Below are 72,089 nucleotides of genomic sequence, written 5' to 3'. Positions count from 1 at the left end.
ACAAGCAGCACTTGTTTGCAGGTTTGCAGGACCTATATGGGTTTGCAGGACCACTTCCTTTTTTAAAATTTCAATCATTGTTCAAGTACTGTTTTCTCCCTTTTACTCCCATTCCAGCCCAACCACCCATCCCTCCCCTCTCCCTCCCATTACCACGCCCCCCCTTAGTTTTTGACCATGTGTCCTTCATATATGTTCCTATAAACCCTTTCCTTCTACTGCAGCTTTTTCTTCCTTCCCAAATCTTGAGACATGCAGTTACTGAGTTTACCAATGGAGAAAGACTATATGCAACCCTTGGGACCCACAATAGGAATGAAAATAATTTTTAAGATTATAGATATTCAATTCAATGAGCAATAAAACAAAAAAATTATATCTGATCTAAAAAAATCAGTGAGTGTAACCTATGGAAAGCTTCCTTCAGAGGAAGAGGGAAAGCCTGATCTCGCATCATGAAGGACCATGGCAGAACAGAGCACTTAGCTTCTCTGGATTCAGGTGGTAGTTGAGCACTTAGACTGGGGATTCAAATGTCACTGCAATTAGAAATGACTCTCCTCCCACAGTGCTCTCCACAGGGCACCCTTGACATCTGCTTTCCTCAGGCTATAGATCAGAAGGTTCAACCTGGGGTTGGAAAGGCTGCAACCAAAGAAAGGATCTGCAGCTGCTCCTCAGGACCATGCAATTTGGGGGCCATGTACATGACAATGGGATGGCAAAAGCAGAGGCAGACCATGCAGAGGTGAGAGGAGCAGTTGGAGAAGGTCTTCCTGTGGCCCTCCCCAGTCTGGATCCTCAGGATGGCAAAAACAATTCATGTGGAGGACACCAGCAACAAGCACAGGGGCCCCACTAAGTATAACATCAGGGGAAGCTGACAGATTGTCCCACGGATGCTAATCACCTGGATGTCTTCAGTCTAGATGGATGGCCACAGTGACCAGGAATCCAGAGCCCTGGTCAGGAGGACCTCTGATTAGCCCCTCTGGCTCTGACTCCAGGGTCACCGCTCACCCATTAGGTGATAAAGTATCTTCCAGGGTGGATACGTCTACAGCAAAGGTCAGCACACTTCCTTGCTCATGATGCAGCTGCATTTCCAATTATAAATAAGTGAACATTTATGGATTCTGGCTTATGCATCATTCCATGGTGCTTTGGAGAACAGATACAATCATTGAACAGAATCTCCAAAATGGATCTAAACAGCGAAAACCAGACTCAGAGCTGAGTTAACCTCATTAAAGCAAGACTCAAGAATAGAAATGGATACCTTCAAAAAACCAATATATGAGGTGCCTTTTAAAAACAAATACGTATTGTTCATAAGCTGTCAAATCACCTGGACAAAAAATAAATCTAAAGCATGTATCAGAAATTCCTCATACAGGACAAGAAGCACCCAAGCAGGTTGAAGGTGATGAGCTCCAAGAAGAATTAACTACGAAAAAGTGCTTCGGGAGAAAGAGCAGGATGAATAAAAAGGTGCACGTTAAACACAAAATCTTATAAAGAGAAAATTTAAACTATTATTGACTGTTTAAGCCTTCTTCCACCTCGCTCCACCAGCACGCAACATTTTGGTTTCTTGTCTGTACCCTCCATCCCCATCACAGAAACTTCACCTCTGAGCCACAAAACCTCAAACTTATTTGGTGAGCACATGCTAGCTGCCTGACCCTGTCCTTAATGCTATGCTCAGTGAGACACACAGGTTGACATAGAGTTAGTACTCATTTGGCTTCATATTCTTTTGCAATAAACATGTTCCCACACATTCACTAGGAACTGTGTGTACAGTGATAATAAGTAAATGCATATTTTATGCAATAACGAATATGGTCATTGTCCTCAAATGGAACCTCTCTCCATAATATACTCCACTACAATTTCCTGGCTAGGGAAATTACTCCATCTAATTCATAACAAAGAAATTTCTTCTTTTCTAAATGTTGTCTGTTCCAAGTAAATCTCTTATCACATGGATAATTCTTTACCAATAAAAATTCACCAAATCTTGAATACCTTTAGATCATTGGTCTATAAAACACACATCTAGTTAGAATCCCCAGTAAAAAGATGAAAACAAGGCCATGGTGTTCAACTCTACTCATCCTTTACTTACAGGGGTAGATGTTAGCATTTCATCGTTAGGTACCATGTTTGCTGTGTGGGTTTTCTTTTCTTTTTGTCCATAGATCCTCTTTAGAAATGCTTAATCTTTGTTATTACTAGCATGTAAAGAATTTCATCAAGAATTAATGTTAATTTTTGTCAAACACTTTATTAGATCTATGAATATGTATCTTTAATTTGTTAATGTAACAAATTATGTTCATTATTTAACATTAAACAATTCTAGCATTCAGGGAATAAAAACTTTAAAAATGTAAAATTATCTTATTTTATAGATGTGCTCCACTAATATATTCTTTAAGACATTTGCATCTCTTTCATGAATAGGTTTAGACCGATTTTCAGTTTCACACATTATCTCACATTTGGTATCAATGACATAAACAGTAATTTTCTCATTTTACAGCCAGTCCAAAGACAGAGTCCTGGGTTGGTTAAAATAAAGGACTCAAAAGGACATTCAAGATCCCTGCTTGATGAGGACCACCTCACAAACTCAAAATACTCCCAATCTTCCCTCCCAGGGACCTCCTCTTCCCTAGGAACCTCCACAGGGCACCCTTGACCTCTGGGTTCCTCAGGCTGTAGATCAGCGGGTTCAGCATGGGGTTGAAAAGGCTATAAAAAATGACAGAATCTTTTTTTGTTCTTGAAAGTGGGGGGATTTGGGAGCCAAGTACATGACAATGGCGCAGCCAAAGAAAATCCCGACCACACAGAGGTGGGAGGAGCAGGGGGAGAAGGCCTTCCTGCGGCCCTCCCCAGACTGGATCCTCAGGATGGCACAGACAATGAGGGTGTAGGAGACCAGCACCAAGCACATGGTGCTTGAACATGGTGACCAGGAACATGCACACTCTCCAGCTCATGATGACAGTGTACTTGAGGGGGTGGCAGATGGCCACATGCCGATCATAGGACATCACCAGCAAACATGTGCACTCTGTGCCATTTACAAATTCAAAAATTTATATGGAACAAAAAAACAGCCCCAAATAGTCACAGCAATCTTGAGAAAAAACAACAAAGTAGGAAGGATCACAATACCTAACATCAAACTATATTACAAGGCCACAGTAATCAAAACAGTCTGGCATTGGCATAACAACAGATACAGACATTAATGAAACAGAGGAGAGAGCCCACAAATAAACCCATGTCTCTATGGTCAACGATATTTGACAAAGTGGGTAGGAGTACAAAACGGAGTAAAAATAGCCTCTTCAACAAATAGTGTTGAGAGAACTGGAATGTTACATGCAAAGAAATGAAACTAGACCACCAATGTAAAACACACACCAGAATTAACTCATCATGAACCAAGGACTTAAACATAACCTGTGACATCATAAAAGTCCTAGAGGAAAACTGAGGCAGTAAAATTCCACATATCCATGCAGCAATATTTTTGCTGATATATCCTTCTAGCCAAGGGAAATAAAGGAAGCAATAAACAAATGGGACTACATCAAATAAAAAGCTTCTGCATGGCTAAAGAAAACGTCATCAAAATGAAAAGGGAACCAACCACAAGGGAAAAAATATTTGTCACTGACACCTGAGACAAGGGTCTGATCTCCAAAATATATAAAGAACACACAGGACTCACCACCAGGAAGGAAAACAATCCAATTAAAACAGGGGCAACGGACCTGAACAGACACTTCTCCAAAGGGAACAAACAGAGGGCCTATAGGCATATGAAAGTATATTCAACATCACTAGCAGAGAGATGCAAATTATAATCACTAGGAGATACCACCTCACACCATTCAGAATGACCATCATTAACAAATCAACAAATAGAAAGTGCTGGGGAAGATGTGGTGAAAAGGGAACCCTAGTGCACTGTTGGTGGGAATGCAAAGTTGTGCAGCTCCTGTGGAAAACAGTATGGAATTTCTTCAAAAAATTAAAACTGGAATTGTCATTTGATCCAGTGATTCCACTGCTGGGACTACACCCTAAGAAGCATGAAACACCAATTCAAAAGTACCTATGCACCCCGATGTTCATAGCACCATTATCTTCAATAGCCAAGTGCTGGAAACAGTCTACTGCTTATTAGTAATCAGTGGATCAAAAAAGTGTGTGGCATTTACACAACAAAATACTATGCACCAGAAAGAAAGAACAAATTCCTACTTTTCATGACAACATGGATGGAACTCAAAAGTATCATGCTAAGTGAAATAAACCAGGCAGTGAAAGGCAGATGCCATAAGACCTCACCTACAAGGGAACCTAATGAACAAAACAAACAAACAAGCAAACAGAACCAGAGGCATGGAAACAGGGAACTGACTGACAGTGACAAGAGGGGAAGTGGGGGGGTGATAAGGAGGAGAGGAGGTAGAAGGTCAAGGTACATGCATAAATGACCCATGCAGAAGCACACCAGGGTGGGCATTGACTGTGGGAGCAATGGGAGGAAACTGAGACAAGTGAAATAGAAAACCAGTAACAAAAAGACTTCAGATAACTGTAATTTATGTCAAAGACGGGAACAAAGTTATAAAGAATGAAAAATAAAATATTTCAATGAAGCATAGAATCTACAACATAACAATGATTCATTCTGAAACAGCAATATATAATGACTTCAATTAAGAAAACATCAAATACAACACATGGCTAACCCCAAGAGACTGCAGGACCAATGAACTCAAATGAAAATTAAGAGAAAAGTATCAAATATAGGCATAAAATGAAAAGCTGGAGTTGAGTCAGAAAGACATCTTTGAAAGTGCTAAAAAGTGTTCTAACATATAGTCAAGAGAAAGAAAACATCAATGGGGAAGCAGATAATACTGAAGATGTTATTCTTGAGAATGTCCCAACTGTGATGAGGGATATGCTCCCATGAGCACAGGAACCACCACAAATCACAAGTAGGATACATTTACATGCAATACCACGGTCCTGCAGTATTACAGTGATATTTCTGAAAACCAGTGATAAAGTAAATATTCCTAAAACTTAGAAACATATTTATTTATTACCCATCACCAACAACAATTGTTGCTTTAGCTGTAAAAAGATACACCCTTTAGTGTCTTCTGCATGCAGCCCTGCTGGCAATGAAGACTTGGGCTTGGTTGCTTCGGTTTGTCTGCTTGTTTCATTTTTGACTTTCTGTTTGAAAGTCAAACAAAGTTTCTGTTTGAAAACATGTTCATTTTACCTTAATTTTGGAAGCACATTTTCCTGTATATAAAATTTTGGATTGACAGTTGTTTTTACAACCCTTCCCACACACTGTTCATTGACCTCTGACCTCCATAGTTCACACTCAGCAGACAGAAATTATTATTATTGCTGTACCCCTCACGGTACTACAGGGGGGACCCAGTTCCATGAGGGCACCTGTACTCTAGTTCCCCGCCCTGCACAGGGGAAGGCCTGGTCTCATAGGCCATTGCCATCATTTCAACCTGGGACCTTAGGGGCTGAAAGGGACTTGAAGCCAGGTGCTGGCTGCAGATCTGCTCATTCAGTTCCTGATTCTGCCTCCTTCTTGTCCTTGGAGAGTTTTTCTTACTCTCTTTCAAGCCCAGGTATACATTTAAGAGTTATGGTTTTTAAAATATTTTGTCCAATAGTTTTAGGTGCTTTGTCCTAACATGGTTTTCAGGACGGCCACTCTGCTGTATTGCCATGGCTTCTACTCTAGAAATCCCACAGGTAACCTACCCGGGGAGGGAGTCAGATGCCTGCTGATTCCCCTCACAGAGGAGCACTTGATGCAAACACAGCTGCACTGCAAGGGTGCCGGCTCCCGTCTCAGTCCCCGCCCACAGACACGAGTTATTCCTGTGACGCACGTCCCTCACCCTTGCCCCTCCCTCCCGCTCCACTTTCCAGCTTGTGTTCTGTCATGGGACGCTTACCACCCCCGTCCTTTTCCAAATGTCTTGTCTTCTTCTTTAATGCACGCCTCCATTCCTATTTTCTTGGATTCTCCCTTATTCCAGTCCATAGTGTTTTCTTGTCTGTACATGCTCAGATTTATAAGCCTCTACTTGTTTCACAGATTTTCCACTTTTAAAACTATAATGTTCAAACTTTTATATATATTATATATACAATACATTACATATGTATATTCGTTATAGAGGCAATTCATCATATTTGGATTTGAAAATTCAGATAAGCACATAGAAGAAAAACCTTTTCCGTATCATCACTGTGAATTTCTTCTTAACAATTGCATATTATACACATAGCATTAGTAATCTTACTTTTTTCATTTAATATGAATTGTAAATATGCTGCAAGCCAATAAATATACAAAAACAGACTTTTAACAAGGTATTATTTAATATGCACATACCATGTAAATAGGTATTTTACCTGTCTCCTAATATTGGAAATCTTGGATGTTTTCAATCTTTGGCTACCACAAACCAACTCTACAGGGAGGAGTCTTTGCTCACGTAATTATTTTCCTGGATAAATTCTTTAAATGGGAATTACTGGATCAAAACTAACTTGCGGTGTTCATCTCTGCTCTTATGTACCAAATTGTCCTGGGCGAGATAAGCACTGTGTGGTATTACCTATTTTCTCAAAGCTTTACCATAAAATAAATACAAGACTCACAGTTAGAGAACAGACTGAGAGGTGTCAGAGGAGAGAGGGTTAGGGGACTGGCAGAAAAAGTTGAAGGGATCAAGCAAAACTAAATAAATAGATGAAAGCCATAGCCACCTACACCAGTATGGTGATGACCTGAGGGAGAGAGGAGCGGGGAGACGGAAAAGAGGGTAAAGGGGGAATAAAGGGTAATGCAATGAGACTTGACTCTGTGTAGTGAACACACACTGCAATGTACAAGTGACATATAGAACTGTACACCTGAATCATATATGATTTTATTTATTTTCTTAGCAATTTTATTTATTTACTTTTAGACAGAGGGGAAGGATGGGAGAGAAACATCAATGTGTAGTTGCCCTCGCATGTCCCCTACTGGGGACCTGGCCCCCAACTCAAGGCATGTGCCCTGACTGGGAACCAAACTGTTGACCCTATGGTTCTCAGGTAGGTGCTCAGTCTACTTAGCCACATCAGCCATGGTTGAAACCTACATAATTTTATTAACCAATGTCATTCCACTAAATTAAGGGAAAAATGTTTTAATTATAAAATTAAAAAAGTTATCAACTTTATTACAAATGATTGTATCTTGTTTGTATTCTAATGTTTACTATTATATTTTTCCTGATAATTTAGGGAAATATTTTAGGTGTTCTGAGAATGCTCAAAAAGAGACTTAAATGTTGTGTTCTGGTCAAGCTTGGTCTTTCTTCTTCTTTAAACAATTGAAACACTTTGGGAAAGAAACTAAGTTGTTAAAATACTTCATTCAGGGGAGACATCCAGTTAGAAACTGGAGGATTAATAAGGATTCCTGAAAGGTGACTGGGCCAGCAGCCTTCTGTCTCAGAAAGGTCTCCTCCTGTTCCCCACTGTGAGCACATCCCCAGGGGGTCTTACAGAGCTGCTCTGCTGCTGGCGCTGGGCTGACTTCTCTGTGTTTTTAAGGCACAGCTGCTGACACTAACGTGGACCAGCATGCACAGTGCAGCGATAACTGAATGACCTAACCTGCATGACTGCATCTACTGTGGCCCCCAATCACCATACTCACAGCTTTGACTGATCCCCTCCTCATGACTAGACAACTGTTTTCCAACTTATTTGGAAAGTGAACATAAATTTTTCTAAAAAGTACTAAAGTTGATAAACTAACCAACAAAGTTTATACGGAGTCATTTCAATTTCATATTTAAATACAAAAGCACGTTCTATCAAAAACACTGACCAGCTGGCAGCAGACTCCCTCAGTCACTCTGGGTCTGCTTCTCACGGCCAACGTGGAGGTTTCCTGTCCAACCCTCCATACGAGTCATAAGACTCAGGCTTTGTCTCAGGAAAGATCTCCACGACACCATGTTTCCTGAATGCATCAAGACCTAGTTCTCCGGGACTTAGCCCTTAGGGCAGACGCCTCTCCCTCACCTCCTCAGGCCTCTCAGGCTCTGGGGCCTCTCTGGGGCCCTCAGCTGATAACTCCGCCGTAGCCTCCTCGCTCACGTCACTTCACACGTCTCTTGCTTCCTGACCCAAGTTTCCTTTTGCCCCTGGGGAAAGTATCCCTGGATTCCTTGGTGGCCACAGTGTACACACAATTGTCCTGTGGGATAACTGACACCCTGTGGAGTGAGACACACCATTTACCAATGAAGGTAAAAGTAAGCTATTAAGTTCTTCACATTTATTTCAAGAGAGGAAGTTAGGGAGAAAGAGCAGGTAAGAAACATCAATGTGAGAGAAACATCGATTACCATAGTTACCTCTTGTACACACACCAACCAGGGACAGAACCTACACGCCAGGCACCTGACCTGACTGGGAATTGAGCCACTGACCTTTCCCTCTGGGGATGACTCAGAACTCAGGCACACCAGCGAGGGCTTCAGTTCTTCCCTTTACTCTCCCTGGTAGAAGCTGCCTTAGATGCATGCGGCTTAACCTGTCAGAAGGGATTCCCATGGGGTAGAACAGTTCGCTGTTCCTAACACCACACAGTGAGCAGCCTCAGTGAGTCACCCTTGAACTCGCTTTCCCTACTCTTTTGTCACTCCCCTTTGACGTCATTTATAATAATGTTGGTACATGAGCTTTTACATAGGGTTTCATTTTAGGAGAACCCAGCCTGAGATGTAAGGGCACTCTCTACCAATATGGAAGGGTAAAATATCTGTTTCTCTGGTCCCAGTGAAGTATGAGGGAAAAGGAAGACAGGTAAGAAAGGTAGGTGGTCAGGTGCATGCACACGCTGGCTTTCCCGCTGTGGTCTGAGGAAAGAGATAGGTTTGTTAGGTCTGACAAGAATGACCCTGAAAAGCATATGAGTGTTTCTCCACATCTCCCATTAGTGCCTCTGGGTGGAGGCCAACGTGCAGGTGAAGCACATAAAACTTTAGGACCCGGGGAGCGAGGAGAGACAAGTGCTGCAGAACTAAGTTGTCTACACAGACATGCCTGAGGCAGCTCTCCTGGATCCTTGCTGCCTCCATGGTTTCTGGAAGGAATTCAGATGATCCTGCAAGTCCCCAGTGGTAGTGGTGGGTGCAAATATGGGAGAAGTAGGACAACCACTTGCACAGGGAATCGCCACGATGCCAGGGAAATAGCCTGGTACCTGAGGGTGTCAGGGTGGTCCAATGAGGCCTGAGATCAAAAGGAAAGGCCTGGCCATATTTCCCAGAGGTTCACAGAACCAGGGAAGGTGTGATTAAGGTGGGGATGACACACCAAGGTCGTCTAACTGACACTGACACAATGCACAAGAGAACCGACTTCCCACAGCCCCGTGCTCCAGGGTCAGACACAACACAGGTCCTGGGACACTTCCCGAGAGGCCAGAGCTCAGCAGGTCACAGCTGCCCTCACCAAGGAACTCAAGTCCACAGAGAGACTGACACATGGACCCGGAGCATGCTGTGGGAAAGAGGCTCTTTAAAGCAGGCAAGCAAGACTGAGAGAGCTGCAGCAGAAATGTCTGCAAATTCACGTGGTCCTGACACACATACAGAGCTTCCTTTTCCCAGTCTCAAACCTCCACTGCTGCTAATGAAGAACATAAGGCAATGATTTTAGAATAAATAAGTTTCTTATTGTTGATTCAACTATTTAGAAGTAAAGAAAAATACACTGTGACCCAATAACGAATTTTTGTATACAATATATTTGAGCAATGCCAATCTCTCTACATATAGATGAACTCTAAACCCCCCTGTCTGTGGTTAGAAATTTCATATACAATTGACCATGAAAAATGAAGGTGTTAGAAGAACCCACCTACATGCAGAGGCTAGGGGAATTGATCCTTCATGAATTCAAAAATATGGGACTTCTGAAAACCTCAATTACTAACAGCGTGATGTTGACCTTAGGCTTACCCATGTCATAGTCAAATAATACCCACAAAGACCCAAGACAAACATACCTGGAAGTATCTTCTGGAGGGCGGGGCCCTTATGGTACAGTGTTCACACACTAGGTGAGTGTTCTAGGACTCATGTGTATCGGGGTACCATTTGGCATGGTTGTGAGAGGCAGCATTTAGCTGCTATGAATTTTTATTTTGGAGACTATTTCAACACATTTGCCCATTGCATGATGGGTGATTTCTGAGTGCACGTGCCCACACCACACTGCGTGTGCAGCTGTTTTTGGCCCACCCTCCACATTCACCCAGTCTTGCCCCAAGTGAGCTTTTATTTCTTTCCCTGCATGAAAAGTCCTGAAAGGGAAATGTTTTGCCGATGTAGAAGAGGTGAAACAAAAGAAGCAGAAGCATTAAAAGGAATCAAAATTGATGAGTTCGAACTTTTGAGCATGGAAAAAATGTCCTGACAAGTGTACTGCATCAAATAGAGAGTAGTTTGAAGGTGATGATGTTTAAACACATAAGAATAAATGCATAATATTTTATAAATAAATTTTGAGGGTTTTGGGGTCCCTTTCATATTTCTTACATGTACTACACACTGCACTCTTACAATAACATAAGCAATAGGCAAATGTTAAGAAAATCATGGGGAAGACAAAAGACATCTACAGTATTTGTTGAAAATACTGCATAAAAGTGAATCAACACTGTTCCACCCCGTGTTGTTCAAGGGTCAGCTGTATTTGCTCATCACTGCCTCACCAATGTCCAGCTCAGTGTGAGGAACGGGGGAAATGCTGAGTAAAAGGTAATAGTCATGACACCCACAGTCTATTGGATGTTCAAGCCAAAGCAGATCCAAGTCCAGGACATTCATGACCCAGAATTTCCCTGAGCACGACTTCAACAGCAATGATTGCATATGGTCCCCAAGCATGTGCATAATAACATCCATGGACTATTTCTGTGTTACAGCCAGAATTGGAGACAACCAAATATGTACGACCAGAAGTATCATACATAAATTGTGATAGATTTTTAGAATGTAATGCTATGAAACAATTACGTTAATGAAATAGAGCTACCTCTAGCAACCTAATGAATCTCACAAACAGTATTGTGTCAAAAAAAGAAAAGTAACAAAGAATGTACATTTGGGGTGTAGACACATACAGATAAAAATTTTTGAAATTCTAAATTGTATTGATCTGTGCACTTTTAAAATATTATTTCTTCAGAGAACAGAGATTGCTGGGAAAGACTCATTTACTTCACACATTAGTTGAAATCTTGGCATTTTGCATCACGTGAGGGGCCACATTGTGTAATATCCCTACATTTTCTAGTATAAGAGCAAATTTCATTTTACATTGTTTCATTTTGAAGTCATAGTCCTTGATATTTAAAAATGATAAATGTATCTAGGCTATAATATTAATAATTACAATTTATTGATCTCTTATGAAAACTCATGGATTGTTAAACATTTTGTGCATAGTATTTCTTCTCTACAAACTTGTGAGCTTCCTTCATGAACTTATTTTACACATACTAAATGTAAATCCCAAATAATTTTAGTATAATGTATCAGTTTGCTCATCTAGCAACTAGCAAACTTGGTAGAAATCCCAGCTTTATCTAAGTTCAAAATCATGGATTTCAACCTTCTTTACTTTTAGGTACTAGAGTAATGTCTATGTACATAGCAGACTCCCTTATAAATGGTATGCTTTGTAAGAAAGAAATTTGTATTTTTTCCTGTTTAAAAAGCCTTATACACAAAAAAAGAAACATTATTTTTAAAGTAAATATTTTCCTTTGATACACTTTAAGTATTCAGGTTTAATTTAGTATATAATTTGAGGAAAGTTTTGAAAAAGTCTCTATACAACCTTTCCCACTACTTCTTAACTGGGTTCTATCACTTCATAATTGTGTTGGATTTCATGTTTAACTGAAATGGTTATTTAACTCACCTCATATCTCTTACTTTAAAGAGTAAATTATTACTCAAAATTTATAATATTTTATCATTGATAAAACAGTCCTCACAGCAATTACACAGTCTGTTCTTATTTTCAAGAATGTTCTAAGTTTTGATCATTTCCCACAGGAGACAAGTGACTGAACCAATGAGAGAAAATGTTAATTCTGCCAGGGACTCTCAGCTACGTCCATCTGCCTTCTTCCTCTCATCTCCAGCATCCCCGACCTCCAGCAGTGCTGCACAGGCAGAGAAACACAGCGGCAGGGACAGGTCCAGTGTGTCTGTGGGTTTCAGCCTGACATCCTCCAGGGCTCTCTTCTTGTTCTTAGTTCTATCGGAGTTACACCCTTCATCCTCTTTCCCTTGAAGTCCTGGCTCATGCTCTTCCTACTTTATGTTGCTGATGCCTCAGAAAACATCACTGTCATAGCCAAATGCAGGAAAATGACCAAGTATTTTAAGTGCAGACCCATTCTTTGAAGATGACAGTTGTTAAATTTAAAGCATTTCAAATAATTGCTATGTAATCAGTCTCAATTCCTTTATTTTAAATAATCTGCCAATTCCTTGTTTTCTAAAATAAAATTTTGTCTATAAGTTCTGATTATGGAATATATAAATTGGCTTCCTCTATTCACATTATCCTCATGACCATATTACAAGTGTGGGCACTACACAGAGAGCTATAAGAAGGGTTCATTTTCTTGTGCAGCAAGAGGCTCCCTCAGAGGGGGCCACCAGAATGGACTCTCCCCCCAGGTAGTAACAGGAGCAGTTCAAGAACATGCAAAGGATGCCCTAGGCCTAGGGCACGTCTCTGTAGCCTGTGTACATATTGGGTGAGGTGACTTCTCAGGTCCCCATAAGATCAGTTACTTTCTATCTGTGAGGCTCTCACAAAGGTCTCTCCTTTTCCAGCCTCCTTCTCAGAGCAGCCTTGACTTCTCTGTTCCTCAGACTGTAGATCAGGGGATTCAGCATGGGATTGAAGAGGCTGTGAAACAGGGGGAGGTATTTCTTCTGATCCTCGGGGTCCCCATGTTGGGGTCTAACATATATGATAATGGCTGTGCCATAAAAGAGCCCCACCACACAGAGGTGGGAGGAGCAGGTGGAGAAAGCTTTCCGGCGCCCCTCTGCTGACTGGATCTTCAGGGCCGCCCACACAATGTGACCATAGGAGACCACAATTGCAGACACTGGTCCCACCAACCCCAATGTTGCCACAGCCACAACCACAACCTCATTAAAGTGTGTATCTGCACAGGCAAGTTTCAGAACAGCTAGAATTTCACAGAAAAAGTGACTTACTTTCTGTGGCCCACAGAAGGGCAATGGTAAGAGTAACACCATATCTATTAGGGCCATGAGGACTCCTAAAGTCCAGGAAGCCATTGCCAGGGTGATGCAGACTCTCCAGCTCATGATGGTAGAATACCGAAGGGGCAGGCAGATGGCCACATACCGATCGTAGGACATCACCATCAGGAGAAGACATTCAGTGAGAGCAAAAATCAAGAAGAGAAAAGTCTGTGTCATGCAGCCAGCAAAGGAGATGGGCTGGGCTGGGCTCAGGAGGTTGACCAGCATCTGGGGTACCGTGCTGCAGGCATAGGCTATGTCGACAGTGGCTAGGTGGGAGAGGAAGAAGTACATGGGGGTGTGCAATTTGGAGTCCAGTGAGATGAGCCCCAGGATGATCCCATTGCCTATCAGGGTGAAGGCGAACAACAGGGAGAAGAGCCCAAACAGGATGACCTTCATCCTTGGGCTGAGTGGGAATCCCAGTAGAAAGAACTCTGTGACAGAAGTCTGGTTGCCCCCCATTTTCCCTGGAAAGAAGAAGGGAGGGAGCTCAGCAAGTCTGAGTGCCTGAGGGATGTGTATAACATGGAGACGTGTGTGTGTCATCATTTCTGTTCACACAAAAAAATTCAGTGACACTTCTGTACTGTTAGTCAGTTCCTAAGTGAATACTATGCATGGCAAATGACACAGAAAGAATTTTTTTTTATCCTCATAAATTAAATGCTAGTGTTCTATTACAATGTTCAGTAAATCTTACTTTTGTTTCCAAACTTGCACCACAGTTCATACCTACTGCCTCCCTAACAGTGGACACTTTCCTCAGTGAGCACAACTGCTTCTGAGACCTGCCTAGGAGAGTCCTGACCTGCAGTGCACACACAGCCACCGTGGGGAGGGGGCTGTGGGCATGTATCTGCACCCACACGTGAGGGTGGGAAGGAGGACCAGGAGCCTGTGGGAGATCCTCCTATCAGGGGATCTCAAAGATTTGTGCCTTCCTTAGATGACTTATGTGTTAGCCTTGTAATTTTTACTGGCAGAATCACCTTGAATTAAGTTGAGAGCATGGCAGGCAGACTGACACAACTTTAGCTGGATTTAAGGGAGAGAACTTTGTCTTTTGACCTTTGTACCCACAGACATTCTACTCTGATCATGCTGTTTCATGATCAGATATTAGCCGCCACACACTTATCCCTGTATGAGCATTTATATTCCATTCCTGTATGTGTGTAGATAATATGTGTTTTATATATAGCTCTATACACATATATATATATATATATGAGCACACATGTGCTTGAATCCTTATTATGCGGAAGACTAGTTGCTATTTTCTATATTATTCCCTACTCTACTTCATAGTAAAAGGCTGCTTGAATGACTTCTTGATGGGTCATCACCTGGGATGTAAAACTACTGATCAATATCCAAAGGTATAGGTAAAGCTCTAACTATATCATATCCTTAGAACCTTTAACATATTTTACAGATTAATTCTAACGTGAAAACATTATTCATCATGAATCTTTACTTTCTGTGGTTTATCAATCTTTACAAAAAGACTTGTCCCAGGATGGGAATTCTAGTGTTTCTCTTCTAACAATCAAACCCCTGCTTCTGTTTCCTTGTCTCTCTGACTCCATGTCCTTCTTCAGTCCAGCATCCATCTGAATTTCACTAAAATAAGAATCTCACAAAAACTAATAATTGCCATCCCATATCAATTCTACATTTACATGTCCTCATAAGTTAATACTTGCAAGGTTTGGTAAGCAAAAGTGTGAAGGTTTCACCCTGCTTCAAAGGAAGAATCAGAGTTCACAGCAGAAACACTGGGAGATGATTTTATCCTAGAGCAAGATACAATATCATATCAGTGGAATCACCTTTGGGAAGAAAACTGGTTGTTGTACGAAGTTTTATGTCAGTGGATGCTTTAACTCACAGATTTGGATTCCCATGTTATGGGAGAAGCTGAGCAAGAAAAATGCTCAAGTCTCTTCTAACTATAGGATTCATTGGTGCTAAATGTATAGACAAGTGTCAGCCATTTTCATTTCCTCTTTGTTGCCACACTTGGACTGAATGAAGACAGCAGTGCTATCTCTAAAATGTCCTATGATGAAGGACACAATAAAGCACAAGGACCAGGGACTGTCATCTCATCTTCCTCCTATCTGCTGCATGTAGCTAAAATGCAAAACAAAAATCCAGAGATATTTACTAAGCATACTCAATGTTCATCCACATGTCTTGGTGAGGACAGAAAGACGACTCCTCTTTGCAGGTGTATAGAATCTGCTTGGAGTGACAGGTCTGTTAAAAGGACTCAAAAGATGATGATTCTCATATTCAAATAACTCACCAAGTAGATTTTCATTTTCACAAATAAAACTTACAGGACACTCTTCTGTAACAAACTCCTTTTGTAGTCAATTTGGTCCATGATTTCTTGACAATGTGACTGAGCTTCATGGGACAATGGAAACACTTTCAAACAACTCTGGCAAAGAGCTAACCTTATCATTTAAACAAGCAATTTTACACTAAATCTATCAAAGTAAATGATCCACACTAGATGTCTCTAAATGACCTGGTGACTTAAAGGATCTGATTAGCTAAGTCTGAATTGCCCAACACCTGGCACTGACAGACAATAACAATTCCGTTGTCCACGGTGATTTTTCATCATTGCCTACCTGAAATTCAATAATGAACAAAGACTGGACAACATAAGAAACTTACCACAGATTTATAGCCAAATACAAGACCCAGCTGAATGTGACTTGGGTTGAGTAAAAACACACTAATAAAGAGAAAAGTATCTGTGACTTAGTGTAGAAATTGCCATCTCATAAGCATCTCTTAGGAGAAAAGGTGCCCACGCACCAAGAGATGATTTATTCTCTGCTCAGCTCCACCACCTCTCAATATACTGCTGAGCATTTGGCGTAGGGAGGGAGAAGGACCCGCCAGGCACACTGCCATCAGCTCCCGTCCAGGGGAAAGGGGCCCCACAGGGACTCATCTCTGCTGTTCTCCACAGGGACACTTGTGGCAACACAGTGGTGCTGATGATTTCTTCACTCACTGTGGGATGTGTGTTCATCTATTTACAAGCTCTAGAATGATTTCTGGGACTCCTTCACACATTACAGTGACCACACCTTGCATTCACTGTGGCTCAAGAACTCAATTTCCCCACCTACTAACCCTGCAAATAGAGTAGGTGGCACACAGGGCAGATGGGACCCCTAGGTTTTTCCCATCCTCAGTCTTGGCTGAGTTTTCTCTCACACCTGACCACAACATACAATCCTCTGGATTTTTTCAAGTCACCACAAGGAATACAACTCATAAAGTAAGACCAGAAACCAGAAACCAGGTAGCAGGACCTGGAGAAGGGGTCAGGAGAAGGAGAAGGCATCCCAAGGGGACTTGTTAAAGCCTGTTTGGTAGGGTTTAACTGCAGTGCCAAAAGGGAAGGGAAACTCTCACCAGGAAACAATCTCTACCCTATCACCTCCAGAGATTCTGAGTCAAGGGGGAAGACATAGGTTTCCCCCGGGACTCCATCTACTACTGTTTCCTCCCCTTCCTGCAATGGAACTGACCTCCTTTTTGACTTCTGGGCAATGCAACTGAGACAATCTGGTGGTGCCTTGGTGATTTAAATTTCTCTTTTATTCTCTTATTTACCATTTGTATTCCAGTGAATTCCTTTGTATTCCTTACACTGGAATACAAAGGTGGTAGAAGATCATTTCCTAAAGTTATTTCAGTGTACAGACCACCCTACAAGGAAACAATAGAGGGACTGTTTCAACTGCCAGAGCACCCCGTGCAGGAGGTCTGACATGGGCTTTCCCCCATTAACCCTGTCCCATGAGGGGCGCATCGGTGACGGGAGTCCAGACACCACCCTCGCATGTTGCAGAGACACGGTGCCCTCACACTGCTAGTGTCATTTTAAAATCTCCGCTTTTTGGTCATGTCAATTTTTATTCCTAACATTATTTCATATATACCTTTCCCCTATTTGTTGTCATCAGTCGTATCTATTTTACTGGCGTTTATAAAAAGACCTAGGTTTATATTTTAATGATCTTCATAATTTTTTAATGTTTGGCAATAAAATTTGCTTAGATAAATTATATCATATCTGTATTTTCATTCTTGATCATGGTATCTTCTCGAGTTAAATATTTAACTTTTTAATTTGTCTTGTTAATAAATGTAATTTAGGTTCTAAATTGGCTTTTAATTTACCACTTTGGCTGCACATCTCAAGTATGATACTCAGAATTTTCACGACTAACACCGTCAGTAAAACACAAGTTATGTAGAAGTGCATTTTCAGGTTTACAAATATTTTTATTATCTTTATGCTTATTGCTAATTTATAATCACTGTGGTGTAAAATAATGAATCCTTGGGATAGTGATTCTTTGAAAAGTCTAAGCACTTTTATTGGTTTGTATATAGTCACTTTGCAATTTTTATATAATTTTCATGTAAAATATTCTCTATTTCTCAGGCATAGGATTGTTTAAATATTTACTAGGGCAAGCTTGTTAATTTTGATATTCACAGCTTGGATATCCAATTTTTTCAGTATTATCAATTTATTTCTGAATTCCCCACTATAAAGTGCGGTTTACAAACTTTTTCAATAGACTTCCCTGTTTTTTTTCCTAATTATATACTGTGAACATGTTGTTACAACTGTACATATTAATGACTGTTATATCTTCTTTGTAGGCTATTCCCTTTATTATCTAGTATCTTTCATTATACCAATTCTTTTTGCCTTGTGTAAACATAAATACAAACATCTGCTTCTCATTCTATTGTTGCACCAACTAATTACATATTTGCAGAGGGTGTGCTCTTCATTGCCATTACCCCAGCCTGTCTCTGCAATTGTTTTCATTGCTCTTAACAACTATATATAGCTGTGTTTTATGGGTTTAAAAAAATCAGCGAGGTGGACTTCCGGCAAGATGGAGGAGTAGGTAGACACACCGTACCTCCTCGCACAACCAAGATTAGAACAACAATGATTTACAGACAGAATAACACCCAGAACTGATAGAGGAGTTATCTGAATGGAAGTCGGACAGCCAAGAAGTTGAAGTGGACCCGTAAATCCAGGCTGGTAGGAGAAGACGAGCCGGGCGCGTGCGGGGCCGGCACGGGTTGGCGGCGCTTGGAGGTCGGGGAAAATTTGGCGTGAAATCGGCGCGACAGCCATCTGGGGGTGCAAGAACGCAGCGGTGATCCCTGAGTACGCAAGCTGTGGCTGGCAGACCCAGTGAGGCAGCAATTGTGGACCAGGGCAGAGCTCGAAGCCCAGGATCCCAGAGAAGGGTCTGAGCCCAGGGGAATGGAACTACCGCCATTGTTCACCCCCACCCCCACATATAACGTCACAATCTAGCGACTGGGGTGCCCAGCCCCAGTGAACACCTAAGGCTCCACCCCCCACCATAACTAGAGTGACCAGACGGGGGGAAAAAAGAAGAAAAAGAAAAGGAGAGACAGGGAGAGATATCTTTCCAACAGAACAGATCAGTCCCCCAGGACTCATCCTTTTGAGCGACCAAGAAACAGCCAATCTATCAGATGCGCAGTTCAAAACACTGGTGATCAGAAAGCTCACAGAATTGGTTGATTTTGGGCACAAATTAAGTGAAAAGATGCAGGTTACCATAAAAGAGATACAGGAAGATATACGGAGGAGAGCCAATAGTGGAAGGAAGGAAACTGAGTCCCAAAACAATACAGTGGACCAGAAGGAAGATAGAATCAACCAAGCAGGAAAGCATGATGAAATAAGAATTTAAAAAAATGAGGAGAAGCTTAAGAGCATCCAGGACACCTTTAAACGTTCCAACATCCAAATTATAGGGGTACCAGAAGGGGAAAAGCAACAAATTGAGCACATATTTGAACAAATAATAAAGGAGAACTTCCCCAATCTGGCAAACGGAATAGTCTTCCAAGAAATCCAAGAAGCTCAGAGAGCCCCAAAGAAGTTGGACCCAAGAAGAAACACACCAAGGCACATCATAATTACATTAGCAAAGGTAAAAACGAAGGAGAGAATCCTAGAAGCAGCAAGAATAAGGGGACAGTAACCTACAAAGGAGTTCCCATCAGACTGTCAGCTGATTTCTCCAAAGAGACCTTGCAGGCAAGAAGGGGCTGGAAAGAAATATTTCAAGTCATGAAAGACAAGGACCTACAGCCCAGATTGCTCTATCCAGCAAAGCTTTCATTTAGAATGGAAGGGAAAATAAAGTGCTTTTCAGATAAGGTCAAGTTAAAGGAGTTCATCATCACCAAGCCCCTATTTTATGAAATGCTAAAGGGACTTTTCTAAGAAAAGAAGATAAAGAAAAAATATGTATAGTAAAAGGACAGCAAACTCACAATTCTTAACAACCACACCTAAAGAAAAACCAAAAGAAACTAAGTAAACAACTAGAACAGGAACAGAACCACAGAATGGAGGTCACATGGAGGGTTAGCAACAGGGAGGTGGGAGGAGGAGAGAGGGGGAAAAGGTATAGAGAATAAGTAGCATAGAATGTAGGTTGAAAATAGATGGGGGGGGCAAGAATAGTACGGGAAATGTAGAAGCTAAAGAACTCATAAGTATGACACATGGACATGAACTAAAGGGGGGAATGTGGGTGGGAGAGGGGGTACAGGGTGGAGGGGAGAGAAGGGGGGAAATGGGACAACTGTAATAGCATAATCAATAAAATATATTTTAAAAAATCAGCGAGAAAATAAGAGGATCTAATCTATTTGTACTTAATGTAAATATTGAGACATTTAGATGTCTTAGCACTTGGGTTTTCTGGGTAGCATCCTTTCCTGGGCTTTTATCCTTCTCTCCTCTGACAGCTTTACAAACAGAGGCCACAGCATTGTCAGGCCTGGCTGCCCCTTAATTTTATCTCTTTCATGTCTTGCCCTCCATTGCAGAACAAACTTCTAAGTTTCTTCAGTATTTCCCCTCAGGGTACAGGTAATACAGATGCATGCATCGACAATAACAGAATCACTCTGAAAAGCATCAGGTAACTTTAGAACTATTTTATACTAGTTTTCTGTTCTTCCACTCTTGAACCTGCTCAGACGTTATTGTTTGCAATCATTTGTATAAGTGTCTTAATTTCACAGTGTTTTCTCACTTCTCTTTGAATCAGATGGGAACCCACAGTGAACCAAAACGGTGCTGGTATGGTACGACAGTAGAGAGACTTTCACACCACAGAATGGTTACAAGGACACTGGGGAACTACAACAGGAAACACAGAGCTCAGGAAACACAGGTGAACAAGCAGAACTGTGTGAAGCTGCCATCCCTAGGTTTCAAAGGCACAGAGCAAAGCTGGGAGACAAGAATCCAGGTCAGAGAAGTCGGGGTTCAGACTTGACCCTATGAGGAGAAGGAGTGTCCCAGCAGCACTGTGGCCCCAGCAGGGAATGACAAGACTGGTTCTGGGATTCTGAGTACCTGAGGCTGGGCAGGGGCCTCTGCTGCCACTGCCAAGAGCTGTTGGGGCAAGGCTGACAAGAGCAGCAGGCAGACAGGAAGGAGCAAGGTCCTTTTCCTGCTCCAGGCTCCCAGTCTGCTTTAGAGCTCCCTGCCTACACAACACAAGCAATTCGAAGCCATTAAAATCAATAATCTGCCCTGGCTGGTGTGACTCAGTAGGATTGTCCCATAAACTGAAAGTTCATGGGTTCGGTTCCTGGTCAGGGCCCATACATACCTAGGTTGTGGGTTTGGTCCCAGCTGGCACACATACAGGAGGCAACCCGGATATTTTTCACATTTATGTTTCTCTTCCTCTCTCCTTCCCATTCCCTGTCTCTAAAAATTAAATAACCATGGACTTTCGTGAAGATTAGAAATAAAAATAAATAGTCCAAATGTCCCAATATGATTAAAAAATTGTAAGCTGAATACTAGATGCTGGTGTCTCAAGTTTATCAATAAAGAACAGCCTCCACATCACTCAGACTGAGAGTTCATTCAGGGACAGACACAAGAATTACTTTAACAACACTAACTGGAAGATGAGGTTCAGATGTAATGCACAAAGAAGTTTCCTGATTCCTCACCTTGAAGCGAACGTGCTAGCTAGTCACAGGCAGCACTGTGAGCCACAGGCCCTCCCTCTAAGGTCCCGTCTGCGTCACACTGACAGTGCACAGGGGCAGAGGAGACCTGTGCTGCTCCATAAGGGTTGAGGATCAGAGGGAAGGAGGGCTGGGCAGTGACAGGGACTCTGTAAAAGTCAGACAGTTGCTACTCTCTGGTACGTGCACGCATAACACAGACTGATAATGGGACGTTCTGCATGGACTGGTTACGATGGTTGGAGGAGAGGTTGTGTGTGAGGTGCTATCGATGTGTAGTGCACAGCACTGGGTGAGGGACTGACAAACACGTTAGCTGTTATGACAAGAGCCCATCTGCTCTTCATATTCAGTGAGCTCTGCTGCCCACAGGAAGTAAGTAAGAGTTGGGTGGCTTTTCAAAATGATCTTTTATGCTATAGTATTTATTTAGTTTTTAAGTAGTTTTTATTGGTTATGCCATTCCAGTCTTTCCAATTTTTCCCTCTTTATCCCCCCTCCACCTGTGCCCCCAACCCTCTACCATATCCCCTCCCCCCACTTAGTTCAGGTCCATGGGTTGTACATATAACTTCTTTGAGTCCTCTGTTTCCTATACCATTGTTTAGCTCTCCCTGTCTCTTTTATTCCTACTAATTATGCTTCTTCTTCCCTGTACCCTATCCTCCTTATTTTTCCCTTCTCCCTTCCCACTGAAATACCTCTGTGTGATGTCCATTTCTCTGGTTCTGTTCCTGTTCTAGTTGTTTACTTCATTTTTGTTTTCATTGTTTTTCTTTTCTTTTGGGTTCATTTGTTGATAGTTGTGAGTTTGTTGTCATTTTACTGCTCATATTTTTATCTCCTTTTTCTTAGATAAGTCCCTCTAATATATCATATGAGAATGGCTTGGTGATGATCAACTCCTTTAATTTGACCTTATCTGGGCAGCATTTTATCTGCTCCTCCATTTTCAAATTCCTCATACAGGACAAGAAGCACCCAAGCAGGTTGGAGCTGATGAACTCCAAGAAGAATTTACTAGGAAAATGTGCTTCGGGAGAAAGGGCAGAATGAATAAAAAGGTGCGTGTTAAACATAAAATCTTATAAAGGGAAAATTTAAACTATTATTGACCATTTCAGCTTTCTTCCACCTTGCTCCACGAGCACCTAACATTTTGGTTTCTTCTCTGTACTCTCCATCCCCACCACAAAAACTTCACCTCTGAGCCACACAAAATCAAACTTAGTTGGTGAGCACATGCTAGCTGCCTGGCTCTGTCCTTAATGCAATGCTCAGTGAGACACACAGGTTGACACAGAGTTAGTACTCATTTGGCTTCATATTCTTTTGCAATAAACATGTTCTCGCACATTCACTAGGAACTGTGAGTACACTGATAATAAGCAAATGCATATTTTACACAATAACCAATACGTTAAGTGTCCTCAAATGGAACCTCATTCCATAATACAGCCCACTACAGTTTCCTTTGAGAGGGAAATTATTCCTTATGTTCCATCTAATTCATATCAAAGAAATTCCTTCTTTTCTTAGAGTCATCATTTCCAAGTAAATCTCCATCACATGAATAATTCTTCACCAACAAAAATTAACCAAATTTTGAATAGCTTCAAATAATTGGTCTATAAAAGATACAACTAGTTAGAATCCCGAGTAAAAAGATGAAAACAAGGCCATGGTGTACAATTGTACCTCATCCTTTACTTACAGGGGTAGATGTTAGCATTTCATCGTTAGGTACTATGTTTGGTGGGTTTTCTTTTCTTTTTCTCCATAGATCCTCTTTAGAAATGCTTATTCTTTGTTATTACTAGCAGGTAAAGATTTCATCATGAATTAATGTTAAATTTTGTCAAACACTTTATTAGATCTTCTGACATGTATCTTTAATTTGTTAATGTGGCAAATCATGTTCATTATTTAACATTAAAAAATTGTAGCATTCAGGGAATGAAAACTTTAAAAATGTAAAATTATCTTATTTTATAGATGTGCTCCACTAATATATTCTTTAAGACATTTGCATCTCTTTCATGAACAGGTTTAGACTGATTTTCAGCTTCACACTTCATCTTACATTTGGTATCAATGACATACACAGCAAGAGTAGTTATTTTTTCATTTTACAACAGGTTCAAAGACAGAGTCCTGGGTTGGTTAAAATAAAAGATTCAAAAAAGCATTCAAGGTCCCGGTGTGATGAGGGCCAGCTCACACACTCGACATATTCCCAACCATCCCTCCCAGTAACCTCCTTCTCCCCAGAAACCTCCACAGGACATCCTTGACCTATGAGTTCCTCAGGCTGTAGATCAGCAGGTTCAGCATGGGGATGAGAAGGCTGTAAAACAGGGAAAGGACCTTCATTTATTCTCGAAAGTGGTGGGATTTGGGGGCCAAGTACATGACGATGGCACAGCCAAAGAAAATCCCGACCACACAGAGGTGGGAGGAGCAGGTGGAGAAGGCCTTCCTGCGGCCCTCCCCAGACTGGATCCTCAGCACAGCAAAGAGGATGCATGTGTAGGAGACCAGCACCAAGCACAGGGGCCCCACTAGAACAAACATGGAGCCCACAAAGAGGACAAGTTCACTGAGCCTAGTGTCGGCACAGGCCAATCTGAACACTGACAGGATTTGACAGAAGAAGTGGTTGATTTTCTGAGGCCCGCAAAAGGGCAGCCTCAGGAGGAGAGTAATGTGGACCAGAGCCAGGAGGTAGCTAAAGACCCAGGATGTGGAGGCCAGGATCTTGCACACTCTCCAGCTCATGATGACAGTGTACTGGAGGGGGTGGCAGACGGCCACGTACCGATCATAGGACATCACCACCAAACATGTGCACTCTGTGACAGCAAATGCGAAATACACGAAAGTCTGAAGGATGCATGGACCAAAGGTGACGGTTTTCTTCTGCATCATGAGATTTATCAGCATCGTAGGAACAATGCTCACGGCAAACAACAAGTCAGTGATGGCCAGGTATGAGAGGAGGAAGTACATGGGGGTGTGCAGGCGGGAGTCCAGGCAGATGAGCCCCAAGATGACCCCGTTGCCCAGCAGGGTGACACTGTAGAATAGCAGAAAGAACCCAAAGAGGAAAACTCCAAGTTCTGGGTCAACCCGGAAGCCCAGCAGGATAACTTCTGTGATCCATGTCTGTTGTTTCCCATTTCCTTTTGACTGGTGGATACAAAGCTGCCCTTAGGACAGAAACTTCACAGCTGAGAAGTAGAAAAGGAAAAAAAACACATGGTATACTCACATAGCAATTTACGATAAAAGCCACAAATCAGTAAGTCATGGATTCCGTCCCACCCACAGTCCTGTGATGCTGATCTGCAAATTTGGCTTTAGAGATATTTAGAAACTTTAGATGTTAGCCAATATTAAAAATTGAGAGATTTCACAGAAAAATTAGGGTCTGTGGCTTCCATGAAATAAATAGAAGAATATTTGATACTCTTGGAATGTATTGTAAGCAATACTCAGCTGAAGCTAATGAAGAGAGACAAGACAGATGCCTTTTCACTTACCACAACTTCTAGGAATTTCTGCTTTCTCCCAGAAATTGAAGGGGAGTGACACTTAATTTTATCACGGCACTTACACGATTGGTTGTGTTTCACAGCTTTAAGAAAAGATTGATGCTCAAGGGGAGTTCTGTAGTTCTGCTCTTCTTGAAACCAATGAACATGACAGTTCAAAATATAAAATGCAAACCCCCACCTACATAGTCAGAGTTTCAAATGGGGCAATTCTTTCATATACCAGGAATGAATCAGACACATGGCATCCTCCATCATGAAAGCAGAGTGTCATACCTGGACCTCAGCTTGCGTGGAGTCCAGGAAGGTTGTTTTGGGAGAATAGGCACCAACATGGTTCCTCAAACCCAAGCACCTGGGCTGGGGCCACAGAAGCAGGTATAAAGCAGCCACTGGGCTGCTGGACATGATGACTGTGATGAGGTCGATGTCCTTGCCAGTTCTCCTGCTACTTCCCCAGACCCTGAGGCATGCTTATAGGGCCCAATTCTAGGCCAGGGGATGCAGAGCCTGGTGCATGACTACAAAAGCTCAAAAGCCCACAACAGACAGAAAGAGACAGTGGAAAAACCAATGTAAAATGAAATAATAATAAAAAAATAGTCTTTGTGTGCCCAAAAACATCTTTGAAGACCCACAAGTCTCATGTTAAAGAGGAACAACTAAGTAAAAAATTATTTTCTTTTTCTCTTTCATTACATCTTCATTAATTACACCCAAAATGTAATTAACTCATTCAAGATGCAATTAAATACAGAGAAAATCTTCCAAACACTCTAACAGAGGATGGTAAGAATGTCCATAAGAATGGATTAAAAAAAGGCATAATACTTACTAATATTAACTTCACTAAATTAAGAAAAAAGAATGCAGGAGCCAAGGAAAACAAATCAATTACATACTTTGAAATGTGAATATAGCCACATGAGTTTTAAAAAGCCGATAAAGAGAATAATTTCTAGATCTAATGTTAAAAAGGGAAGGAGTATACTGGAAAGTCCTATTTAAGAATCCATCCAGGTTTCAATACACAGAGACAAAAGGATACACATTTGAAAGTGCAATTTGGAGACACAAATACTAGATTGAGGGACTAAACTTACATATTATGAAGTTTCTAGAGCAAAAGATAAAGAGAATGGTAAAGAAACATTATTTGAAGAGACTTAACCAAAAACATTACAAAATTGAAGGAGACTTAAGTCCTTAAAATGCAAAAAGTCTTTCTGTTTAATGAGTGCAATAAAGGAAGATAAGTGTACACTCAAAACTTTTTATACCTAAAGGTGACATAAATCTTTAAATAAAAAACATACTCTGAGGATGAAATAGCACAAATAAAAAATAAATTTTCAATGAATGGAATTTCTTAACAATGATCCCTTTGACTATTGTCTTTCTTCCATTCCCTACATGTCACTGTGTCTACACCTGCTGGGATGTCTATTCAAACAGTGATGTAGTCAATGGACCTCTCTCATGTCTCTTCATTAATTACCCTTTCAGATTGTTTTCTCTTTTACTGTCTTCGCACTGTTCTAGACATGTCACAACTGTATTCTAATTGCACACTTATTCTATGACTGACACCTAGTACCATTTGTCTCATCTGCCTAGCTTACAAATCATTTTTAAGTAACTTTATTTTTGCTTTCTAAGATTTTTAAGCAGATTCCTTCTACATTAATTGTTTTGTTTGATCCCTTAAAATCCCTTTACTGTTTCACCAATGTTATGGTATTTCATGGAAGCTGCAATTTAATTTGCCTCTTCAGCAGTCTTTGTTTGATTGTTTTACACAATCTATATTCTGCAGCATTAAGAGAAAAATTAAAAGTTACCAAAGGTAAAATACAATTACATTCACAGGACCAACCACCCAGCTAACGGTGACTTCTTGTCAATACAAGAAGGGTCTGAAGGCAATGAGCTACTATCTTCCATGTTCCAAGAAGGGGTAAGCTGCTGTTCTACATTTTGATATCATCAACAATAGTCCTGAATGCATGAGAGCAAAATGAGGCATTAGTAAATATGCAAATATGAAAGTATGAGGACCCACAGATCCTCCAGGTACAAATAAAGTGTATTCCTCAACATGAATCCCACAGGTAAAGCAATATATAAAAACAATATAGAAACATAATTTGAAAACTATCTTGGCAAGCTTTATACCTATTGACCTAAAATAATTACTGTGGTATTTAAAAAAAATAAAATTAAACATTTTGGAATTAGTAAGAAAACAGAGGAAGAGACGTCTGATCAGTAAAGCCTGCTAAGACTCTTGATGAGACCTGGAACCCCGAGTGACTTTACATTTGTTAGTGTAATTCCTCAACTGGGATGTTAACACTTCATATACCTCATCAAAAATAGGCATAGAAACTATGGTTTTCAAAATTACATGACAAGTGAAAGAAACTAAAAGCATGATTAAGCCAAAACCAGGCAGAAAGCAACAAAGGAGAAATAAAGAGCCAACTAAATCTTTCAATAGACAACACAAAAGAGCTGGTATTAATAAATCTATGTGTACCAATTACCACACTAATGTAAGACACTGAAACACAGAGATAATAGGAATATGAGGAAAATAATCAAGGTACAAAATCTTTACAAAAAGGACACCTGAAATACCTAAATTACCCAATTCATCCTCTCTCCCTCTCTCTTCCTCTCTCACACACACGGGAACACACATAAAAGTTAAAGATGAAATTACAAAAAATATGTCTAGCCATAAAGAAACTTATGGTACCATTACTGATAACACTTCAAAGCATTTATAAGTATATGGGAGCTACTTGGGAATAAAAATAAATACACTAACCCACCAAAACCAAAATTCAGGATCTAGTCCCTTATAAAGTTTAATTACAAAGTGATTCTTTTAATCAGAGAAAGGATGTCCCCCAAACCTCAAGAAACATTATTTTTAATGGTCAAATATTAAAAGGTTTTCCTCTGAGTTAGAAAATGTACACCACTAACATAATTTCTCCTGAATGTTGACTCAAACTAGTCAGCAATAAGAGAAAAAGAAGAAATAATGGCCATCAGAATTGAAATGGAGAATATAAAATATCACTATTCACAAAACACAAGTGTGTACATAGAGAACTTCTACAAGTTAACTACTAAAATTCATAAGCAAAATTTATAAAAACTCTGAAATCAAGGTGAAAGTACAAAATGAAAACATTATATGTCAAAGAACTGGAACATTTTTAAAGATTCAAAATCTCTCCAAATTGGCCTTTAATTTCAATGCAATACAAGTCAGATCCTAGCAGTGGTTTTTCTCATATGAAAATGAATATTTTCCTAAATGTCACATATGAAAATGCAAAAAGTCAAGGACAGCAAATAGACCTTCAGAGAAACGATGAAGGAAGAGGACTTACCTACTGACTAGTAACATTTACCGTAAACACAACATAATTAAATCACTGAGGGACTGGAGCAAAGATAAACCAATAAAGCAACGCAGCACATTCGGTGACCGGAAGTTCAGACACTCAAAGTCGGTGCCAGTGTTTTCAGTGAAGTCCACGAGACCTGTTGGCTTTCCATGGAGAAAACTCTAACCTGACCACCACACATGAGGCCCGAGATAAATTTCAGGTGGGCTTTCATTCTAAATATGAAAGATAAACACACCTTCCAGGGTAAAAACCAGGGGGTCAGAGAGTAGCAGCTTTTCTCAAATAGTACCAAAGAACAGACTGTCTCGTGACAACCTTGCACGCACAGGCTGGCTCCCCTCTCATTTGTTTCTCTAATTTTAATGTGTAAGAACAACACATTTTCACTTTAGCATCAGTAGTTTTGAACACCACTTCTCAAAGTGACTTGAAAAGTAAAGACCATAAGAATGCATTTACGTTTACAATTTTGTGTAGAGCACATGTTTTCATGGATGACTATGCGAGGTACAGAAGTGAAGCAGAGAAGTTGTATTCCTAGTAGAACCATTTTACCATACTCCCACCAGCTAATACTTTCCCCTAAACTCTGATGAGTAGCAATATCAGCCACATAATCCCATTCTAGATCTGACAATGGGTCTCCCTGGGATCAGGGTAGCCATCCATGGACAGTAAGCCTGAAACACTGAATCAGGAAAAGCAAATCAGGCACCTCTACCAGCCTCACTTACACAAGAAAAACACAATGAGAGTTTGACTGAATTCCGACAGGATGTTCTGGTGGCCACGTGTCAGCACTTCTTACAGGGCAGCAAACAAAAGGAGGCTACTTCTAAGAGATGGTAGCAGCAGATGATTGTCAGCTAGGAAGACGTGAAGGAGAAAGTGTGTAACAGCTCCGGCTTCACTTCCCACTGCAAAAGGAGGCAAGGGTATGAGATGGCTTTCATGCCCCTCTCAGGTTGCTACCATGAGGCAGGGACATATAGTGGAACCAGGCCCTCCCCAGAAATGTCACCAGGGAGGGGTTCTGACTAAGAGGAGTGAGAAACCCAGGCTTTGACAGCATGGGTGTCAGATGTTACTCTGAGCACCCCCACGCTGGCACAGTGTAAAGAACGGATCTTGAGAAAGATGTCTTTCTCTTCATCCTACCCTGAGGTCTTTGGCCAACCTTTCTTCCTGCTCCTCTGTTAGTCATTAACCAGTTTATACATAATGATTCATATGTAGGAGGGTACCATTTACAGTATTCTCCTCCTAGTGGGTTTGAATACACAGGAAGAGGAGAGTTTGGGCTGAAACACCTACTGCCTGAGGTGGGTTCCATGGGCGATAAGTCACAGAGGCCCTTTCTATCTAGATCATGAGGACAGGACACAGGGGAGGTCAGGAGGCTTCTAGATGAGAAGCCTTTACTCTCTGACCACCTGAAGGCCACCCATTCCCCACACATACCTGTGAAGGTCAGGGAACAAATTACAGAGCATTGTCCCACCATTCCGTGTCTTCCCTACTGAGCAGAAAAAACCTGCCTTCTGTTCTCGACTCCAGCTTTGTTGTCTGAGGGTGTCAGTGTGTGAGAGACTGTATGTGTTTTATGCTAGTAAAGAAGTGAGAACTCAGGAAAAATGGCAGGGTGATCCTACTCAGCAGGACCCTGGCATGAAAACGTAGCAGGTAGTCAAGTCAGATGTTACAGGATGTGTCACAGCACAATCTCCACATCCCCAGATATCTAGATTCTGAGCAGTTGATCTGAGCTGGAGCTCACCTTCGTACTGCCAAGGAGAATGCTTTAAGCTTCATGATGTGGTGTGTGTGGCACCTGTGGAGCTTGTTAAGACAAGCAACTCAAAGGACTGGTTCCCCTCAAGGGAGTGAACCATCTTGGTCTACTGAAAAGTTCTATTTTTACTTTGAAACTCATAGAGACTGAAGCCTATTTCGTTAAATTAGGACTTCAAGTGACTTCCTTTAAGTGACTTCAAGGACACCGAGTTTGCCATGCTGAGGTTGGATTCAGAGGGCACTGCTGTTCACATTGACATACAAGAGTAAACACTGATGTTGAACACTGTATTTTAGGAAGAGGCCTGGCATGAGAGATTAGTTATGTGCTAGGAGCATGTAAAATATATTAAGTCACTGGGAGTGATGAGGTCCCATATAAAACACTTGTTCAGGGAAGATGCAGAAAACCTCTATAATCTTTACAGGAGTATAACATAATAGGCAATAGCATGAGTGCTGATACAACACAGGGAATAAAAAAAAACAAAGACTTCAACATAAACAAAACGAAAGATAAAAATCACATGATCATATCAACAGATGCTGAAAAAGCATTTGATAGACTACAGTACTCATGAATGATAAAAACACCCAGCAAAGTGGGAACAGAGGAAGCATACCTCAACATAATAAAGGCCATATATGAGAAACCTAAAGCTTACACCATACTCAATGGGCAAAATCTAAAAGCTTTCTTCCTAAGATCAACAACAAGACAATGGTGTCCACTTTCACCACTTTTATTCAGCATAGTATCAGAAGTTCAAGATGCAGCAATCAGACAAGAAAAAGAAATAAAAGGCATCCAAACTGGAAAGGAGGAAGTGAAATTGTCATTGACTGCAGATGACATGATGGGGTACATAGAAAATCCTATAGGCTCCACCAAAAACTAGTTGACCTAATAAGTGAATTTGCAAAATAGCGGGATGCAAAGTCAATATTCAGATTGAAATACTTTTTGTCCACCCACAATGAAATATCAGAAACAGAAACTTGGGGGAGAAAATCCCCTTTACTATAGCAACAAGAAAAACAAAGTACCTAGGAATAAACTGAAACAAGAAGGTAAAGGACCTGTATTCAGAAAACTGACAACACTGAAGAAAGAAATTAAAGAAGATACAAATAAATGGAAGTATATATGGTGTTCATGGATTGGAAGAATTAGCATCATTAAAATGCCCATAATGGTCTTGGCTGGCGTAGCTCAGTGGATTGTGCACAGGTTGCGAACCAAAGCATCGCGAGTTCGATTCCCAATCAGGGTACATGCCTGGGTTGCAGGCCATGGCCTGCAGCAACTGCACATTGATGTTTCTCTCTCTCTTTCTTTCTCCCTCCCTTCCCTCTCTAAATAAATGAAATCCTTAAAAAAATCAGTAAGCGATATGAAAAAACCTAAGCATCTTAAATAAGAAGATAAACATAAAAAAAAAAGTCCACACTACCTAAAGCAAGCCATACATCCAATGGAATCTGTATATACATACCAATGACATGTTTCACAGATTTAGAACTAATATTTGAAAAATTTATGTGGAACCAAGAACAACCCAAAGTAGTCTCAACAATCTTGAGAAAAAAGAACAAAGTAGGAAGGATCACAATACCTCACATCAAACTATATTACAAGGCTACTGTAATCAAAAGAGTCTGGCATTGGCATAAGAACAGATACATAGATCAATGAATCAGAAGAAGGAGCCCACAAATAAACCCATGTCCCTATGGTCAACAATATTTGACAAAGTGGGCAGGAGCATAAAATGAAGTAAAAAACCTCCTCAACAAATAGTGTCGAGAGACCTGGAATGTTATGTGCAAAGAAACGAAACTAGACCACCAATGTAAAACATACACCAGAATTAACTCATCATGGACAAATGACTTAAACATAACCTGTGACATCATAAAAGTCCTAGAGGAAAACTGAGGCAGTAAAATTTCACATATCCATGCAGCAACATTTTTGCTGATATATCCTTCTAGCCAAGGGAAATAAAGGAAAGAATAAACAAATGGGACTATATCAAGTAAAAAGTTTCTGCATGGCTAAAGAAAATATCATCAAAATGAAAAGGGAACCAACCACAAGGGAAAATATATTTGTCACTGACATCTGAGACATGGGTTTGATCTCCAAAATATACAAAGAACTCACAGGACTCACCACCAGGAAGGCAAACAATCCAATTAAAACATGGGCAAAGACCTGAAGAGACACCTCTCCAAAGAGAACACAGAGCCTATAGGCATATGAAAGTATATTCAACATCACTGGCAGAGAGATGCAAATTATAACCACTAGGAGATACCACCTCACACCATTCAGAATGGCCATTATTAACAAATCAACAAATAGCAACTGCTTGTGAAGATGTTGTGAAAAGGGAACCCTAGTGCACTGTTGGTGGGAATGCAAACTTGTGCAGCTCCTGTGAAAAACAGTATAAAATTTCTTAAAAAATAGCCAAGTGCTGGAAACAGCCTATTGCCCATCAGTAAATGAGTGGATCAAACAGCTGCGCATCATTTACACAATGGAATACTATGCGATACAAAGAAATAACAAACTCCTACATTTCATTTCAACATGGATGGAACTGAAGAGTACCATGCTAAGGGAAATAAGCCAGGCAGTGAAAGGCAGATCCCATATGATGTCACCTACAAGGGAACCTAATGAACAAAACAAACAAACAAGCAAACAGAACCAGAGGCATGGAAACAGGGAACAGACTGACAGTGACAAGAGGGGAAGTGGGAGGGTGACAAGGAGGAGCGGAGGAAGAAGGTCAAGGTACAAGTATAAATGACCCATGGACAAGGACACCAGGGTGGGGACTGACTGTGGGAGCAACGGTAGGAAAATGGGACACCTGAAGTAGAACACCAGTAAAACAAGATTTCAAACAACTGTAATTTATGTCAAAACGGGAAACAAAATTATTAAGAAAGAAAAATATAGTATTTCAATGAAGTATAGAATCTACAACAGAACAACTATTCATTCTGAAACAGGAATATATAATGACTTCAATTAAGAAAACATCAAATACAACACAGGGCTAAGCCCAAGAGACTGCAGGACCAATGAACTCAAATGAAAATTAAGAGAAAAGTATCAAATACAGATATAAAATGAAAAACTGGAGTTGAATCAGAAAGACATCTTTGAAAGTGCTGAAAAGTGTTCTAACATATACTCAAGAAGAAAGAAAACTTAATTGGTGAAAAAGCAACTTTTGAAGATGTTATTTCTGAGAATTTCCCAAATGTGATGAGGGATATGCTCCCATGAGCACAGGAACCACCACAAATCACGAGTAGATACATTTACATAAACACCACAATTCTGCAATAATATAGTGACAATTCTGAAAACCAGTGATAAAGTAAATATTGTCAAAACTCAGAAAAAAATATTTATTTATTACCTATCACCAACAGGAATTGTTGCTTTAGCTGGAAAAAGATATTCTTCAGTGTTTTTTGCATGGGGTGCTACTAGCAAAGAAGACTTAGGTTGGTTGCTTGGTTTTGTTTGCTTGTTTTATTTTTAACTTGTGTTTCCATTTGAAAACATGTTCATTTCATCTTAATTTTGGAAGCATATTTTCCTATATATAAACCTTTGGATTGACAGTTATTTTTCCACCACTTCCCAGATACTACTCACTGACCTCTGACCTCCAAGGTTCCCACTCAGCAGACAGAAATTACTATTACCGCTGTACCCCTCACGGTGCTACAGGGAGGGCCAGTTCCATGAGGGCACCTGTACTCTAGTTCCCCGCCCTGCACAGGGGAAGGCCTGGTCTCATAGGCCATTGCCATCATTTCAACCTGGGACCGTAGGGACTGAAAGGGACTTGAAGCCAGGTGCTGGCTGCAGATCTGCCCATTCGGTTGCTGATTCTGCCTCATTCTTGTCCTTGGAGAGTTTTTCTTACTCTCTTTCAAGCCCAGGTATACATTTAAGAGTTATGGCTTTTAAAATGTTCTGTCCAGTAGTTTTAGGTGCTTTGTCCTAAGATGGTTTTCAGGACGGCCACTCTGCTGTATTGCCATGGTTTCTACTCTAGAAATCCCAGAAGTAACCTACCCGGGGAGGGAGTCAGATGCCTGCTGTTTCCCCTCACAGAGGAGCACTTGATGCAAACACAGCTGCACTGCAAGGGTGCCGGCTCCCGCCTCAGTCCCCGCCCACAGACACGAGTTATTCCTGTGACGCACGTTCCTTACCCTTGCCCCTCCCTCCCGCTCCACTGTCCGGCTTGTGTTCTGTCATGGGATGCTTATCACCTCCCTTTTCCAAATGTCTTGTCTTCTTTAATGCATGACTCCATTCCTATTTTCTTGGATTTTTCCTTATATCCCGTCCATGGCCTTTCCTTGTCTGTACATACCCAGATTTATAAACCTCTACTTGTTTCACACATTTTCCACTTGTAAAACTATAATGTTCAAAATTTTTACATTTATTATATAAACAATACATTATATATGTATATTTCTTATAGAGATAATTCATTATAGTTGGATTTGAAAATTCAGATAAGAACTAAGAATAAAAACCTTTTCCTTATCATCACTGGGATTTTTCTCTCAACAATTGCATATTATACACATAGCATTAGTAATCTTCCTTTTTCCATTTAATATGAATTGTAAATATATTGCCAGCCAATAAATATACAAAAACTGACTTTTAAGAAGATATTATATAATATTCACATTTCATGTAAATATGTATTTTGCCTGTCTCCTAATATTGGAAATCTTGGATGTTTTCAATCTTTAGCTACTACAAACTAACACTACAAAGAGGAATCTTTGCTCACATAATTATTTTCTTGGATAAATCTTTAAATGGGAATTACTGGATTGAAAAAACTTGAGGTGTTCATATCTGCTCTTGTGTACCAAATTGTCCTGGGCAAGACAAGCACTGTGTGGTATTACCTACTTTCTCAAAGCTTTACCATAAAATAAGCTTTACCAGAAACAAGACTCATAGAGAGAGAACACACTGACAGGTATCAGAGGAGAGGGGGTTAGGAGGCTGGGTGAAAAAGTTGAAGGGATTAAGCAAAAATAAACAAATAGATGAAAGCTATAGACACAGACAACAGTATGGTGATTACTAGAGGGAGAGAGGAGTGGGAGGTAGGAAAGGGTAAAGGGACAATAAATGGTGAAGGAAAAAGACTGGACTCAGTGTGGTGATCACACATTACAATATACAGATGATGTATTACAGAGTTGTACAGCTGAAACATATAATTTTATTTTTTAAAAAATTTATTTATATCTTTTTAGACAGAGAAGAAGGGAGCAAGAAAGAGGGAGAGAAACATTAATATGTGGGACCCTCTGGCACAACCCCTACGGGGGATGTGGCCTGCATCCCAGGCATGTGACCTGACTAGGGATTGAACCAGTGACGCTTTGGTTCTCAGGCCAGCACTCAATCCACTTAGCCACATCAGACAGGGCTGAAACCTATATAATTTTACCAACAAATTGTATCTTCTTTTTATTGTAATATTTACTATTATATTTGCCCTGATTATTTGAGAAATTATTTTTAACGAGTCTGAGAATGTTTACAAAGATACTTAAATGTGTTCTGATCCTGCTTGGTTTTTTTTTTCTTTGAACTCTTAAAACACTTTGAGAAAGAATCTAAGATGTTAAAATACTTCATTCAGAAGAGACATCCAGTTAGAAACTGGAGGATTAATAAGGATTCCTGAAAGGGGACTGGGCCAGCAGCCTTCTGTCTCAGAAAGGTCTCTTCCTGTTCCCCACTGTGAGCACATCCCCAGGGGGTCTTACAGAGCTGCTCTGCTGCTGGCGCTGGGCTGACTTCTCTGTGTTTTTAAGGCACAGCTGCTGACACTAACACGGACCAGCGTGCACAGTGCAGCAATGAGTGAATGGCCTAACCTGCATAACCACATCTACTGTGGCCCCCGAATCACCATATTCACAGCTTTGAGTGATCCCCAAGTCATAACTAGACAACTGTTTTTGCAACTGATTTGGAAAATGAACATGAATTCCTCTAAATACTTCTTTCTTTTTTAAACACTTTTTTTATTATTGTTCAAGTACAGTTTTCTGCCTTTTCCCTCAATCCCTCCCACCACCCCAGCCCTCCCCAAATCTTTCCCATGTTTCCATCTACCCTTGTTATTGTTCATGTGTCCTTTACAATTGTTCCTGTAAACCCTTCACCCTTTTTCCTCATTATCCCCCCAGCTCTTCCCTCTGGTCATTGTCAGCCTGCGCTCAATTTCAATGCCTTTGGTTGTATTTTGCTTGCTTGTTCGTTTTGTTGATTAGGTTCCAGTTAAAGGTATGATCATACAGTATTTGTATTTTATTGCCTAGCTTGTTTCATTTAGCATAATGCTCTCCAGTTCCATCCATGCCGTCATAGAGGGTAGGAGCTCCTTCTTTCTTTCTTTCTGCTGCATCAAATTCCATTGTGTAAATGTACCATAGTTTTTTTGATCCATTCATTTACACATGGGCACTTAGGTTGCTTCCAGCACTTGGCTATTGTAAATTGTGCTGAAATCAATCAACAAAGTTCCCATGGAGTCATTTCAATTTCATATCTAAATGCTAAAGCACGTTCTATTAAAAATACTGACCAGCTTGCAGCAGACTCCCTCAATAACTCTATGTCTGCTTCTCATGACTAATGTGGAGTTTTTGCTTCACACTTACATACAAGTCATAACATTGAGGCTTTGTCTAAAGAAAGATCTCTACATTCACCATGTTTCATGAATGCATCAAGACCAATCTCTGCTGGAGTTAAACCCTTAAGGCAGACACTTTAAATGAGTTTATTTTATATATAGTAAGTGTAAATTCCAAACAATTTAAGTATAATGCATCAGGTTGCACATCCAGCAACTAGCAGAACTTGATATAAATCCCAGATTTTCCTAGATTCAAAATCATTGCTTTTAACCTTTTTATTTTTTTAGGTAGTAATGTCTATCTACATAGCAGACTTCCTTCCAAAATGGATGCTTTGTAAGAAACAAATCCATATTTTTTCCTCTTTAAAAACTCTTCACACACACACAAACATTATTTTAAACCTAAATATTTCCCTTTGTCCCATTTTAAGTATTCAGGTTGAATTTCAAATATAATTTGAGGAAAGTTTTGAAAAAGTCTCTTTATACATTATTTCCCACTCCCTCTTCAATTGTGTTCTATCATTTCATGATTGTGTTGGATTTCATGTTTGACTGATATGGTTATTTAACTCAGCTCATATCTCTTACTTTAAACAGCAAATTATTACTGATAATTTATAGCTCTCGTATCATTGGTCAAACAGTCATCACAGCAATTACACAGTCTGCCTTTATTTGCGAGAATGTTCTAAGTTTTGGTCATTTGCCCTAGGAGACAAGTGACTGAACCAATGAGAGAAAATGTTAATTCTGCCAAGGACTCTTAGTTATGTCCATTCTGCCTTCTTCCTCTCATCTCCAGAATCCCAAATGTCCTTCGATGCTCCAAAGGCAGAGAAACACAGTGGCACAGAAAGGTCCAGCGTGTCTGCGTGTTTCAGCCTGGCATCCTCCAGGGCTCTCTTCTTGTTCTTAGTTCCATCAGAGTTACACCCTTCATCCTCTTTCCCTTGAAGTCCTGGCTCATGTTCTTCCTAATTTAAGTTCTTGATGCCTCAGAAAGCATCACTGTCATAGACATATAAAGAAAACAACCAAATACTTTAAATGTAAACCAATTTTTGAAGATGACAGTTGTTATATTTAAATATTTCAATAATGCTATGCAATCAGTCTCAACTCCTGTTTTAAATATTCTGCCAATACCTTGGTTTATTCAATAAACTTTTATCTACAAATCCTGATTGTAGAATATATAAATTTCTTTCATCTTATTAGAATATCCAAATGACAATATTTCAAATGCACGTACCAAGCAGAGAGCTGGAAGAGGGGCTCATTTCCTTGTGCAGCATCCTCGGGGGGAGGGAGCAGAATGGGCTTTCTCCGGAGGCAGTAACAGGAGCAGTTCAAGAACATGTAAAGGAGACCCAGTGACTAGAACATCTCTATGTATCCTGTGTAAGTGGTGGCTGAGGTGACTTCTCAGGTACCTGTAAGCTCAGTTACCTTTTATCAGTGAGGCTTTCACAAAGGTCTCCCCTTTTCCAGCCTCCTTCTCAGAGCAGCCTTGACTTCCCTGTTCCTCAGACTGTAGATCAGGGGATTCAGCATGGGATTGAAGAGGCTGTGAAACAGGAGGAGGTACTTCTTCTTCTCCTGGGGGTCCCCATGTTGGGGTCCAACATACATGATAATGGCTGTGCCATAAAAGAGTCCCACCACACAGAGGTGGGAGGAGCAGGTGGAGAAAGCTTTCCGGCGCCCCTCTGCTGACTGGATCTTCAGGGCCGCCCACACAATGTGACCATAGGAGACCACAATAGCGGACAATGGTCCCACCAGCACCAACGTTGCCACAGACACAACCACAACCTTCGTAAAGTGAGTATCTGCACAGGCGAGTTTCAGAACAGCTAGAATTTCACAGAAAAAGTGATTCACTATCTGGGGCCCACAGAAGGGCAATGGTAAGAGTAACACCATATCTACTAGGGACAGGAGGACTCCTGAAGTCCAGGAAGCCACTGCCAGGGTGATGCAGACTCTCCAGCTCATGATGGTAGAATACCGAAGGGGCAGGCAGATGGCCACGTACCGATCATAGGACATCACCACCAAGAGAAGACATTCAGTGTGAGCAAAAATCAAGAAGAGAAAGGTCTGTGTCATGCAGCCAGCAAAGGAGATGGGCTGGGCTGGGCTCAGGAGGTTGACCAGCATCTGGGGCACTGTGTTGCAGGCATAGGCTATGTCGACAGTGGCCAGGTGGGAGAGGAAGAAGTACATGGGGGTGTGCAGTTTGGAGTCCAGTGAGATGAGCCCCAGGATGACCCCGTTGCCCAGCAGGGTGAAGGCAAACAACAGGGAGAAGAGCCCAAACAGGATGACCTTCATCCTTGGGCTGAGCGGTAACCCCAGTAGGAGGAACTCTGTGACAGAAGTCTGGTTGCCCCCCATTTTCTTGGGAAAGAACAAGGGAGAGAGCTCATCAAATCTTACTGTCCTAGGGATGAGTTCCACATGGTAGATGTGTGTGTCATTATTTCTTTCCACACAAAACATCTTCAGTGACACTTCTGTCCTGTTCATCAGTTACTAAGTGAATCCTGTGCACTGCAAATGATACAGAAAGAAATTTTTTCACCCTGATAAATTAAATGCTAGTGATCTATTTCAGTGTTCAGTAAATCTTACCTTTGTTTCCAAGCTTCCACCACAGTTCCTAACATGTTAACACACCTACTGCCTCCCTAACAGCGGACACTTCCTCAGTCAGCAGCACTGCTTCTGAGACCTGCCTGGGAGAGTCCCGACCCGCAGTGCACACACAGCCACCGTGGGGAGGGGGCTGTGGGCCTGGGTCTGCACCCACACGTGAGGCTGGGAAGGAGGACCAGGAGCCTGTGGGAGATCCTCCTATCAGGTGATCTCACAGATTTGTGCCTTCATTAGATGACTTATGTGTTAGCCTTGTAATTTTTACTGGCAGCATCATCTTGAATTAAGTGAAGGGAATGGCAGGCAGACTGCCACAACTTTAGCTGGATTTAAGGGAGAGAACTTTGCCTTTTCACTTTTGTATCCACAGACATTCTACTCTGATCATGCTGTTTCATGATCGGATATTACCCCTCACAGACTTACCCCTATATGAATATTTACACTCCATTCCTGTATGTGTGTGGATAATATGCATGTTTTATATATAGTTCCATACATACATGCATGCACATACATGTGTTTGAATCCTTATTATGTGCAAGACTAGTTGCTATTTTCTATGTTATTTTCTACTCCACTTCACTAGTAAAATGCTGGTTGAATGATTTCTTGATGGGGCATGGCCTGGGATGTAAAACTACTGATTAATATCCAAGGATAGAGCAAAAGCTCTAAATATATACTCACCTCCATGAAACCTTTAATATATCTTACAGGTAAATTCGAACAGGAAAACATTATTCATCATGAATCTTTACTTTCTGTGGTTTATCAGTCTTTAGAAAAGGATTTGTTCAAGAAAAAAAAATTCCAGAGTTTGACTTATAACAATTAAACCACTACTTCTGTTTCCTTGTCTCTCTGACTCCATGTCCTTCTTCAGTCCAGAATCCATCTGAATTTCACTAAAATAAGAATCTCACAAAAGCTCAAAATTGTAGTCCCATATCAATTCTCCATTCAAATCTCCTCATAAGTTAATAATCGCAAGGTTTAATAAGCAAAAGTGTGAAGGTTTCACCCTGTTTCAAAGGAAGAATCAGAATTCACAGCAGAAACACTAGGAGATGATACTGTCTTAGTCCAAGAAATAAGGCCGTAACAGTTAGAATCACCTTGGTGAAGAAAACTGGTTGTTTTAGTAGGACCGACCTTTATGTCAGTGAGTGCTTTAACTCAGAGATTTGGATTCCCATGTCATGGGGGAAGTCGAGCAAGAACAATGCTCAGGTCTCTTCCAACTATAGGATTCACTGGCCCTAAGTATAGAGAAAGGTGTTAGCCATTATGGTTCCAGCTTTGTTGCCACATTTCAGGGGAAAAGGCTCAAGGGGTTGCAGGGACAATTATAAAGGACACATGAACAATAATGTCAGGGGGCACAGGGGAGGGGCAGCTGGGGAGGGCTGGGGTGCAGAAAAAAGGCATAAAACTTCTTGGACAACAATAAAAAATTGAAAAAGAAAAGAAAAAGAAATTCCTTGGAGTGACAAGTTTCTTAAAAGGACTCAAAAGATGAAAATTCTCCTATCCAAATAACTCATGAAATGGAAGTTCACTTTCAAAAATAAAACCTCCAGGACACTATACTGTAATAAACCCCTTTTGTGGTTAATTTGATCCATTATTTCATGAAAACATGACTGAATTTCATGAGACAATGGAAGCACTTTCAAGAAAGTCCCTCACACAGCTAATGTAGCTTATCATTTAAACAAGGAATTTTACACTAAATGTATCAAAGTAAATGGTCCACATTAGGTGTCTCCAGAGTACATGGTGGCTTGAATGATCCTATTACATAAGTCTGCACATAGCAAACACCAGACACTGACAGACAATAACAACTCCCGTCTGCACTGTGATTTCTCATCACTCCCTGTCTGAAACTGAGTAGTGAACAAAGACTGGACAACACACAAAACTCACCACAGATTTACAGCTAAAAATTAGAACTAGCTGAATGTGACTTGGGTTGAAAAAAAAAAACACATTAATAAGGAGAATAGTATCTGCGACGTAGTTTTGAAATTGCTATCTCATAAGATCTCTTAGGAGAAAAGGTGCCCACACAAGAAGAGATGGTTTATTCTCTGCTCAGCCCCACCACCTCTCAATATACTGCTGAGTGTTTGGTGTGGGGAGGGAGAAGGACCCGCCAGGCACACTGCCATCAGCTCCCGTCCAGGGGAAAGGGGCTCTCCAGGGACTCATCTCTGCTATTCTCCACAGGGACACTTGTGGCAAGACACTGGCTATGATGATTTCTTCACTCACTGTGGGGTGCAAGTTCATCCATTAAGAAGCTCTAGACTGACTTCTGGGACTCCTTCACACATTACAATGACCACACCTTGCACTCACTATGGCTGGAGAACACAGTTTGCCCACCTACTAACCCTCCAAATAGAGTAGGTGGCACACAGGGCAGCTGGGGTTCATAGGTTTTTCCCATCTTCTAGTCTTGGCTGAGTTTTCTCTCACACCTGACTGGAACATGTATCCTGTGTATTTTTTCATTTTGAATCAGATAGGAATCCAACAGGGAACAGAAGCCATGATGGTATATACAATAGTAGGGAGACTTTCATATAACCAAATGGCTAAAAGGATACTGGGGAACTACACAGAAAAAAAAAAAAAACAGCTCTCAGATAAAGAACTGCGTGAAGCTGCCATCCCTGGGGATCAAGAGCACAGAGCAGAGGCTGGGTGATTAGAATCCAGAAGTTCACAGAACTTGGTGTTCAGGCTTAACACTATGAAGAGAAGGGGTGCTCCAGTTGCTTATGGTCCCAGCCAGGAATATCAAGGCTGGTTCTGGGACCCTGAGTACCTGAGGCTGGGCAGGGGCCTCTGCTGCCACTGCCAGGAGCTGTTGGGGCAAGGCTGACAAGAGCAGCAGGCAGACAGGAAGGAGCAAGGTCCTTTCCCCTGCTCCAGGCTCCCAGTCTGCTTTAGGGCTCCCTGCCTACACAACAGAAGCAGTTGGAAGCCACTGAAATCAATCATCTGCCCTGGCTGGTTGGCTCAGTAGGTTGAAGGATTGTCCCATTACCAGAAAGTTCCCAGGTTCAATCCTGGTCAGGGCCCATATATACCTAGGTTGGGGGTTTGTTCCCAGTCAGCACACATACAGGAGGCAACCGGTGGATGTTTCTCACATTTATGTTTCTCTGCCTCTCTCCATCCCCTTCTCTCTCTCTAAACATTCAGTAAGCATGTCCCTGGGTGAGGATTAAAAATAAAATTCAGTAGTCTAAATGTGCAAATTTGATTAGGAAAAGTTGTAAGCTGGATACCAGATGCTGGGGTCTCAAGTTTATCAATAAAGGACAACATCCACATAACTCAGACTGAGAGTTCATTAAGGGACAGATACCAGAATTACTTAAAAACACTAACTGGCAGGTGAGGTTTAGCTGTGATGCACAGAGAGGTTTGTTGATTCCTTACCTTGAAGCGAACGTGCTAGCTAGTCACAGGCAGCCCTGGGAGCCACAGGCCCTCCCTCTAAGGTCCCGTCTGCGTCACACTGACAGTGCACAGGGGAAGAGGAGACCTGTGCTGCTCCATAAGGGTTGAGGATCAGAGGGAAGGAGGGCTGGGCAGTGACAGCGACTCAGTAAAAGTCAGACAATTGCTGCTTTCCGGTACGTGCACGCATAACACAGACTGATAATGGGACGTTCTGCATGGACGGGTTAAGATGCTGGATGAGGTGTGGTGTGTTAGGTGCTATCGATGTGTAGTGCACAGCACTGGGTGAGGGACTGACAAACACGTTAGCTGTTGTGATAAGAGCCCATCTGCTCTTCATATTCAGTGAGCTCTGCTGCCCACAGCAGGTAAGTAAGGGTTGCGTGGCTTTTTAAAATGATCCTTTATCCTGTAGTATTTAAATAAAAACAGGGATGAAATTCGAGTTTTTCTTACATCTTATGAACTTTAGTAGGTGAATTTATTTCTATTTTCTTAATTTCCAAGTATATCTTGATTTAAGTATAGTTGGTGCACAGACTAGTACTGGTTAGATTATCTCAGGTGGAAACAGTTATCTGACATTTCCAAACTTTCCTACAGGATAAAAGATAATTTTTAAAAGGCATAAAGAGTCATCATCCTACCACCCTACAACCATTACTACAGTATTTTATGTCATAGTATTCTGTATTGAGTGTGTAAATCTACCATAATTGCAATTATAGGGCATTTGCAGTTATTGGTTCAAATTTTGTTTTAAATTTTATAACTCTTTCCTATGTATCTGTAAAATCTCTACAGTCATCATTTTAATGACTGTCATCATTTTAATGACTGTGTAAATAGCTCATGGAGCTAAAGTGGAATAATTGATCAATTTATCATTATGTTGAATATGAGTTTAAAACTTTGTTATTAAAGAAATTTTAGAGGGAAAAAAGAGTCACATTGAGTAATTATTTCTCCCCAAGTGAAGGGCACACACTTACTCTTCTGATCAAGTCCCCTGTGCACTCTCAGTGTGAGATGGAGAAAGACTCTGGAAGCAAGTGGCCACCCTCACCTCAAAGCAGATTAGAAGGTACAGTTTATGGTAACACCCTCAGAAGCCAGCTAGGTATGTGGTACCCATCCCTGAACACTGTGTTTGAGAAGTAGATGGAATCCATAAAAGTCAATCTGCCACCAAGGCAGGAGAGCCAGCTACACTCTACTAGTCACTTACAGTGTCTGGTCAAATGCCCTGTGTCAGGGTAAGCTTTCTCGTGAGGGAAAGGACACAGACCTGGACTAACCAGGTGAAAGTGCTGGTGAAAGACACTGGGGAACATGGAAAGAGTCTGTACATCTACATAACAAACAGCTCAACACTCAAAAGTTCTTGGAGATCATACACAGCTGAAATTGTTTCTCTGAGACCCAATGCCCAGCTGTGCCCTTGGCCAGGTACTGGCTCAGCAGCTTGCCCCCAAGGCTGTGAGCAGTGAGCACGGCTCCCACACTGTCTGCAGGTTTCTCCTTCTCCCCTTCCCCCTACACGCCCTGTGTTAATCTGTTCCTTCACTCAGCCTGCTCGTTCACTCCCCAACAGAGGTCTGTAGTTTTCATACGAAATATCTCTGCATCATGCAACTAGAGCTCCCTGGGATGGTTTATAAGTGGCAAGTACAACCTGGGAGAAAGGACAAGAGGCCTTTCGGGTTTGCAGGACCACTTCCTTCCATTGCAGCTTTTTCTTCCTTCCCAAATCCTATGACACATGGGGTTACTGAGTTTACACAGTTAGGGTACAGGTGGAGATAGACTGTATTCAACCTTTGGGACCCACAATAGGGATAATATAATTTTTAATTTCACAGATATTCAATTCAATGAACAATGAAAGAAAAAATTATATCCGATTAACAAAAATCAATGAGTGTAAACTATAGAAAGCTTCCTTCATAGGAAGAGAGAAAGTCTGATCTCACATCATGAAGAACCACAGCAGAAGGGCACAGCAGTGAGCTTCTCTGGATTCAGGTGGTAACTGAGCACTTAGGCTGGGGATTCAAATGTCACTGCAATTGGAAATGGCTCTCCTCCCACAGTGCTCTCCCCAGGGCACCCTTGACATCTGTGTTCCTCAGGCTGTATGTCAGTGGGTTCACCTGGGGGTTGGAAAAGGTGAACAGGAGAGGGATGTCCTGCTGCTCCTTGGGGAGAATGCATGATTTTGGGTGGGGGGGGGGGCACCACATGATTATGGTGCTGTGAAAAGACAGCACTACCACGAGGAGTTAGGAGGAACTGGTACAGAAGGCCTTCCTGCAGCCCTCCCCAGACTGGATCCTCAGGAGGGCAAAGGGGATGCACATGGAGGTCACCAGCACCAAGCACAGGGGCCCCAGGAAGATAAAAGTTCAGGAGTAGCCGACCAGTTGGCCCAAGTCACCTGGATGTCTTCAGTCTAGATGGATGGCCACAGTGACCAGGAATCCAGAGCCCTTGTCAGGAGAATCTCTGATTAGCCCCTCTGGCTCTGACTCCAGGTTCACTGCTCAACCATTAGGTGATAAAGTATCTTCCAGGGTAGACACTTCTACAGCAAAGATCAGCACACTCCCTTGCTCATTATGCAGTCACATTTCCAATTTTATGTAAATGAACATTTATGTATTCTGGCTTATGCATCATCCCATGGTGCTTTGGAGAATAAGATGCAGTCCCTGAAGAAAATTTCCAAAATGGATCTAAACCCTGAAAACCAGACCCACAACGAATTTAAGGTCATTGAAGCAAGACTCAGGAATAGGAATGAATCCCTTCCCAACAGCAAGAGATGAGGTGCTTTTTTTTAAATAAAGATAAACTACTGTTGATAAACTGTCAGATCACCTGGACAAAAAAGAAATCTAAAGCATGGATCAGAAATTCTTCACACAAGACCTGAAGCACCCAAGCAGGTTGATGGTGATGAGCTCTAGGAAGATCTTACTGTGAAAACGTGCTTTGGGAGAAAGGACAGGATAAACTAAAGGGTGCACATTCAACATAAAATCCTACAAAGAGAAAATTTAAACTATGATTGACCATCTCAGCCTTCCTTCACCTCACTCTGCCAAAACCTAACATGTTGGTTTCTTGTCTGTACTCACTCCATCCCCACCACAAAAATGTAGTGTCTGAGCTGCAGGAATCAAATGTGTTTAGAGAGCACACGCTAGCCACCTGATCCTGTCGTTAATGCTATGCAGAGTGAGACACACAGGTTGACATAGAGTTAGTACTCATTTGGCTTCACATTCTGTTCAGTAAATAAGTTCTCACACTCACTAGGAACCGTAAGGACACTGATAATAAGTAAATGCATATTTTACACAATAACCAATATGTTAGTTTTCCTCAAATGGAACTTCACTCCGTAATATACTCCACTACAATTTCCTTTGGCTAGGGAAATTATTCCATCTAATTCATAACAAAGAAATTTCTTCTTTTCTAAGTTTTATCTTTTTCAAGTAAATCTCTTATCCCATGGAGAGTTCTTCACCAATAAAAATTCACCAAATTTTGAATACCTTTAGATCACTGGTGTTTAAAATGAACATGTAGTTAGAATCCCTAGTAAAAAGATGAAAACAAGGCCATGGTGTACAATTGTACCTCATTCTTTACTTACAGGGGAAGATGTTAGCATTTCATCGTTAGGTACTATGCTTGCTGGGGTTTCTTTTCTTTTTCTCCATACATCCTCTTTAGAAATGCTTATTCTTTGTTACTACTAGCATGTAAAGAATTTCATCATGAATTAACGTTAAATTTTGCCAAACACTTTATTACATCTATTGATATGTATCTTTAATTTGTTAATGTGGCAAATTATGTTCATTGTTTTAACATTAAACAATTCTAGCATGCAGGGAATAAAAACTTTTTAAAAACATAAAATTATTTTATTTCATGAACTTCTTCTACTCATATATTCTTTAAGACATTTATATCTCTTTCATAAATAGGTTTAGACTGATTTTCAGTTTCATATGTTATCTCAGGTTTGTTATCAATGGCATAAACAGGAAGAGGAATTATTTTCTCATTTCCCAACAAGTCCAAAAACAAAGAGTCCTGGGTTGGTTAAACTAAAAGATTCAAAAGGGCATTCAAGATTCCCTCATGAGGAGGACCAGCTCACACACTCAAAATACTCCCAACCATCCCTCCCAGGGACCTCCTCCTAGCCATAAGCCTCCACAGGGCACCCTTGACCTCTGCATTCCTCAGGCTGTAGATCAGCGGGTTCAGCATGGGGTCAAAAAGCATATAAAACAATGACATCATCTTCCTTTGTTCTTGAAAGTGGGGAGATTTGGGGACCAAGTATATGGCAATGGCGCAGCCAAAGAAAATCCCGACCACACAGAGGTGGGAGAAGCAGGTGGAGAAGGCCTTCCTGCAGCCCTCCCCAGACTGGATCCTCAGGATGGCACAGATGATGCGTGTGTAGGAGACCAGCACCAAGCACAGGGGCCCCACTAGAACAAACATGGAGCCCACAAAGACCACAAGTTCATTGAGCCTAATGTCAGCACACACCAATCTGAACACTGACAGGATTTGACAGAAGAAGTGGTTGATTTTCTGAGGCCCACAAAAGGGCAGCCTCAGGAGGAGAGTAATGTAGACCAGAGCCAGGAGGAAGCTAACCAACCAGGACATGGCAGCCAGGATGGTGCACACTCTCCAGCTCATGATGAGAGAGTACTGGAGGGGGTGGCAGATGGCCACATACCGATCATAGGACATCACCAGCAAACACATGCACTCTGTGACAGCAAATATCAAATACAGGAAAGTCTGAAGGATGCATGCACCAAAGGCGATGGTTTTCCTGTGTGTCACCAGATTTGCCAGCATCTTAGGAACAGTGGTCAAGACATATGACATGTCAATGATGGCCAGGTTTCAGAGTAAGAAGTACATAGAGGTGTGTAGGCGGGAGTCCAGGCAGATGAGCCCCAGGATGACCCCGTTGCCCAGCAGGGTGACACTGCAGAATAGCAGAAAGAACCCAAAGAGGAAAACTTCAAGTTCTGGGTCAACCTGGAAGCCCAGCAGGATAACTTCTGTGATCCATGTCTGTTGTTTCCCATTTCCTTTTGACTGGTGGATACAAGGCTGCCCTTAGGACAGAAACTTCACAGCTGAGAAGTAGAAAAGGAGAAAAGAAATGGTGTGCTCACACAGAGTGAGAATTTATGCCCAAAGCCACAAATCAGTAAGTCATGGATTCCGTCCCACCCACAGTCCTGTGATGCTGATCTGCAAATTTGGCTTTAGAGATATTTAGAAACTTTAGATGTTAGCCAATATTAAAAATTGAGAGATTTCACAGAAAAATTAGGGTCTGTGGCTTCCATGAAATAAATAGAAGATTTGATACTCTTGGAATGTATTGTAAACAATAATCAGCTGAAGCTAATGAAGAGAGACAAACAGATGCCTTTTCACTTACCACAACTTCTAGGAATCTCTGTTTTCTCCCAGAAATTGAAGGGGAGTGACACCTAATTTTATCATGGCACTTACATGATTGGTTGTGTTCCACAGTTTTAAGAAAAGACGGATGCTCAAGGGGTGTTCTTTAGTTCTCCTCTACCTGAAACCCATGAACATGACAGATGACAGTATAAAATGCAAACCCCCAACTACACAGCCAGAGTTTCAAAAGGGACAATTCTTTCATATACCAGGAATGAATCAGAAATATGACATACTCCATCATGAAAGCAGAGTGTCATACCTGGACCTCAGCTTTGTGGAGTCCAGGAAAGTTCTGGGAGATGGGGCACCAACACGGTTCCCCGAACCCAAGCACCTGGGCTGGGGCTCACACAGACACAAGGATACGCTTTTGAAAGTGCCGTTTAGAGACACAAACACTAAATTGACAGATTAAACTTACATATTATAAAGTTCCTAAAACAAAAGATAAAGAGAATGGTAAAGAAACATTATTTGAAGAGACTTATCCAAAAACGTTACAAAATTGAAAGCATTTACAAAATTAAAGTCCTTAATTTGCAAAAACATCTTTCATTTAATGAGTGCAATGAAAGAAGATAAATTGTACACACAAGACTTTTTATAACTAAAGATGACATAAATCTTTAAGTAAAAAATGTACTCTGAGGATGGAAGAACACAAATAAAAAATAAATTTTCAGTGAATGGAATGTCTTAACAATGATCTCTTTGACTATTGTCTTTCTTCCATTCCCTACATTTCACTGTGTCTACACCTGCTGGAACCCCATTCACACAGTGATGTAGCCAATGACCCTCTCTCATGTCTGAGAAAACAACCCTCTCAGATTGTTTTCTCGTTTGCTGTCTTCATGCTGTTCTAGACGTTTCACAGCTATATTCTAATTGCACAGTTATTCTGTGACTGACACCTGGTTGACATTTGTCTCATCTGCCTAGCTTACAAAACATTTTAAAATAACTTTATTTTGCTTTCTAAGATTTTAAAGCAGATTCTTTTCATGTCTATTGGTTTGTTTGATCCCTTAGAATCCCTTTACTGTTTTATCAGTGTAATGATATTTCATAGACGCTACAATGTAATTTGCCTCTTAAGCACTCTTTGTTCCACTGTTTTACATAATCTATATTTTTCAGCATTAGGAGGAAAATTAAAAGTTACCAAAGGTAAAATACAATTAGATTCACAGGAACAACCGCCCAGCTGATGGTGACTTCTTGTCAATAGGAAAGGGTCTAAAGGCAATCAGATACTGTCTTCCATGTTCCAAGAGGGGTAAGCTGCTCTTCTACAGTTTGATATCGTCAAGAACTCTCCTGAGTGCACGAGAGCAAAGTGAGGCATTATTAAGTATGCAGATACAGAGGTATGAGGCCCTACAGATCCTCCATGTACAAATAAAGTGTGTACCTCAACACGAATCCCAGTGAACCCACAGGTAGAGCAATATATGAAAACAATATAGAAACATAATTTGAAAACTATCTTGGCAAACTTTATACCTATTGACCTAAAATTGATGTGTGGGTCACCGGCCAGCAGTGATCACGGAACGCTGCGGATGGCTCATTCGAATTCGAGAAAAACATACACAGAGACAACCAGGTCCTGTGGGGGAATAGGAACAGCAGGGCCACTCCTCACATGGGGAGCGCGTTGCCGCTTGGCCACCCTCCCTGGCGGGGAGAGCGCCCCATTCCCCCTCTTGAGAGGCTTTTTATTGGTTTTGTTTGCATAAGAATTCAGGTAAATAGCTCATTACTCATTGCTAGGAAGTAAGGATCAAACAATAGATAACAAGGAAGTCTGAGGGCCTATTTTGAGTCAGGGTCAAAGAGCTGTAAGACTTTGAGGAACAAACTAACTTCCTCCTTGGACCCCTCTCATTCAACTGAGAGCATTCTAAACAAAGGAGGTTTCACAGGAATTTACATGTTCTTTCTTAGGCCTGATCACCCGGGGAATCCGACCTTTTCGCACAGAGCTGCACCACCCTGTCATTGTTTCAGGCTTAGGTGGAGCGAGGGAACTAAGGCAACCGAGAGATAAGGAGATTTTCTCCCAGATGACGAGGACTCAGGCTATGTCAAAGCCGAGGAGTGAGGGTCCATCACCTCCTTTTGCTGTAGCCTCCAAAGTCCTTTCTTGGGGGGCCTCCCACATGATCATGCCTGTCTTAGATCATTCCCCCCTTGGGGAATCTTACCCATCTTTGACTAACCGACCAAGCTTTGGGGTTCAGTGATGAATGAAGCAGCAGAAGCAGCAGAAGCAGCGTTCCTGCCAGGGAGATAAGCTTTCCTCTCCTTGCTGCCTTACGGTTTCAAGGGCGTTCCCTCAGCCTTAGCCTGGGGGGGAGGGGGGGGGGCGGCGGGGAAGTTACAGCTTCTGATACCAGGCAGTGCGGTTCCCAACATAAAATAATTACTGTGGTATTTTAAAAAAATAAAATTAAACATTTTGGAATTAATAAGTAAACAGGGGAAGAGACATCTGAACAGTAAAGATTCTTGATGAGACCTGGAACCCCGAGTGACTTTACATTTGTTAGTGTAATTCCTCAACTGGGATGTTACCACTTGATATACCTCATCAAAAAATAGACATAGAAACTATGGTTTTCAAAATTACATGAGAAGTGAAAGAAACTAAAAGCATGATTAAGTCAAAAGCAGGCAGAAAGCAACAAAAGATAAATAAAGAGGTGACTAAATTTTCCGATAGGAAACACAAAAGAGCAGGCATTAATAAATCTATGTATACCAATTACCACACTAATGTAAGACACTAAAACACAGACATAATCTGAATATGAGGAAATAAATCAAGGTACAAAATCTTTACAAAAAGGACACCTGAAATACCTAAATTCCCCCTCTTTCATCCTTTCTCCCTCTCTCTCACACACACACACACACACACACACACATGCAAACACACCCAAAATTTAAAGATCAAATTACAAAAAAAACATGTCTAGTCATAAGAAAACTGGTAGTAGCATTACTGATATCACTTAAAAGCATTTATAGCCATATGGGAGCTTCTATACAATAATAATAAAAGGAACATTCCACCAAAAAGAAAAGTCAGAATTTAGTGCCTACAAATTTTAATTACAAACTGATTCTTTTAATCACTTTGTTCCAAAACCTTCAGAAAAATTACATTTAATGGTGAGATATTAAAAGCTTTCTCTCTAGGTTAGAAAATGTATTCCACTAACACAATTTCTATTGAATGTTGCCTCAGTAATGAGTCAGCAAGAAGACAAAAAGAAGTAAAAAGGCCATTGGAATTGAAATGTAGAATATAAAATGTCATGAGTCACAAAATACAATTACCTACCTGGAAAAAGCTTCCATAGCTAATTACTGAAATTCACGGGCAAATTTTAAAAACTCTGAATTGAAGGTCAAAATGCAAAATGAAAAATGTACATATGACAAAGGATTAGAAAATTTGTAAAGATCTCTCCAAACTGTCCTATACACTCAATGAAATTCGAGTCAGAATCCTAGCAGTTGTTTTTATCATGTAGACATTCATAATTTTTCTAAATATCACATGTGAAAATGCAATAAGTTAAGGATAGCCAATAGACCTTGAGAAGAAAGGATGAAGGAAGAGGACTTAAACTACAGACTAGTAACATTTATCACAAAGCCAACATGATTAAATCACTGGGGAACTGGGGCAAATGTAAACCAACAAAGCAACACGGCAGCTTGGGTGAGTCCAAAGTTCAGACACACAAAGGCGGTGCCAGTGTATTCAGTGAAGTTCCCGAGGTCCGTTGGATATCCATGGAGAAAACTCTAACCTGGCCCACCACACATGAGGCCCGAGATAAATTTCAGGTGGCCTTTCATTCTAATATGAAAGCTAAACACACCCTCCAGGATACAACCAGGGGGTCACAGAGGAGCAGCATTTCTCAGAGAGATCCAGACAAAGAACAGACTGTCTCATGACAACCTTGCACGCACAGGCTGGCTTCTCTCACATTTGTTTCTCTGCTTTTAAAGTTTAAGAACAACACATTTTCACTTCAGCATCATTAGTTTTGAACACCACTTCTCAAAGTGACTTAAAATGTAAAGACAGTAAGAATGCATTCACATTTATAATTTTGTATACAGCACATGTTTTCATGGATGACTACGCAAAGTAGAGAAGTGAAGCAGAGAAGTTGTTTTCTTAGTAGAACCATTTTACCATACTTCCGTCAGCTAATACTTTCCCCTAAACTCTGATGAGTGGCACTGTCAGCCACATAATCCCATTCTAGAATCTGACAATGGGTCTCCCTGGGATCAGGACAGCCATCCATGGACAGCAAGCCTGAAACACTGAATCAGGAAAAGCAAATCAGGTGCCTCTACCAGCCTCACTGAAACAAGAAAAATACAATGAGAGTTTTTATCAAATTCCTCTAGGATGTTCTGGTGGCCACGTGTCAACACTTCTGAATGGGGCAGCAAAAAAAAGGAGGCTTTTTCTAGGAGGTGGTAGAAGCAGATGATTGTCAGCATAGGAGGACATGAAGGAGAAATTGTGGAACAGCTCTGGCTTCACCTTCCACTGTAAAAGGAGGCAACCGCATTAGATGGCTTTCTTGCCCCTCTCAGGTTGCTACCATGAGAGACGGGCATGTAGTGGAACCAGGCCCTCCCCAGAAATGTGACCAGGGAGGGGTTCTGACTAAGAGGAGTGAGCAACCTAGGCTTTGATGGCATGGGTGTCAGATGTTACTCTGAGCACCCTGGCCCTGGCAGAATACAAGGAAAGTCTCTTCAGAAAGGTGTCTTTGTCTCCATTCTAACCCTGAGGACTTGAGCCAAACTTTTGCCCTGCTCTTCTGTTAGTCATTAACCATTTGACATAAGACGATTTGTATGTAGGAGGGTACTAATTATAGTATTTTCCTTGAAGGGGGTTTGAAGGCAGAGGAAGAGGAGAGGTTGGAGCTGAAGCACCTACTGCCTGAGGTGGGCTCCCTGGGTGATGAGTCACAGACACCATTTCTGTCCAGACCATGAGGACAGGACACCGGAGCTTGGGAGGCTTCTACATGAGAGGGCTTTACACTCTGACCACCTAAAGCCCACCCATTCCCCAGACACATACCGTGGAGGCCAGGGAACAAATTACAAAGTGTCTTCCCACCATTCCATGTTTTCCCTACTCAGCAGTACAAAGCTGTCCTTCTGTTCTCGACTCTAGCTTTGTTACCTGAGTGTGTGAGTGCATGTAAGTGTGTGAGTGACTCTGTGTGTGGTGCTAGTAGAGAAGTGAGAACTCGGGAAAAATGGCAGGGGTGATCCTACTCAGCAGGATCCTGGCATGAAAATGTAATAGGCAGACAAGTCAGATGTTACAGGATGTGTCACAGCACAGTCTCCACAGTACCCAAGTATCTGGATTCTGAGCATCTGATCTGAGGTGGAGCCCACCGCCATACCTCCGAGGAGAATGGTTTAAGCTTCATGATGTGGTGTGTGTGGCCCCCATGGAGCTTGTTAAGGTGAGCACCTCAAAGGACTGCTTCCTCCCGAGGGAGTGAATCATCTTTGTCTGCTGAAAAGTGCTAGTTTTACTTGGAAACTCATAGACATTAAAACCTATGTCCTTATGTTTAAAGCCCTTTAAGTGACTTCCAGGACACCAAATTTGCTATCCTGAGGTTGATTCAGTGGGCACTGCTGTTCACATTGACCTGCAATAGTAAACACTGATCTCAAACATTGCAGATTAGGAAGAGGCCTGGCATGAGATATTACTTTACGTCTAGGATCATATAAAGTATAATAAGAAATGGGAGCAATGAGGTCCCACAGGAAGTGGTTGTTCAGGGGAGATGCACAAAACTTCAATAATCCTTACAGGAGTATAACATAATAGGCAATAGCCAAATTCCAGATATCATAGAGGCAATAAGAGAAACAAATAAAGACTTCAACATAAACAAAATGAAAGATAAAAATCACATGACCATATCAACAGATGCTGAAAAAGCGTTTGATAAAGTACAAAACTCATGAATGATAAAAACACCCAGAAAAGTGGGAATAGAGGAAGCATACCTCAACATAATAAAGACCATATACGAGAAACCTAAAGCTCACACCACACTCAATGGGCAAAATCTAAAAGCTTTCTTCCTAAGATACACAAGAAGACAAAGATGTCCGCTTTCACCACTTTTATTCAACATAGTATAGGAAGTTCAAGATGCAGCAATCAGACAAGAAAAAGAAATGAGAGGCATCCAAGTTGGAAAGGAGGAAGTAAAACCGTCATTGATTGCAGATGACATGATATGGTACATAGAAAACCGTATAGGCTCCACCAAAAACTACTCAACCTATATAAGTGAATTTGCAAAATGGCGGGATCAAACTCAATGTTCAGATTGAAACCATTTTTGCAAACCAACAATGAAATATAAGAAACAGAAACTAACAAAAAATATATATTTATGAGGACAAATATAATAGTAAACTTTAGAATACAAAGAAGATACAATTCTCTGTAATTAAAGTTGATAACTTTTTTAACTTTATAATTTAAAAATATTGTTCCTTTAATTTATTGGGATGACATTGGTTAATAAAATTATGTAGGTTTCAGCCCTGGCTGATGTGGCTAAGTGGACTGAGCGCCTACCTGAGAACCATAGGATCAACAGTTTGATTCCCAGTTAGGGCACATGCCTGTGTTGGAGGCCAGATCCCAGAAGGGGGCATGTAAGAGGCAACTACACATTGATGTTTCTCTCCCACTCTTCCCCTCTGTCTAAAAATAAATAAATAAATTGCTAAAAAGATAAATAAAATTATATACGATTCAGGTGCACAATTCTATAATATGTCATGTGTATATGTATTGTGTGTTCACCACTCAGAGTCAAGTCTCATTGCATCACCATTGATTCCCCCTTTACCCTCTTCTCCCTCTCCCCGCTCCCCTCTCCCCCTGGTAATCACCATACTGTTGTACGTGGCTATGGCTTTGATCTATTTATTTATTTTTGTTTAATCCCTTCAACTTTTTCAGTCAGTTTCCTGACCTTCTCTCCTCTGACACCTCTCAGTTTGTTCTCTATCTATGAATCTTGTTTCTATTTTTATGGTAAAGCTTAGAGCAAATAGGTAATACCACACAGTGCTTACCTCGCCCAGGATAATTTGGTACATAAGAGCAGAGATGAACACCCCAAGTTAGTTTTGATCCAGTAATTCCCATTTAGAGAATTTATCCCAGAAAATAATTACGTGAGCAAAGATTCCTCCCTGTAGAGTTGGTTTGTAGTAGCCAAAGATTGAAAACATCCAAGATTTCCAATGTTAGTAGACAGGTAAAATACATATTTACATGAAATGTACATATTAAATCATATCTTCTTAAAAGTCAGTTTTTGTATATTTATTGGCTTGCAGTATATTTCCAATTAATATTAAATGAAAAAGGAAGATTACTAATGTTATATGTATAACATGCAATTGTTGACAGAAAACTCCCAGTGATGATAAGGAAAAGGTTTTTCTTCTATATGCTTATTGGAATTTTCAAATCTAACTATTATGAATTGCTTCTATAACAAATATACATATGTAATGTATTGTCTATATAATATATATATAAAGTTAGAATATTATAGTTTTAAAAGTGGAAAATGTGTGACACAAGTAGAGGTTTATAAATCTGAACATGTACAGGCAGGAAAACACTATGGACTGGAATAATGGAGAATTGAAGAAAATAGGAATGGAGGCGTGCATTAAAGAAGAAGACAAGACATTTGGAAAAGGGAGGTGATAAGCGTCCCATGACAGAACACAAGCCGGACAGTGGAGCGGGAGGGAGGGGCAAGGGTGAGGGACGTGCGTCACAGGAATAACTCGTGTCTGTGGGCGGGGACTGAGACGGGAGCCGGCACCCTTGCAGTGCAGCTGTGTTTGCATCAAGTGCTCCTCTGTGAGGGGAAACAGCAGGCATCTGACTCCCTCCCCGGGTAGGTTACCTCTGGGATTTCTAGAATAGAAACCGTGGCAATACAGCAGAGTGGCCGTCCTGAAAACCATGTTAGGAGAAAGCACCTAAAACTATTGGACAAAACATTTTAAAAACCATAACCCTTAAATGTATAAGTGGGCTTGAAAGACAGTAAGGCAAACTCTCCAAGGACAAGAAGGAGGCAGAATCAGAAACCGAATGGGCAGATCTGCAGCCAGCACCTGGCTTCAAGCCCCTTTCAGTCCCTAAGGTCCCAGGTTGAAATGATGGCAATGGCCTATGAGACCAGGCCTTCCCATGTGCAGGGCGGGGAGCTAGAGTACAGGTGCCCTCATGGAACTGGGTCCCCCCTGTAGTACCGTGAGGGGTACAGCAGTAATAGTAATTTCTGTCTGCTCAGTGGGAACCTTGGAGGTCAGAGGTCAATGAACAGTATGTGGGAAGGGTTGTAAAAACAACTGTCAATCCAAAAGTTTATATACAGGAAAATGTGCTTTCAGAATTAAGGTAAAATGAACATGTTTTCAAACAGAAACTTTGTTTGACTTTCAAACAGAAAGTCAAAAATAAACAAGCAGACAAACCGAAGCAACCAAGCCCAAGTCTTCATTGCCAGCAGGGCTGCATGCAGAAGACACTAAAGGGTGTATCTTTTTCCAGCTAAAGCAACAATTGCTGTTGGTGATGGGTAATAAATAAATATTTTTCTGAGTTTTAGGAATAGTTACTTTATCGTTGGTTTTCAGAAATGTCACTATAGTATTGCAAGATTGTGGTGATTATGTAAATGTATCCTATTTGTGATTTGCTGACATTTCTGTGCTCATGGGAGCATATCCCTCATCACAGTTGGGAAATTCTCACAAATAACATCTTCAGCATTATCCTTTTCCCCATTTAATTTTTGTTTCTTCTTGAGTTCATGTTAGAACAAGTTTTAGGACTCTCAAAGATGTCTTTCTGACTCAACTCCAGTTTTTCATTTTATGCCTGTATTTGCTTTGGTACTTTTCTCTTAATTTTCATTTTGAGTTCATTGGTCCTGCAGTCTCTTGGGGTTAGCCATGTGTTGTATTTGATGTTTTCTTAATAGAAGTCATTATATATTGCTGTTTCAAAATGAATCATTGTTATGTTGTAGATTCTATGCTTCATTGAAATATTTTATTTTTCATTCTTTATAACTTTGTTTCCCTTTTTTGACATAAATTACAGTTATTTGAAGTCTTTTTTTTACTGGTTTTCTATTTCTCTTGTCCCAGTTTCCCCCCATTGCTCCCACAGTCAATGCCCACCCTGGTTTCCTTCTCCATGGGTCATTTATACTTGTACCTTGACCTTCTACCTCCTCTCCTCCTTATTACCCTCCCACTTCCCCTCTTGTCACTGTCAGTCTGTCCCTTGTTTCCATGCCTCTGGTTCTGTTTGCTGGTTTCTTTGTTTTGTTCATTAGGTTCTCCTTGTAGGTGACATCGTATGGTAGCTGCCTTTCACTGCCTGGCTTGTTTCACTTAGCATAATACTCTTCAGTTCCATCCAGGTTGTCATGAAAGGTAGGAATTTGTTCTTTCTTTCTGGTGCACAGTATTCTGTTGTAAATGCCACACAGGTTTTTTGATCCACTCATTACTGATGGGCAGTAGACCCGCATTTGGCTATTGTCAATAATGCTGCTATGAACTTTGGGGCACATAGGTACTTTTGAATTGGTGTTTCATGCTTCTTAGGGTGTACTCCCAGTAGTGGAATCACTGGATCAAATGACAATTCCATTTTTAATTTTTTGAAGAAATTCCATACTGTTTTCCACAGGAGCTGCACAAGTTTGCATTCCCACCAACAGTGCACTAGGGTTCCGTTTTCACCACATCTTCCCCAGCACTTTCTATTTGTTGATTTGTTAATGATGGTCATTCTGAATGGTGTGAGGAGGTATCTCCTAGTTGTTTTAATTTGCATCTCTCAAATTAAAGTTATCAACTTTAATTACAGAGAATTGTATCTTCTTTGTATTCTAATGTTTACTATTATATTTGTCCTGATAATTTAGGGAATTATTTTAGGTGTTCTGAGAATGCTCAAAAAGAGACTTAAATTTTGTGTTCTGATCAAGCTTGGTCCTTCTTTTTCTTTAAACAATTAAAATACTTTGGGAGAGAAACTAAGTAGTTAAAATACTTCTTTCAGGGGAGACATCCAGTTAGAAACTGGAGGATTAATAAGGATTCCTGAAAGGTGACTGGGCCAGCAGCCTTCTGTCTCAGAAAGGTCTCCTCCTGTTCCCCACTGTGAGCACGTCCCCAGGGGGTCTTACAGGGCTGCTCTGCTGCTGGCGCTGGGCTGACTTCTCTGTGTTTTTAAGGCACACCTGCTGACACTAACGTGGACCAGCGTGCACAGTGCAGCGATAAGTGAATGGCCTAACCTGCATGACAGCATCTACTGTGGCCCCCGAATCACCATACTCACAGCTTTGAGTGATCCCCTCCTCATGACTAGACAACTGTTTTTGCAACTGATTTGGAAAGTGAACATGAATTCCTCTAAAAATTCTAAAGTTGATAAACTAACCAACAAAGTTTATACGGAGTCATTTCAATTTCACATCTAAACACTCAAGCACGTTCTATCAAAAACACTGACCAGCTGGCAGCAGACTCCCTCAGTCACTCTGGGTCTGCTTCTCACGGCCAACGTGGAGGTTTCCTGTCCAACCCTCCATACGAGTCATAAGACTCAGGCTTTGTCTCAGGAAAGATCTCTACGTCATCATGTTTCCTGAATGCATCAAGACCTAGTTCCCTGGGACTTAGCCCTTAGGGCAGACGCCTCTCCCTCACCTCCTCAGGCCTCTTGGGCTCTGGGACCTCTCTGGGGCCCTCAGCTGATAACTCCGCCTTAGCCTCCTCACTCACGTCACTTCACACGTCTCTTGCTTCCTGACCCAAGGTTTCCTTTCGCCCACAGGGAAAGTAGCTCTGGATTCCTTGGTGGCCACAGTGTACATACAATTGTCCTGTGGGATAACTGACACCCTGTGGAGTGAGACACACCATTTACCAATGAAGATAAAAGTAAGCTATTAAGTACTTCACATCGATTTCAAGACAAGAACAGAGGGAGAAAGGGGGCAAGAAACTTCAATGTGAGAGAGAAACATAGATTACCGTAGTTACCTCTTGTACACACACCAACCAGGGACAGAACCTACACCCCAGGCACCTGACCTGACTGGGAACTGAACCACTGACCTTTCCCTCTGGGGACGACTCAGAACTGAGCCACACCAGCCAGGGCTTCAGTTCTTCCCTTTACTCTCCCTGGTAGTCGCTGCCTTCGGTGCATGCTGCTCAAGGCCTCCCATAAGGGATTCCCATGGGGTAGAACAGTTCGCTGTTCCTAACACCACACAGTGAGCAGCCTCAGTGAGTCACCCTTGAATTCACTTTCCCTACTCTTTTGTCACTCCCCTTTGACCTCATTTATAATACATGCTGGTACATGAGCTTCTATATAGGGTTTTACTTTGAAAGAACCCAGCCTGAGATGTAAGGGCACTCTCTACCAATATGGAAGGGTAAAATATCTGTTTCTCTGGTCCCAGTGAAGTATGAGGGAAAAGGAAGACAGGTAAGAAAGGTAGGTGGTCAGATGCATGCACACGCTGGCTTTCCTGCTGTGGTCTGAAAGGACAGAGATAGGTTTGTTAGGTCTGACAAGAATGACCCTGAAAAGCATATGAGTGTTTCTCCACATCTCCCATTAGTGCCTCTGGGTGGAGGCCAATGTGCAGGTCAAGTGCATGTTGTGCGTGTTGTGCATAAAACATTAGGACCCGGGGAGCGAGGAGAGGAAAGGGCTGCAGAACTAAGTGGTCTAGAGAGACACACCTGAGGTGGCTGTCCTGGCTCCTTGCTGCCTCCACAGTTTCTGTGGCGTTCACAGGAGTTCACAGGATTCTCCATGTCTCCAGTGGTGGTGGGTGTAAATATTGGAGAAGTAGGGTGACCACTTGCACAGGGAATCGCCATGATGCCAGGTAAACAGCCTGGTACCTGAGGGCGTCAGGGTGGTCCAATTACACCTGAGATCAAAAGGAAAGGCCTGGCCAAATTTTCCAGAGGTTCACAGCACCAGGGAAGGTGTAATTAAGGTGGGGATGACACGCCAGGGACGTCTAACTGACACTCACTCAGTGCACAAGAGAACCAACTTCCCACAGCCCCGTGCTCCAGGGTCAGAGACAAGGCAGGTCCTGGGACACTTCCCGAGAGGTCAGATCTCAGCAGGTCACAGCTGCCCTCACCAAGGAACTCAAGTCCACAGAGAGACTGACACGTGGACCCGGGCAGCATGCCGTGGGAAAGAGGCTCTTTAAAGCAGGCAAGCAAGACTGAGAGAGCTTCAGCAGAAATGTCTACAAATTCATGTGGTCCTGACACACATACAGAGCTTCCTTTTCCCCAGTCCCAAACCTCCAGTGCTGCTAATTAAGATTATAAGGTCATGATAATGGAATAAATAAGTTTCTTATTCCTGGTTCAACTATTCAGAAGAAAAGAAAGATATACTTGTGACCCAATAACGTATTTATGTATACAATATATTAGAGTAATGCCAATCTCTCTACATATAGATGAACTCTAAACCCCCCTGTCCATAGTTGGAAATTTCACATACAATTGACCATGAAAAATGAAGGCGTTAGGGGAACCCACCTATATGCAGAGACTAAGAGAATTGATCCCCAATGAGTTCAAAAATATGGGACTTCTGAGAAACTCAATTACTAACAGCATGATGTTGACCTTAGGCTTACCCATGACATAGTCAAATAATACCCACAAAGACAGAAGACAAACATGCCTGGAAGTATCTTCTGGAGGGCGGGCCCCTTATGGTACACTCTCACCATGCTAGGTGAGTGCTCTAGGACTCATGTGTATCGGGGTACCTTTTGGCATGGTTGTGAGAGGCAGCATTTAGCTGCTATGAATTTTTTTGAGACTATTTCAACACATTTGCCCATTGCATGATGGGTGATTTCTGAGTGCACCTGCCCACACCACACTGAGTGTGCAGCTGTTTTTGACCCACCCTCCACAGTCACCCAATGAGCTTTTATTTCTTTCCCTGCATGAAAAGTCCTGAAAGGGAAATGTTTTGCCGATGTAGAAAACGTGAAACAAAAGAAGCAGAAGCACTAAAAGGAATCAAAACTGATGAGTTCAAACTTTTGAGCATGGAAAAAATGTCCTGACAAGTGTACTGCATCAAATAGAGAGTAGTTTGAAAGTGATGATGTTTAAACACATAAGAATAAATGCATAATATTTTATAAATAAATTTTGAGGGTTTTGGGGTCCTTTTCATATTTCTTACATGTACTACACACTGCACTCTTACAATAACATAAGCAATAGGCAAATGTTAAGAAAATCATGGGGAAGACAAAATACATTTACAGTATTTGTTGAAAAAAAATCTGCATAAAAGTGAATCCACACAGTTCCACCTCGGGTTATACAAGGGTCACCTGTGTTTACTCATCACTGCCTCACCAATGTCCAGCTCAGTGTGAGGAATGGTGGAAATGCTGAGTAAAAGGTAATAATCATGACACCAACAGCCTATCGGATGTTCAAGCCAAAGCAGATCCAAGTCCAGGACATTCATGACCCAGAATTTCCCTGAGTACGTCTTCAACAGCAATGATTGCATATGGCCTCCAAAGCAGGTGCATAATAACATCCATGGACTAATTCTGTGTTACAGCCAGAATTGAAGATAACCAGATATGTACTACTACAAGTATCATACATAAGCTGTGATAGATTTTTAGAATGTAATACTACAAAACAATTAAGTTAATGAAATAGAGCTACCTCTAGCAACCTAATGAATCTCACAAACAGTATTGTATCAAAAAAGAAAAGTAACAAAGATGTACATTTTAGGTGTAGACACATACAGGTAACAATTTTTGCAATTCTGAATTGTATTGATCTGTGTACTTTTAAAATATTATTTCTTCAGCAAACAGAGATTGCTAGGAAAGACTCATTTACTTCACACATTAGTTGAAATCTTGGCATTTTGCATCACGTGAGGGGCCACATTGTGTAACATCCTCACTTTTTCTAGTATAAGAGCAAATTTCATTTTACATTGTTTCATTTTTAAGTCATAGTCCTTGATATTTAAAAATGATAAATGTATCTAGGCTATAATATTAATAATTATAATTTATTGACCTATGATTAAAATTTGAGGATTGCTAAACATTTTGTGCATAGTATTTCCTCTTTGCAAACTTGTGAGCTTACTTCATGAACTTATTTTACACATAATAAATGTAAATTCCAAATAATTTTAGTATAATGTATCAGTTTGCTCATCTAGCAACTAGCAAACTTGGTAAAAATTCCAGCTTTATTTAAATTTAAAATCATTGATTTGAACCTTTTTTTCTTTTAGGTACTAGAGTAATGTCTATGTACATAGCAGACTCCCTTATAAAAGGTATGCTTTGTAAGAAAGAAATCCATAGTATTTCCTCTTTAAAAAGTCCTCACACACACACACACACACACACAAAAGAAACATTATTTTAAAAGTAAATATTTTCCTTTGATACACTTTAAGCATTCAGGTTTAATTTAGTATATAATTGGAGGAAAGTTTGGAAAAAGTCTCTACAACCTTTCCCACTACTACCAGCTGTATTCTATCACTTCATAATTGTGTTGGAGTTTCATGTTTACCTGAAATGGTTATTTCACTCACCTCATACCTCTTACTTTAAAGAGCAAATTATTACTGATCATTTATACTCCTGTATCATTGATAAAACAGTCATCACCGCAATTACACAGCCTGTTCTTATTTTCGAGAATGTTCTAAGTTTTGGTCATTTCCCATAGCAGACAACTGACCAAACCGATGAGAGAAAAATGTTAATTCTGCCAGGGACTCCCAGCTACGTCCATTCTGCCTTCTTCCTCTCATCTCCACCTTCCCAGACCCCCAGCAGTGCTGCACAGGCAGAGAAGCACAGTGGCAGGGACAGGTCCAGTGTGTCTCTGGGTTTCAGCCTGACATCCTCCAGGGCTCTCTCCTTGCTGTTAGTTCCATCAGAGTGACACCCTTCATCCTCTTCCCCTTGAAGTCCTGGCTCATGCTCTTCCTAATTTATGTTCCTGATGGCTCAGAAAACATCACTGACATGGACATATGCAGGAAAATAACCAAATATTTTTAATATAGAGGCAGTTTTTGAAGATGACAGTTGCTAAATTTAAAATATTTCAATATTGGTATGTAATCAGTCTCAATTCCTTTATTTTAAATATTCTGCCAATACCTTCTTTTCTAAAATAAAATTTTGTCTACAAGTTCTGATAATGGAATATATAAATTGACTTCCTCTCTTCACATTATGCCTCATGACCATATTACAAGTGTGCGCACCACACAGAGAGCTGGAAGAGGGGCTCATTTTCTTGTGCAGCATCCTCAGAGGAAGGTACCAGAATGGGCTTTCCCCCCATGTAGTAACAGGAGCAGTTCAAGAACATGCAAAAGATACCCTAGGCCTAGACCTTGTCTATGTATCCTGTGTACATATTGGGCAAGGTGACTTCTCAGGTCCCTGTAAGCTCAGTTACTTTTATCAGTGAGGCTCTCATGAAGGTCTCCCCTTTCCCAGCCTTCTTCTCAGAGCAGCCTTGACTTCCCTGTTCCTCAGACTGTAGATCAGGGGATTCAGCATGGGATTGAAGAGGCTGTGAAACAGGAGGAGGTACTTCTTCTGCTCCTGGGGGTCCCCATGCTGGGGTCCAACATATATGATCATGGCTGTGCCATAAAAGAGTCCCACCACACAGAGGTGGGAGGAGCAGGTGGAGAAAGCTTTCCGGCGCCCCTCTGCTGACTGGATCTTCAGGGCCGCCCACACAATGTGACCATAGGAGACCACAATTGCAGACACTGGTCCCACCAGCCCCAATGTTGCCACAGCCACAACCACAACCTCATTAAAGTGCGTATCCACACAGGCAAGTTTCAGAACAGCTAGAATTTCACAGAAAAAGTGACTCACTTTCTGTGGCCCACAGAAGGGCAATGGTAAGAGTAACACCATATCTACTAGGGACAGGAGGACTCCTGAAGTCCAGGAAGCCACTGCCAGGGCGATGCAGACACTCCAGCTCATGATGGTAGAATACCGAAGGGGCAGGCAGATGGCCACATACCGATCGTAGGACATCACCATCAGGAGAAGACATTCAGTGAGAGCAAAAATCAAGAAGAGAAAGGTCTGTGTCATGCAGCCAGCAAAGGAGATGGGCTGGGCTGGGCTCAGGAGGTTGACCAGCATCTGGGGCACTGTGTTGCAGGCATAGGCTATGTCGACAGTGGCCAGCTGGGAGAGGAAGAAGTACATGGGGGTGTGCAGTCGGGAGTCCAGTGAGATGAGCCCCAGGATGACCCCGTTGCCCAGCAGGGTGAAGGCAAACAACAGGGAGAAGAGCCCAAACAGGAGCAGCTGCATCCTTGGGCTGAGTGGGAATCCCACCAGGAGGAACTCTGTGACAGAAGTCTGGTTGCCCCCCATTTTCCTGGGAAGAACAAGGGAGAGAGCTCATCAAATCTTACTGTCCTAGGGATGAGTTCCACATGGTAGATGTGTGTGTGGCATCATTTCTTTCCACACAAAACATCTTCAGTGACAGTTCTCTCTTGTTCATCAGTTACTAAGTGAATCCTGTGCACTGCAAATGATACAGAAAGAAATTTTTTTCACCGTGATAAATTAAATGCTAGTGTTCTATTACACTGTTCAGTAAATCTTAACTTTGTTTCCAAACTTCCACCACAGCTCAAAACACATTAACATGCCTACTGCCTCCCTAACAGCAGACACTTCCTCAGTCAGCAGCACTGCTTCTGAGACCTGCCTGGGAGGAGTCCCGACCCGCAGTGCACACACAGCCACCGTGGGGAGGGGGCTGTGGGCCTGGGTCTGCACCCACACGTGAGGCTGGGAAGGAGGACCAGGAGCCTGTGGGAGATCCTCGTATCAGGTGATCTCACAGATTTGTGCCTTCATTAGATGCCTTATGTGTTAGCCTTGTCATTTCTACTGGCTGTGCAATCTTGAATTAAGTTGAGGGAATGAATGGCAGGCAGACTGCCACAACTTTAGCTGGATTTAAGGGAGAGAACTTTGTCCTTTCACTTTTGTACCCACAGACATTCTACTCTGATCATGCTGTTTCATGATCAGATATTATCTGTCACACACTTATCCCTGTATGAATATTTATATTCCATTCCTGTATGTGTGTGGATAATATGCATGTTTTATATATAGTTCTATACACACACACACATATGCGCACACATATGTGCTTGAATCCTTATTATGTGGAAGACTAGTTGCTATTTTCTATGTTATTTTCTACTCTACTTCACCAGTAAAATGCTGGTTGGATAAATTCTTGATGGGTCATGGCCTGGGATTTAAAACTACTGATCAATATTTAAGGCTAGAGCTAAAGCTCTAACTAGATACTGATATCCATAGTACCCTTAACATATTTTACAGCTTAACTCTAACATGAAAACATTATTCATCATGAATCTTTACTTTCTGGGGTTTATGAGTCTTTAGAAAAGGACTTGTCCCAGGGTGGGAATTCCAATGTTTCTCTTCTAACAATCAAACCCCTGCTTCTGTTTCCTTGTCTCTCTGACTCCATGTCCTTCTTCAGTCCAGATCCATCTGAATTTCACTAAAGTAAGAATCTCACAAAAACTCATAATTGCAGTCGTATAATAATTATCCATTCAAATTTGTTAATGTTTGCCAGGTTTAACAAGCAAAAGTGTTTCACCCTGCTTCAAAGGAAGAATCAGAGTTCACAGCAGAAACACTGGGAGATGATTTTATCCTAGAGCAAGGAATAATGTCATGACAGTTAGAATCACCTTTGGAAAGAAAACTGGTTGTTGTAGTAGGACTGAGCTTTATGTCAGTGAGTGCTTTAACTCAGACATTTGGATTCCCGTGTTATGGGAGAAGTTGAGCAGGAAAAATGCTCAGGTCTCTTCCAATTATACGACTCATTGGCCCTAAATGTACAGAAAAGGGTTAGCCGTTTTCGTTTCAGCTTTGTTGCCACTTTGGAGTGAACAAAGACAGCAGTGCTATCTCCAAAATGTCCTATGATGAAGGACACAATAAACTAAAGCAGAAGGACCAGGGACTGTCATCTCATCTTCCTCCTATCTGCTGCACGTAGCTAAACCACAAAACAAAAATCCACAGATATTTACTAAACATATTCCATGTTCACCCACATGTCTTGGCTGAGGACAGAAAGGCAACTCCTATTTGCTAGGGTATAGAAATAGCTTGGACAAAATATGACCAAAGACACTGAAACTGAGAGCAGGCTGACAGTGACCAGAGGGGAGAGCAGAGGGAATTTCAGGGAAAAGTGTGAAGGGGTTGCAGGAACAACTATAAAGGTCACATGGACAATAACGGGAAGGGGGAGTGGGGGTGGGGACGGAAACAGGAGGGGCACCTGGGAAGGGCTGGGGTGCGGAAAAATGGCAGAAAACTGTTCTTGAACAACAATAAAAATTTTAAAAAGAAAAGAAAAAGAAATTCCTTGGAGTGACAAGTTTCTTAAAAGGACTCAAAAGATGAAAATCTCGTGTTCAAATAACTCACCAAATGGAAGTTCACTTTCAAAAATAAAACCTCCAGGACACTCTACTATAATAAACCCCTTTTGTGGTTAATTTGATCCATTATTTCATGAAAACATGACTGAATTTCATGGGACAATGGAAACACTTTCAAGAAAGTCCCTCACACAGCTAATGTATCTTATCATTTAAACAAGGAATTGTATACTAAATGTATCAAAGTAAATGATCCACATTAGGTGTCTCTAAATGACACGGTGACTTAAATGATCCTATTAGCTAAATCTACACATAGCAAACACCAGACACTGACAGACAATAACAATTCTGTTCTGCACTGTGATTTTTCATCATAGCCTGTCTGAAATTGAATAGTGAACAAAGACTGGACAACATGTGAATCTTACCACAGACTTACAGCTAAAAATGAGAAGACCATCTGAATGTGACTTGGGTTGAGGAAAAACACTCTAATAAAGAGAAAAGTATCTGTGAGTTAGTGTTGAAATTGCCGTCTCAAGCATCTCTTAGTATAAGGGGTGACCAAACAGGAAGAGATGATTCATCTCTGCTCAGCCCCACCACCCCTCAATATACTGCTGAGTGTTTGGTGTAGGGAGGGAGAAGGACCCGCCAGGCACACTGCCATCAGCTCCCGTCCAGGGGAAAGGGGCTCCACAGGGACTCACCTCTGCTGTTCTCCACAGGGACACTTGTGGCAAGACAGTAGCATTGCTGATTCCTTCACTCACAGTGGGATACATGGTCATCCATTTAGAAGCTCTAGAATGATTTCTGGGACTCCTTCACACATGACAATGACCACACCTTGCACTCACTATGGCTGGAGAACACAGTTTCCCCACCTACTAACCCTCCAAATAGAGCAGGTGGTACACGGGGCAGCTGGGGCCATAGGTTTTTCCCATCTTCTAGTCTTGGCTGAGTTTTATCTAATACCTGACTGGTACATGTATCCTCTGTATTTTTCTCCTTGAATCAGATGGGAATCCAACAGGGAACAGAAACCATGCTGGAGTGTACAATAGTAGAGAGACTTTCATACAACACAATGGTTTCCTGGATACTGGGGAACTATAAGACAATAAACCCAGCTGTCAGATAAAGAAGAAGAACTGCATGAAGCTACCCTCCCTTGGGATCAACGGCATAGAGCAGAGGCTGGGTGATTAAAATCCAGAAGGTTAGAGGACAACAGGTTCAGAATTAACCCTGGGAGGAGAAGGGGTGCCCCAGCTCCACTGTGGCCCCAGCAGGGAATGACAAGGCTGGTTCTGGGACCCTGAGTACCTGAGGCTGGGCAGGGGCCTCTGCTGCCACTGCCAGGAGCTGTTGGGCAAGGCTGACAAGAGCAGTGGGCAGACAGGAAGGAGCAAGGTCCTTTCCCTGCTCCAGGATCCCAGTCTGCTTTACAGCTCCCTACCTACACAACACAAGCAATTGGAAGCCACTAAAAGCAATAATCTGCCCGGGCTGGTTGGCTCAGTAGGTTGAAGGATTGTCCCATAAACAGAAAGTTCCCAGGTTCCGTTCCTGCTCAGGGCCCATATATACCTAGGTTGGGGGTTTGGTCCCAGTGGGCACACAAACAGGAGGAAACCAATAGATGTTTCTCACATTTCTGTTTCTCTGGCTCTCCCCCTCCCCTCCCCTCTCTCTAAAAAAATCAATAACCATGTCCTTGGGTGAGGACAAAAAAAAAGATAAACCAATAGTCCAAATGTCCCAGTTTGGTTAAGAAAAATTGTAAGCTAGATACAAGTCACTGGGGTCTCAAGTTTATCAATAAAGAACAGCCTCCACATCACTCATACTGAGGGTTCATTCAGGGACACACACAAGAATTACTTAAAAACACTAACGGGAAGATGAGGTTTAGCTGTGATGCACTGAGAGGTTTGCTGATTCCTCACCTTGAAGGGAACGTGCTAGCTAGTCACAGGCAGCACTGTGAGCCACAGGCCTTCCCTCTAAGGTCCTGTCTGCGTCACACTGACAGTGCACAGGGGCAGAGGAGACCTGTGCTGCTCCATAAGGGTTGACAACCAGAGGGAAGGAGGAGTGGGCAGTGACAGCGACTCAGTAAAAGTCAGACAGTTGCTACTCTCTGGTACGTGCACGCATAACACAGACTGATAATGGGGCGTTCTGCATGGATGGGTTACGATGGCTGGAGGAGAGGTTGTGTGTGAGGTGCTATCGATGTGTAGTGCACAGCACTGGGTGAGGGACTGACAAACACGTTAGCTGTTGTGATAAGAGCCCATCTGCTCTTCATATTCAGTGAGCTCTGCTGCCCACAGCAGGTAAGTAAGAGTTGGGTGGCTTTTTAAAATGATCTTTTATGCTATAGTATTTAAAATAAAGACAGAGATGAAATTCAAGAGTTTTTCTTACATCTGATGAACTTTACTAGGTGAATTTATTTCTATTTTCTTAATTTTCAAGTATATCCTATTAAGTATAGTTGGTGTACAGGCTAGAACTGTTTAGATTATTTCAGGTGAAAAGATAGTGATCTGACAAATACAAACTTTCCTATAGCATGAAAGATAATTTTTAAAAGGTATAAAAAGTCATCATCTTACCACCCTACAACTATTACTAAGATATTTTGTGTCATAGATTTCTAAGTTCGTATATTATGTACCATAATTGCAGTTATGCAGCATTTGAAATTATTGGTTCACATTCTCGTTTTAAATTTTATAACTCTTTCCTACGTATCTGTAAAATCTATACAGTCATCATTTTAATGACTGTCATCATTTTAATGACTGTATAATTACCTCATTGAGTAAAAGTGCAATAATTGGTCACTTTATCATTTTCTTAAATATGAGTTTAAAACTTTCATATTAAAGATAATTTTAGTGGGAAAAAAGAGAGTTGCACTGAGTAATCACTACTCCCCAAGGGAAGGGCACACACTTACTCCTCTGATCAAGTCCCCTGTGCGCTCTCAGTGTGAGATGGAGAAAGACTCTGGAAGCAAGTGGCCACCCTCACCTCAAAGCGGGTTAGAAGGTACAGTTTATGGTAACACCCTCAGAGGCCACCTAAAGTCTGTGGGACTCATCCCTGACCACTGAGTTTGAGAAGTAGAAGGAATCAGTGAAAGTCAATCTGCCTCCAAGGCAGGAGAGCCAGCCACACTCTACTAGTCACCTACAGCGTCTGCTAAAATGCCCTGTGTCAGGATAAGCATTCTCATGAGGGAAATGACACAGACCTGGACGAACCAGGTGAAAGTGCTGGTGAAAGACACTGGAGAACATGTAAACAGTCTGTACATCTACATCATTCACAGCCCAACACTCAAAAGTTCCTGGGGACCACACACAGCCCAAACTGTTTCTCTGAGACCCGATGCTCAGCTCTGCCCTGTCAGCTACTGGCTCAGCAGCTTGCCCCCAAGGCTGTGAGCAGTGAGCACGGCTCCCACACTGTCTGCAGGTTTCTCCTTCTCCCCTCCCCCCTACACGCCCTGTGTTAATCTGTTCCTTCACTCAGCCTGCTCGTTCACTCCCCAATAGAGGTCTGTAGTTTTATTTTTTTATTTTATTTTAATCATTGTTCAAGTACAGTTTTCTCCCTTTTACTCTTCAATCCAGCCCACCCTCCCAACCCTCCCCACTTCCTTCCCATTACCACCCTCCCCTTAGTTTTTGTCCATGTGTCCTCTAAATTTGTTCCCATGAACCCTTCCCATTGTCCCCTGAACTTCCCTCTTCTCTCCCCTGTGGTCCCTTTCAGCCTGTCCTCTATTTTGGTGTCTTTGGTTATATTTTGCTTGTTTCTTTGTTTTGTTGTTTAGGTTCCTGTTAAAGGAGATATCATGTGGTATTTGTCTTTCACTGCCTGGCTTGTTTCACTTAGCATAATGCTCTCCAGCTCCATCCATGCTGTTGCAAAGGGTAGGAGCTCCTTCTTTCTTTCTGCTGCATAGAATTCCATTGTGTAAATGTACCATAGTTTTTTGATCCATTCATTTACTGATGGGCATCTAGGCTGCTTCCAGCACCTAGCTATTGTAAATTGTGCTGCTACGAACATTGGGGTGCAAAGATTCTTTTGGATTGGTGTTTTAGTGTTCTTAGGATAGAGTCCCAGCAGTGGAATTGCAGGGTCAAAAGGCAGATCCATTTTTAGTTTTCTGAGGAAGTTCCAAACTGCTTTCCATAGTGGTTGTACCAGTCTGCAGTCCCACCAGCAGTGCACTAGGTATTTATTTTTTAAAAGATTTTATTTATTTCTTTTTAGACAGAGGGGAAGGGTGGGAGAGAATTCAATGTGTAGTTGATGCTCGCATATTTTTTAAGTGTTCTGACAATGTTTAAAAAGATACTTAAATGTTGTGTTCTGATCAAGCTTTGTCTTTATTTTTCTTTAAACTCTTAAAACACTTTGGGAGAGAAACTAAGTTGTTAAAATACTTCATTCAGGAGAGACATCCAGTTAGAAACTGGAGGATTAATAAGGATTCCTGAAAGGTGACTGGGCCAGCAGCCTTCTGTCTCAGAAAGGTCTCCTCCTGTTCCCCACTGTGAGCACGTCCCCAGGGGGTCTTACAGAGCTGCTCT

At 41.5% G+C, this 72,089-nt stretch overlaps 5 protein-coding genes across 5 annotated transcripts; all 5 read right to left on the bottom strand.

Annotated features, from left to right (window-relative positions):
- Positions 1-12,857: 12,857 nt before the first annotated feature.
- LOC114507885 (olfactory receptor 2A25-like) lies at positions 12,858-13,919 on the bottom strand. Its single transcript, XM_028525930.2, has one exon. The coding sequence runs from the start codon at positions 13,917-13,919 to the stop codon at positions 12,987-12,989; it is 933 nt and encodes a 310-aa protein (XP_028381731.1). The 3' UTR covers positions 12,858-12,986.
- Positions 13,920-23,936: 10,017 nt separating this feature from the next.
- LOC114507918 (olfactory receptor 2A12-like) lies at positions 23,937-24,572 on the bottom strand. The gene has a single exon (XM_028525946.1). The coding sequence runs from the start codon at positions 24,570-24,572 to the stop codon at positions 23,937-23,939; it is 636 nt and encodes a 211-aa protein (XP_028381747.1).
- Positions 24,573-38,315: 13,743 nt separating this feature from the next.
- Positions 38,316-39,578, bottom strand: LOC114507861 (olfactory receptor 13-like). Its single transcript, XM_028525887.2, has one exon. It carries the CDS (start codon positions 39,573-39,575, stop codon positions 38,538-38,540), a length of 1,038 nt encoding a protein of 345 aa, XP_028381688.2. The 5' UTR covers positions 39,576-39,578; the 3' UTR covers positions 38,316-38,537.
- Positions 39,579-47,255: 7,677 nt separating this feature from the next.
- LOC114507399 (olfactory receptor 2A12-like) lies at positions 47,256-60,794 on the bottom strand. The gene is given in 2 exon segments (XM_036010284.1): positions 47,256-48,374; positions 60,654-60,794. Coding segments are annotated over 2 exon segments (1,128 nt in total). The 3' UTR covers positions 47,256-47,387.
- A 3,343-nt stretch (positions 60,795-64,137) lies between these two features.
- On the bottom strand, positions 64,138-68,014 carry LOC114508005 (olfactory receptor 13-like). The gene is made up of 2 exons (XM_028526005.2): positions 67,893-68,014; positions 64,138-65,384 (listed from the first exon to the last, which is right to left on the bottom strand). Exons 1-2 carry the CDS (start codon positions 67,922-67,924, stop codon positions 64,448-64,450), a joined length of 969 nt encoding a protein of 322 aa, XP_028381806.2. The 5' UTR covers positions 67,925-68,014; the 3' UTR covers positions 64,138-64,447.
- Positions 68,015-72,089: the final 4,075 nt, after the last annotated feature.

Source organism: Phyllostomus discolor, chromosome 10 (assembly GCF_004126475.2).
Source record: "Phyllostomus discolor isolate MPI-MPIP mPhyDis1 chromosome 10, mPhyDis1.pri.v3, whole genome shotgun sequence".
Taxonomy (NCBI): Eukaryota; Metazoa; Chordata; class Mammalia; order Chiroptera; family Phyllostomidae; genus Phyllostomus; species Phyllostomus discolor.
This window is presented reverse-complemented; position numbering and strand designations above follow the sequence as displayed.

Excerpts from the sequence above, each read along its gene's own strand:
- LOC114507885 (XM_028525930.2), bottom strand. The coding sequence starts at position 13,919 with ATGGGGGGCAACCAGACTTCTGTCACAGAGTTCTTTCTACTGGGATTC.
- LOC114507918 (XM_028525946.1), bottom strand. The coding sequence starts at position 24,572 with ATGTACTTCCTCCTCTCATACCTGGCCATCACTGACTTGTTGTTTGCC.
- LOC114507861 (XM_028525887.2), bottom strand. The coding sequence starts at position 39,575 with ATGTTTTGTGTGGAAAGAAATAATGACACACACATCTACCATGTGGAA.
- LOC114508005 (XM_028526005.2), bottom strand. The coding sequence starts at position 67,924 with ATGGTCTTCTCATTTTTAGCTGTAAGTCTGTG. Across the intron at positions 65,385-67,892 it reads TTTTTAGCTGTAAGTCTGTG|GAAAATGGGGGGCAACCAGA; the intron begins GTAAGATTCACA and ends TGTTCTTCCCAG.